Here is a 72,089-nt window from a genome sequence, read left to right as displayed (position 1 = left end):
TATGAGGTCACAGATTAGGTCTGATCGCCGACAATTTAATTTTTATTGAAGCATGTTTTTAACTAATTCGATAGCTCCACATAGGACTTGTTTTTTTTTTTAATTCATAATTTCTCAAATTTCTGCTCAAAAGACACAGTATGTTTAAAACACCAAGGAGAGTTATGGTACTTCACAAACGAGTGTTAAAACATTGTTTAAAAAGCGTTTTTATGACTTTTTCTATGTACTCAAAAATGCCATTTTTGGTCATATCAACTTGCTGACTTGGAGGCGCATTTGCCTCAAAAAAATCACGATTGGTTACCATGACAACCAATTAATATTATGGCCAAATATTTTGGGGAAGTTTTACACTAGCCAAGTACTGTTCACACAGCCAGTTTCATTAAAATCCGTGAGATGTCATGCCACTTTCCATGTTTTGGGCCCCTATGGTTGATTTTCTCAGTCAGCTGCTCTTAATGTGTTTAGCTTCCTGAAAAGGTGCATAATATGCCCAATTTAAGTATCTTTTTTGTGTGTAATCCAAAACTCTGTACAAGATCATAAATGTCTTAAACATGTTGAGCAGAACTGGCATTTGGAATTTCTTAACAACAAACCAAATGCATTAAACACACTGTAAAGTATCCTAGTTGGATGTGAAGGAGCACAGAAAATGAAAAAGAGGAGTAAAAAGCTTCATAAATACAAATGCATTTATTCATTTGGCTTCCATCCAGAACTAATCATTTCATTTTCCATCCTGCAGCCTGGAAGTTGGCTTTCCCTATGGCTCATTTCGATTACTCAAAATTGAAAAAGACGAGGCGAGCGCGCAAGGAAAGATGAGTCTATCTTTGAACATTTCCTCTTGTCTTAGCAGCAAACATTTGTCAGAGGGAGACTCAGCCAAGTTCTTGGGAGAAAGCAGAGCCTTGGATCCCATCTGGGACAGCTAGATGAGGTCTCTTGCTGTCATCACGTCTGTTGTCAAGTCTGCATTTAACCTCGAATTTATGACTTTGTTATATCAGAATTAATTACAGATATTTCCCCCAATGTGAGTGACGTTGACGAAAACGCTAAGCGCAGGCAATTTAGCTCTATTTGCGGATTAATTTGGGCCCACCTGTGATGCTTGGTGTGCTAAGTAGGTACATCAGTTTTAATTACAGACCTCGCAGAGTGGGTTTAGTTAAATTAAGAGTATTAATTATCACATTTACCAGATAGCAGAGTGACAAACGGTTGTTGAAGAAGCATTTCCGTCAAACCTTCTGTTTCTCCAGACGACACCTTCTCTTCTGTCCTTCAAGTGACCTTGAGGCAGTTGGATATGATGGAAGGCTTTGATGCATTGCCTTCAACCGGGTGCCAACAAATGTCAAGTCTGGAGCTCAAATTCAAACTTTTGTGAGTTCTTTGCTTAAAAAAAAGAAAGAAAAAACATAAAATTGCCTTACAATAAAGATACTTCAGGCAGAATATTTGTAAAAAGAAGAAAAAGCCTCTCAGAAAATCAGTCACCTCTATTATAAGGGAAAAATAAGTATCCTTTTTTTCACATCATTACCCTCTTCATCCACTAGGATGCATTAATCTCTTCAAGGATAATATGATTCACGCCTGACTGCCACTCCACTAGTCTGAAAGAGAAAATAGCGACCCTTGACCCTCTCAAAATAGAAGATAGAAGCTCGACTTAATAGTTTAATACATGATTTTTCTCCATGTTTGTACGAGGTGTAAATTTCATTTTACACTTACGATCAGCAGCAGCTTTGGAGGTGGATTTAATCACTTCACAAAGAATAAATTAAAACATTAACTTTAAAGACCACGCTGTGCTGATGTAAAGTGTTGCATGTACGATACCGCGGCCGGTATCTGAAAACGCGATGGACATAGAAGCTGCAGGAGTCTAAAGCAGAAAGCTGAAAGCTGTCCAGCACTGAGCAGGTCCTCATTTAGCCCTTGGCTGATGCTCTCCTCTAACAAAGTACTATATTAATCATAATCACACAACACCATTAGACTATGTCATTCTATTAAAGAAATCACATTATCATACATTTCATTAATTAAATTCGAGCCCAGTCCATCTTCTCTCAGGAGTGCCCCATCCAGAGGGTAAGAGCAGGAGACGGCGGTGGCTGAGGGATAGGACGGTGGCAGAGGGCAGGACACTTCACTGCGCCGCTCGCCGTCTCTCCAAAGTAGAATCAAGGGGGAGGGATTTGTACGCCATGAACTCCTGAGCTGGGTGGGGGTGGATTAGCAAGCAAGGTGGGCCGCTTAGACAACAGCAAGTGATGATGGAGGTCGAGAGGCAAGCATCAGAATGACTTCTTAAAGAATGAACTCATTTTTTAAAAACAACACTATAATGTTACAACATTGTTTGCGATCAAACCTCTCAATGCTGCTCACCTTTGATTGGTTAAACTTACAGTGTAAGATTTAGTGCCATCTAGTGGTTGAGATTGCATTATGCCATTGCCAGTCACGATTTTGTTTTAATTCTTGTTTTCCTTTCTTTGTGAAGCAAGGTGAAGTCCGGATTGAAAAGATGTTCCTGTTAGCTTGGCTAGCGGGGGATTCCCCTTTGGCTGACCTGGTATAGTTTTCACCTTCAGTGCGGTGTTCGAATCCCATCGCCGTCCCGTCCACAAAAATAGGTCCTCCGGTCACATTTGGCATCAGCAATTTGTATGAGTCTCCATTTGTCAATGTATCAACTATATCAACATGGCGGCCGCGGTGAGGGGGCGCTAGAGGGCTCATTCTAAACTTATGAAAACACATCGATTCATTGTTGTTGGTAGTTAATTATACAGTAATAAATAGATGGCTGTCAATGCTATATTCAATTTTTGCTAATATACCACTTTAAATCCTTCATACTGAAGCTTTAGTCTGCAAGAAATCCTTTTTTGAAAAATTAGCTCAGGAAGGAAGGAGTAAGAGCAAATGGTGAACCTGTACTAGAAACTACAAATATCCACCGTACACATAATGTTGGCAAACAACTTTGTAATTCTGACCTATTTTAAGAGGTCAAAAGGTCACATTCTGTTTTCTATTTTTATGCTATGAATCATGAAAATCCACTTTTTTGGGGGTGGGGGATAGGCATTCTGGGAAGGGTACGGTGACAGCCAATCAGGGTAGAGAGGCTAAAAGTAAAAATGCTATTTTTGTAACCTGCTAATGCCTCTGGAGTGATTTACAAGACATCTCGTGGACATCAGCGTGCACGCACATCACACACACATCGCACGCGGTCAAAGGTAACATCTAACTTCTTTTTAAAAGCGCACGTGTATGCCCTCCTGCAGACGTTGTTAAAAGTTACATGCTCATATGTACATATTTTAGCATTGCGTTATATTTATGGTTATAAATTTCCTGTTCAATCAATCAATTGTATGTGTGACCACTTGACATAACTAGATTAAGTATTAAGACAGTATTTTATGTGTGGTAGCCCAACTCCTTATCTCACTGAGCTTCCTGCTAAAAGATGAATGCATCATCATTTTCCCCTTGTTCCTCTAGTTTTGCCAAAACAAGCAGAAATGTTTTGAATGGCTTCTTTACTTTTCTTTCCCTTTCTTTTATACTCCCGCCTTCTCTCGCTTCCATCCCTTTCTCCATCTGGCCGTCTCTCTGGCTCTGATTAGCACGTGTAGTGTACGTTCCGTCACACTGTAATGTTGACCCGTGCTGTCAGTTCCCTGATTACCTCCCTGATTCACTTTCCTTGTTTGGTAATGTGCAATCAATCATAATCAATTAGCCAAAATGTTGAATCATTAAAACCATTATCATTAATTAAAACAATTATCACTTTCTGCCAGTGCTTCATTTAGCAGCGTTGTCTAATGTGTTTGCGGCATGCATCAGATTTTGCTGCTTTTCCTCCTCAAGCAAATGATTCCAAAGTTGTGTTGATGATGGTTGCATTCAAACGATCGCTGATTGCTTTACTTTTGATTACTGCAATAATAGTTGTTTATTTATTGTAATAGAATTTGACAAAACTGCAAAAAAAAAAAACTTACAAAGCATCTACTGGCTGCATAATATGGTTTTGTTGGCATGCAAATAATCCTTACACTGTAGTGTTACATGTTCTTTTTCCTGCCTGAGGTGTGTTTTATTGTACCTACTTGTTACTACACTCCTGTTACTTAATGCGGAGCATTGCTGAGACAGAGGAGCATTAAGGATGTGTAAACATCCCGGGACAGGCAGTGCACTTGTCTAAAAACCCCTGAAGGAGGCAGACATGCAGCTCACTTAGTCCAGCACACTTCCTTAATTCTATCTTTCCAGACGATTGTCAGCCAGCCTTTCCTCTGCGCCTGTTGAGACCTGGAATAGACCCGTCACTGCCTAACCCTCCATAATTGCTCATGTCAAAATTTCTTTGAAAGTGGGGCCGCGGCCCCTAAGGGTGCATGATGTCTGTGTGTGTGTGGAAGAGACGTGGGAGTCTGTCTGTTATTTCCAGCCAGCCTACTGTGTAAAGTGGGGGTCTCCTCGTGCCCCTGCCCCCATGCTGTGGAGGAGCATCACTCACTGCCACCTGGGTAAAGCAGGCATCTCATTGGGGTCACGCCACCCAGTGGAATGTGAGTCAAAAAGAAATGGGCCTGAACATTGCACAGTATCCCCCAGTCTGAGCTCCATTAAGCTATGCATTCTGGGATGGATGTCCATTATTAGACAGAGAGCAAGGACCATCACACTGATAGATGCCATGCTTCATGTCCTACATCACTACAGTGCAGTGAGACAAGAGAATAATGTGCCCAGCTGGATATAAATGGAGCTATTGAAGATCAGGTATCTTCACAAACATTTCATGGAAATAATATATGATAAACTTTATAAACAAATTGTAAATTGTATGGGCATTCTAAATTTTTGCATGATAAGTTTGGTGAAGATTTTGTGGGTGTTTGTACTAAGAATAGGTGTTATTATTGTTGTTATCCATTATTGGTTGAGCTAATAGGGTTCTAAAAATGAATAGTCCACACCATCTGTCATGCTTAGTTATCACGTTACAGGGTAACATATGCCATAGAATCCAACCGACGTTGACGTTGTTTGACATTTACTTAGGAGACCAAACATTCAACACAGTCAGCACTATTACATTTATTATTTAAGTGTATATACGTTTGACAGTGGTAACATCTGACACCAAGTGATCAACACTCACTGGAGTTCAGGTGCCAACTCAACAGTATTTATTTATTTATTTTGGTTAATCTACTGTTCCACACTCCTGACACTTGGTGGCAATAATGCACCGGCTGGATCCCCAGCATCAATGCTTTTAAGAACCACAAAATGATACAAGAGAAGTCAGCCTGGCGTGAACTCGGCCTCGGGAGAAATCTGCCTGGTGCGAACTAGGGCCTCGGGAGAAATCTGCCTGGTGCGAACTAGGGCCTCGGGAGAAATCTGCCTGGTGCGAACTAGGGCCTCGGGAGAAGTCGGCCTGGTGCGAACTAGGGCCATCGGAGAAGTCGGCCTGGTGCGAACTAGGGCCTTGGGAGAAGTCGGCCTGGTGCGAACTAGGGCCTTAGGAGAAGTCGGCCTGGTGCGAACTAGGGCCTTGGGAGAAGTCGGACTGGTGCGAACTAGGTCCTCAGGAGAAGTTGGCCTGGTATGAACTAGGGCCTCAGGAGAAGTCGGCCTGGTGCGAACTAGGCCTTTGGGAGAAGTTGGCCCAGGGCTATCTTGACCAAAGGGATAAATTGGCCCTGAGGAGAACTCTGCCCCTATGCAGTGTCAATTAAAGATGCTTGATAAGTGGTTGCAAAGTCTGAGTGGGGGAAAAAAACCTGTTGGAAAAAAAAAAAAATCCACTGTGCAGCCATGACTCTAGTGAACCTAGCGTTTTAAGTGAAATACAAAAATACAGACTGTTTCTTATTGTTGTTGTTGTTGGGATTTCTTTTTTTGAACATGTGAATGTGGAGAGGTTGCATCAGGAATGGCATCCGGTGTGAAACTTGTGCCAAAATCAACATGCAGATACACCTTGGACCAGGTGACAGTGATTTTGGTTAGTTGATGGCAAGTAGACTAACATCTGTCAGCGAAGCAGCATTGGAAGTGTCTGACTCCAACTGTTAGCATTTATTATTAGTCCTCGGCGTGGCCTACGATATCATGTGTGCAGTGCATCCTGGTCGTTGTCTGAGCTTCAACCCTTTGGGATAATGAGTAAGTTTTTACCTCTTTACTCTGGTCAAAGTTATTTAAAACTGATGATACATATTTAGGTGATGGTCTAGTGGTTAAGGTGTTGGGCTTGAGTCCAGAAGACCATGGGTTCAAATCCCCACCTGACTGGAAAATCACTAAGGGCCCTTGGGCAAGGCCTTTAATCCCCTATTGCTCTCGGTGTGTAGTGAGCGCCTTGTATGGCAGCACCCTGACATCGGGGTAAATGTGAGGCATAATTGTAAAGCGCTTTGAGCGTCTGATGCAGATGGAAAAGTGCTATTTACCATTTTTACTCAAGGTAAATGGTAAATAAATGGACTGCATTTATATGGTGCTTTCCCATCTGTATCAGACGCTCAAAGCACTTTACACATCAATGCCTCACATTCACCCCGATGTGAGGCTACTGCCATGCAAGGCGCTCACTATCGTCCACTGGTGATATGATTCTTGAAGTTCCTCCAGCCGAAAGGTCTGAGTGAAATACTTGTTAATTCTGCATGTGTGTTGAAGTGTCCTTATTTTTAAATTCATTCACTATTTTACCATTCAATTTTTGTTTTTTTTTACTTTTGCCTTAGCATGGCCACTGCTGAGCTCTGAGGCTTGCCACCCTTTCATCCCCAAGGCCAAAATGCCGTCAAGAGGTACTCTAGTGGAATCACACTAAATCCCCCCAAAAGATCTATTGTTTGACAGGTTGTACTTTTATTGTTATTTTTTTTATGTACGGATCATGTGGGTGTAGTGGTTTGGGTTCTGTGGTTTAAGTTCTGTGTGTCTGTCCTTCTGTCTCTGTGTGAACAAAATACTTGATTGACTTACTTGATTAGTTTTAGTCTTTGTGGAGAAATTGATGTTCAGCCAAGGACAAAGTGATTTGATTTTGAGAAAAATCATTTGGACCCTGTGCTTAAACACGGTCAGTCGCTGTTATTGTTTACCAGCATTCACTGAACACAGCTGTGTTGACAGCAGGCAGGAACAAACCTTCATGAGTCAACTAATAGGATTAATAAATGGAATAGTTTTAACTGTATTGAATGCCTGGTCTCCAAAGTAAAGGTCAAACAAGGTCAATGTCAGTTGGATTCTATGTCATATGACATATGTTACCCCGTAACGTGATGACTAAGTATGACAGATGGTGCAGACTGCTCCCCTTTTCGAACCCTATTAGTTGAACCAATAACGTGCGTCGCTTTATACCAAAGTTTTGACCGCTGAACAAACTGAAATTTACTGAAATGTTCCCATTTTTGCTGTTTCCACTCTGGAGCTCAATAACAGTCATAGATAAGTCAAAATATAGCTCCATAACACTCAGACATAGATAGTTCAAACTATACCCTTTTTTGAATCATAAGCAGACAAATCAATGTGCTTGGAGCATTTTTTAAATGTTGACCCCTGTGTAATTCTTCATTGACCCCTACCTGGATGTGCCACAGCCTTGGAATGGCCACCGTACATTTTTGTTTAGGCCATGGTATACTGAGGCTGGATTGTAGGTGTTGTTTGGGCACCTTGTGAATGTCCAAAATGAAGGGTAAGGGTGAAGCAGTAGTGTGAAAGGAGGGTATTTGGATTGAGCCAAAGTGCAACAACCTGTTTAGCTCATGGACTATAATCTGCTGTGATTATAGCAGTTATACATGAAAAATATGCATGATAAATGATCTCTAGGAGCAGAGCTGGTGACCGCTGGTATAACATATATTTAGAATGGTACATAAAAGTCATGTCACCTTTCAGATGAACGTGCATTTGAGTGTCACTGTTATTACACATTATAATTTGTGGCCAAGTGGTTTGTACACTTGGTTTCAGTGCTGAAGGTTCCTGGTTTAAATCCCACCCTTGCCACATTTCTCCATGTAATGTGGAGTTGCGTCAGGAAAGGCATCCGGCTTAAACTTGTACCAATTCAACATGCAGATCCATCTTGGATTTGCTGTAGCGACCCCGAGTGCAAACAAGGGAGCAGCCGAAGGGTCTTACTTTTTAAAAAAGAGCTAATCTGACTATTAAATTACTCTTGACTTTTGGGTGTTGACGTTGGGTGTGAGAGTGGAAGAGACAGGCAGGGCTGGCTGTCATGTCATAAAGGCTGCAGTCAGAGAGAGCAGACATGATTTCATGGCTAATGATTCCCACACTAATATCAGTGAGGGCTGCACAGGGGATAACCAAGTTGAGCTGTCTTAGCTCAAATGATTCAATTAGACCAGCTGTCCCTATTTGTCATGGCTCAACTGGCTTCTAGATTACCTTTCCAGAGTGCAAACGTGCCTCCACATTGAACTTACCAGCTCAACAGTTTCAGAAAAAAGGAAGCTACAGAGGGACGAGGGGAAGAAAAAAGAGCGGTGGAGGGGAAAGAATGAAACAAAGAATGCAGTAATAACCACATTATCCTCTTAAACGTTGAGGCCAATTACAGAGATAAATGTGACTTTTGTTTAGAGGGGGAACCCAGTGGCAAAAATCAGAGGGGCGACTTGGAGTGTCTAGCACTCGCTTTCATTAAAAAGAGGGGGATGATAACAAAGACAAAAGAAAAATGGGGAGATAAACTACTTCTCTTGCTAAACTCATGTAAGGTCCATTTCTGTGTTTAGCTCCTGTTAATTTCTAGATATCAAAGAGATTATTTTCTGAAACAGATCGTATCCGGGCCCCTTTACTTTTTTTTTTCTCACTCGTGTGAAGCCTCAATTAGGTGTTTTATAAGTATTAAATTCAAAGAAGCATGAGAGTCATTAGTGCTGATTGAGCTGATGACTCCGAGGGCGTCGTCGTCTTCTTTTCACTTTAAGCTAGTTAAAGGTAAATTTGTGTCAACTAACCTCATCACATGTAATTAACACAATTGTCAGTTTTGGGTCATAGAGTAGAAAATGGAGAACAGTGTAAAAAAAAAGATATCTGGATTAGGGCTCATTGAAGGTAATTAGTTATGTTAGCTTTATTAGTGCTGTCAGTTTTTGCGCTAATGTAGAACCTATAAAACAAAAAGTGTATCTGTGAGGTTTAATATGGACTGTATCGCCGTTAGATGTGTCTCACTTTGGAAATAAACAAACAGCAGCCCATTAAAAGCGACAGCATCACATGCTTTGTGAGTACTGCGCTCAGTGCTTATGTGACCGTGAAAACACAAATGATTTTCACTTCTTGACTAAACAACAACTGATTAACGCATGTCTCCAAAGCTCTCAACCGACATTAACATGAAAAACCTTTATTATCCTGATCAACTTCCATTGATTCCACAGTAAACCGATCAGGCGATACACAGATTACAAGACTTGAGAAGTTGAGTGAGGAAGCAGAGTGTCTGAGTTTGTGATTGTGCTGGATCAAGACGAAGATCAAGGCTTTCAGTGACTTCCTGGACTTGACCATCAGAATTGTGTCTGTGTGCGGTGAAATTGTTTAACTTGTACAGTTCAACATCTTAACAGTGATGTTCATATCTCTGGGTCTTCAGCTTTTGAGATTGAGACCCACCTGAGAAGTGCATCTGGAGCCATGAGGTCACTGGACAGAGGTGTTTGCAGATGTTGATTTATTTTCAGAAGAACAAAGGTCCAAGTCTTTAGGGTCCTGGTGCCATTTGTCTTAATGTATTTTGTGAGACTTGGATGGTAGCCAGTGACTTAAGGTGATGTTTGGTACTAGTTCTTTTTGAAGGTCCTTGGGTAAAAATTCAGCACAGTGGATTAGTGGTTAGCACTGTTGCCTCACAGAAGGGTATGGGTTCGATTCCTACTTGTGGTCTTTCTGTGTGGAGTTTCCTCTGGGTGCTCTGGTTTCCTCCCACATTTAAAGACATGCAGGTTAGGTGAATTGGAAACTTTATAATTGTTCAGGTCTCCCTTGCAAAGAGGTCTCGATCTAAATGGGACTAACCTGGTTAAATAAAAGTAAAAAAAAAAAAAAAAAAAAAAATCACTGGAATGACTTTGTGTAAAATGAATGCTTACTTAAGGAGACTCAGATGTGGCAGAGAGGTAGTCACTTTTGAGAAGTGAGGATGGACCAGTTGTCTTCCTGGGTGGTTGCCTTCCAGGACCCAAGGCAGGTCTGTGATGTGTTTGTGGTCTTAAAGACAAAAGTTGGGGGTTGGAGAAAGCATCTTCTAATCAGTCATGTCATATTCGTACTAATACAGTATTGATGAGATCAAATCAAATCAATTTTCTTTATATAGCGCCAAATCACAACAAACAGTTGCCCCAAGGCGCTTCATATTGTAAGGCAAAGCCATACAATAATTACGGAAAAACCCCAACGGTCAAAACGACCCCCTGTGAGCAAGCACTTGGCGACAGTGGGAAGGAAAAACTCCTGTTGGGAAGGTGTCGTAGCACGGACCCACAACAGGGGGCGCAAATGAACGGACAATGAGTAAGCCAAAAGGTAACAATTTAATGTTGTGACAACACACAACTAAACACACAAAATTTGTAAAGCCAATTAACACCAGGTGACGTGTGGGCAGGCTCGAAGATAGAAGACCCCGACGAGAGAGAAGCCGCGTCCCACACGGCCTCCACCACCAACGGTCTGAAGAACACCAGAGCCGCCAAGTCCCGTATCCCCAGGTGACCTCTGTCTTCGGCTGTCGACCCTGGTACTGCTGGCAGAAAGCAGAGACAAGATGAATGAGTGTAAGTCCGTACACTCAGTGGTCCACGGTCTGTACACAGTTAGGAGGGGGAACCTCCACCTCCAAATCACACACTCGTGCAGCTCTTGATTAACCACTTATCTGTTCAGAGAGTGAGGCGCAGTTGTCGTAGTCACGCCAAACGCCAAAATCCCAGATAAGGCAACGACCACAGGACAATGGCTGCAAATGAGATCTAGATTAGTACACAACGCGTCAGTCAGCAGAGAAATTACCTCTTGGTAGTCGATTTCTCGGCGGGGAGGTGGAGTTGCAGTCCGGCTTAAGTAGTGGTGTAGATGAGTGACAGCTGTCACTTCCTCTGGGTCTGGCGCCCTCTCGTGCTTGGAGCCCGCACTCCAAGCAGGGCGCCCTCTGGTGGTAGTGGGCCAGCAGTACCTCCTCTTCAGCGGCCCACATAACAACTCCCTTTTAACAGGAAGAAACCTCCAGCAGAACCAGGCTCAGAGAGGGGCAGTCTTCTGCTGGGACTGGTTGGGGCTGAGGGAGAGAACCAGGAAAAAGACATGCTGTGGAGGGGAGCAGAGATCAATCACTAATGATTAAATGCAGAGTGGTGCATACAGAGCAAAAAGAGAAAGAAACACTCAGTGCATCATGGGAACCCCCCAGCAGGCTAAGTCTATAACAGCATAACTAAGGGATGGTTCAGGGTCACCTGATCCAGCCCTAACTATAAGCTTTAGCAAAAAGGAAAGTTTTAAGCCTAATCTTAAAAGTAGAGAGGGTGTCTGTCTCCCTGATCTGAATTGGGAGCTGGTTCCACAGGAGAGGAGCCTGAAAGCTGAAGGCTCTGCCTCCCATTCTACTCTTACAAACCCTAGGAACTACAAGTAAGCCTGCAGTCTGAGAGCTCAGTCTGAGATAATGAGAAAGCATCAAAGATTACGCAATAGGTTTAAGAGCAAATGTGATTTTGCACTGATTTTTCTTCTCACCTGTTTGACAAAATGGGGCCCCAAATGTTCATGAATGGAAAGAAACTGCAAGATAATATAAAATATTCCAAGATGATGTAATAGACTTGTGACATAATGCAGTATGTGTGTGAGGTAACAGGATCACTAAATTATCACGGATTTCACCAATCTGTCCCTTTACGGTTCTGTGCAAAACAAAACAAAACCTCCAGAGAATGTATTTTACACAAAGTCATGACTTAAATATCAGAATTTAGAGGTTGCCTCACAGCATTTATAGAAATGTGCAGCTCTACTTTTGTTGCACTGCTCATCCAGTCAGTTCGAGCGCTGTGGAAAAGAGGACAAGCCATCACAGAGCTGTCAGAGCTCCGAATGGAGATCAGCCTGATTACCGTGATTGAACGAACAGGCATTTGAAGCACAAATACCATCCAGAGGGAATAGAAGGGCCACATTTATACAACCAAATTCACACATTTGTCTTCATTTGTTTAGTTTTGTACTTTTTTGGTCAGTTTTGCTGTTGAATTGTTAGACAGTGGTGCAGTATAAAAGCACCAGATATCGCCACATAATTGACACACTAAAGAGGAGTGCTTCATGCTGCAGCATAATAAGGAGGGTCCTTTGGGTTAAGGGGCTCCTGACTCATTTTCATCACTTATGAGTGCTATAGTAGCTCATTTAATGTCACCAATCAGTGATCGTAAAGACTGAAGGACTTAATTTACATTTCACAGACCAGCTTCCCGTGACCTTAAAGTGACAGCATGTAGGATTTAGTGCCATCTGATGGTGATGTTGGCACTTGCATCATCCTGTTGCCGGTCGTGATTTTGCATCATTTCATGTTTTCCTTTCTTTGGCAATCAATCAATCAATCAATTTTTTTATATAGTGCCAAATCACAACAAACAGTTGCCCCAAGGCGCTTTATATTGTAAGGCAAGGCCATACAATAATTATGTAAAACCCCAACGGTCAAAACGACCCCCTGTGAGCAAGCACTTGGCTACAGTGGGAATGGGGATTCATGTTCCCTTGCCTTTGCTTGTGATATATCCAACATGTATGATCCTCAATTTAACAAAAATGAGGGTTCTCAGATTTGTTAGTCTGCACCAGCAACCGGTAGATAGTGTCAGGGCTCATGCTTTTCCACTAGTTCACACACTCACATACCACACCTTGTATTTTTCACACTGAGAAGTGGGATAACCCACCAAGGTGTCCCATTACATCAGACTGACAGACAAAGTGCAGCCATGCGGAGTGTAATTTTCCACTGAATTATATAAATGAACCGCATTTCTGTGGTGCTTTCTCAATCTGAAGTAGATTGCACTTTACAATGATGCCTTACATTCATTCATTCACACACCGATGTCAGCATGCTGCTTTGGAAGGTGCTCAACTGCGTACTGGTGTCGCAGACCGAACGATACACCCCTAAGAATTGGTCTGCCCTGCCTCCACTGCGCATGCATCATTTCGGACCTCAGCCGCTCGTCTGAGACAAAGTCTCTTCACCAAAAGCGATCAAATGGTTTGATGGGATTATAACAAGGTAAAACCTCTTAAAATCAGTTTTAAGCAGAAACGAGGCGATACTCTGATGTTTTTGAAATGACCGACGTGCAGTGAATGCATCAGCTAGCAGCTCGTGTAGCCGCGGCACTCTGAACGTTCTTCGGTCTTTTATGATGAAATAATGCTGAATTTATGTGGAATTGATTGTTGTACAAAAGCTTCAGATATCTGTCGCTGATATAGATGATGACTGGAGTGCAGTTTTAAGCAAAGACAATGTGATAATCCATGAATCGCGGCTAATGACATGTGCAGTGAAGGCAGGGTGGGCCGATTTTTGTGTTTTGAATTTGAACTGTACAGTACTCTATCTTTCTTTAGGTACGGTGGGTTAAAAAGTATTTAGTCAGTCCCTGATTGTGCAAGTTCTCCTACTTAGAAGGATGACAGAGGTCTGTAATTTTCATCATTGGTACACTTCAACGATGAGAGACAAAATGAGAAGAAAATCCAGAAAATCACATTGTAGGATTTTTAAAGAATTTATTTGTAAATTGTGGTAGAAAATAAGTATTTGGTCAATAACAAACGTTCAACTCAATACTTTGTAACATAATCTTTGTTGGCAATGACAGAGGTCAAATGTTTCCTGTAAGTCTTCACCAGGTTTGAACACACTGTAGGTGGTATTTTGGCCCATTCCTCCATGCAGATCTCCTCTAGAGCAGTGAAGTTTTGGGACTGTTGCTGGGCAGCACAGACTTTCAATTCCCAAACACAAATTTTCTATGGGTTTGAGGTCTGGAGACTGGCCTGGCCACTCCAGGACCTTGAAATGCTTTTTACGGAGCCACTCCTTCGTTGCCGGAGTGGTGTGTTTGGGATCATCGTCATGCTGGAAGACCCAGCCACGTTACAACTTCAATGCTCTCACTGATGGAAGGAGGTTTTGGCTTAAAATCTCATGATACATGGCCCCGTTCATTCTTCCCTTAACACAGATCAGTCATCCTGTCCCCTTTGCAGAAAAACAGCCCAAAGCATGATGTTTCCACCCCCATGCTTCACAGTAGGTATGGTATGGTGTTCTTGGAACGCAACTCAACATTTGTCTTCCTCCAAACATGATGAGTTGAGTTTTTACTAAAAAGTTCATGTTTGGTTTCATGTGACCACATGATATTCTCCCAGTCCTCTTCTGGATCATCCATATGCTCTCTGGCAAACTTCAGACAGTCCTGGACATGTACTGGCTTAAGCAGGGGGACACGCCTGGCACTGCAGGATTTGAGTCCCTCCCTGCGTAGTGTGTAGCCTTTGTTACTTTGGTCCCAGCTCTCTGCAGGTCATTCATCAGGCCCCTCCGTGTAGTTCTGGGATTTTTTGCTCACCATTTTCATGATCATTTTGACCCCATGGGATGACATCTTGCGTGGAGCTCCAGATCGAGGGAGATTATCAATGGTCTTGTATGTCTTCCATTTTCTTACAATTGCTTCCACAGTTGATTTATTCCCACCAACCTGCTTGACTATTGTACATTCACTCTTCCCAGCCTGGTGCACATCTACAATGTTCTTCCTGGTGTCCTTTGACAGCTCTTTGGTCTTGGCCATGGTTGAGTTTGGAGTCTGACTGTTTGAGGCTGTGGATAGGTGACTTTTATACAGATAGCGAGTTCCAACAGGTGCCATTAATACAGGTAACAGGTGGAGGACAGAAGAGCTTCTTAAAGAAGAAGTTACAAGTCTGTGAGAGCCAGAAATCTTGCTTGTTTGTTATTGACCAAATACTTATTTTCCACCATAATTTACAAATAAATTCTTTAAAAATCCTACAATGTGATTTCCCTTTTTCTCATTTTATCTCTCATAGCTGAAGTCTACCTATGTTGAAAATTACGGACCTCTCTCATCTTTCTAAGTAGGAGAACTTGCATAATCAGGGACTGACTAAATACTTTTTGGCCCCACTGTATTTGTAAGAAATTTTTATTTCTTTGTAAAAAAAAAAAAAAAAAAAGAAAAGAATAAAAAATAAAAAAGGGAAATAACACTTTTGTTGCTAACTACTGTAGCTTTCAGCTCTTGTTTGAGAAAAAGTAAATAAAAATATATTGAATTCAGTGTTTTCTGTAAAATACATCAGCGTGTTGCTGTTGATTTGAAAGTGTTTCAAAATGGTGCATGTGTGTATCATTTTGTTGCTAGAATGACATTTTTAGAAGAGAATGTTGGGTTTTGACTGCAGGGTTTCATTTTGTGTTGTGTCTTATCTTGGTTGTGTGTACGAGGTCTGTTAGAAAAGTATCCAACCTTTTTATTTTTTGCAATAACCTTATGGATTTGAATCACGTGTGATTGCATCAGCCAAGCTTGAACCTTCGTGCGCATGCGTGAGTTTTTTCACGCCTGTCGGTTGCGTCAATCGCCTGTGAGTAGGCTTTGAATGAGCACTGGTCCTCCTCCATCGTCGGATTTTCATTGTGAGGAAAATGTCTGAACGGCTGGAGCAGCGTTGCATCAAATTTTTCCAGAAACTGTGAGAGACAGTCAGGTGGACACCATTCGGAAAATTCAGATGGCTTTCAGGGACGATTTTATGGGCATCACACAGATTAAGGAGTGGTACAGCTGGTTTAAAGAATGCGCACAATGGCGGAGGGCGCGACGCGCTCCGAGCGGCGATCGACAGGCTGAAACGACCAGATCATTTCCAAACTGAATGCTGTGTTGATCCGGGACATCGTCTGACTACCAGAGAAATAGCAGAAAAGGTGGACATCAGCACTTTTCTGGCACATTCCACTGTTAAAGGAGATTTTGTCATGAAAACAGGAGCAGAGGAATTTGCCACGGAGCGGAATGAAAGCACCTCCGTGTTGGTCTCACAGGACATGTTGTGACATGCCCAGATCTTCGACAATTTCTCGGATACTCACTCGACTGAAAAGCCACCCAAAGCTGTCTGAATCTTCCGAATGGTGGAAGAGCTGGGCATGTCCCGTGAGACTTCCAACACGGAGGTGCTTTTTGTGTTGCGCCATTACGCGGGTCCGTCCTGACGTGCGAATCTCACCGCACGTCTTTCATTACAAAATCTCCTGTAACAGTGTAATGTGCCGAAAAAGTGCTATGTCCACCTCTCTTGCCATTTCTCTGGTAGTCAGACGACGTCCCGGATCAACACAGCGTTCACTTTGGAAATGATCTGGTCGTTTCAGCCTGTCGATGGCCGCTTGAAGTGCGGTGCACCCTCAGCTGCTGTGGGCCGTCTTTAATCCGGTTGTAATGCTCCTTAATCTGTGTGATGCCCATAAGATCTTCACCGAAAGCCATCTGAATTTTCCGAATGGTTTCCACCTGGCTGTCTCACACACTTTCTGAAAACATTTTGATGCAGCAACGCGGCAGTCGCTCAGCCATTTTCCTGACAATAAAAATCCGCCGAGGGGGCTGGACCACTCCTCCCACAAAGCCTGCTCACAGGCGAATGATGCAACCGACAGGCGTGAAAAAACACGCATGCGCACGAAGGTTCAAGCTTGGCTGATGCAATCACACGTGATTCAAATCCATATGGTTTTTGCAAAAAATAAAAAGGTCGGATAGTTTTCTAACAGACCTCGTAGAGTTTTGACACAGCGAGGCAAATTTTGCATACTGTGTGTAAGCAATCGGCAAAAACTGTAAGTTCTTTTGGCTTCTCCTTTTGTTCATTCGGGGTCCCCACAGCAGATCAGATATAATTTGCATGTTTATTTGGCACATATTTTATGCCAGATGCCCTTACTGAGGCAACTCCACCTGATGTGGAGAATGGGCAGGGGTGGTCTTGAACCAGGAACCTTCTGCCTTTTCAAGCAAGTACATTAGCCACTTAATTTCTGCTAAAAACACCCCTAAATGGTACATACTGTAGCATTAAGACAATGGAGAGTGGATACTGACATTTTTTATACATTCCTGAGGTTTTTATTGTTTTTATTTTTTTTAAATAGCATAGTCTTCTTGATATTGTGTCATTCAGAAAGAAACCAAAAACAGGAAATGAAGCATTTCAGATTAATTCAGCATATGTTGTCAGGCATCTTATTTTGCTTTTGAGATCTGGGCCACTCAAGGACATTCACAGAGTTGTCCTGAAGCCACTCCTTTGATATCTTGGTTGTGTGCTTAGGGTTATTGTCCTGCTGAAAGATGAACCGTCGCCCCAGTCTGAGGTCAAGAGCGCTCTGGAGCAGGTTTTCATCCAGAATGTCTCTGTACATTTCTACATTTATCTTTTCATCAATCCTGACTAGTCTCACAGTTCCTGCCGCTAAAAACATCCCCACAGCATGATGCTGCCACCACCATGCTTCACTGTAGGTACACAGTAAAACCACCAGTGTAAAATTAACACTGACAGTGTAGATATGGTCCCACTCTGAACAGAGTAGGACCATATCTACTGGTCAGTGTTAATTTTACACTGGTGATTTTACTGTGGATGGTGCCTGGTTTCCTCCAAATATGACACATGGCATTCGCGTCAGAGTTCAGTCTTTGTCTCATCAAACCAGAGAATTTTGTGTCTCATGGTCTGAGAGTCCTTCAGGGGTCTTTTGTCAAACTCCAGGTGGGCTGCCATGTGCCTTTTACTAAGCACTGTCAACTGTGGGACCTTATATGTAGATAAGTGTGTGCCTTTCCAAATTAATGTCCAATCAACTGAATCTACTCCAGCTGGACTCTAATTAAGCTGCAGAAACATCTCAAAGATGATCAGTGGAAACAAGATGCACCTGAGCTTGGTTTTGAGCTCCCTGGCAAAGGCTGTGAATACTTATGTACAAGCGATTTCTTTTTTAAAATAAATTTGCAAAAATCTCAAAAAAAAAAAAAAAAAAAAAAAAAATCTTTTTTCACATTGTCAGTCTGGGGCATTGTGTGTAGAATTTTCATGAAAAAAAAAAAAAAAAAGAAATTCTTCCATTTTGAAATAAGGCTGTAACATAACAAAATGTGGAAAAAGTGAAATGCTGTGAATACTTTCTGGATGCACTGTATCTTTGCACTCCTTCACCAGTTGGGTATGGAGAATCAGTTCTTTTCGGGTAACGTTAAGAAATTATTTGATCCACCGACATCAATAGCTTTTTTGCTTAACAATTCCCTTATTGGCCCTTCAGAGTGGCCGTTGTTTTGGGGGGTGTTTGTCGGGAAAATTCAACCTACAAAGCTTCAACAATTAGTGTCCTCAGTTCCCAAATGCTTATTGAGTGTTGTTAGAAGGAAAGGTGATGCAACACAGTGGTAAACATACCACTGTCCCAGCTTTTTTAAAACGTTTGTTGCCGACATCCATTTCAAAATGAGCAAATATTTGCACAAAAACAATAAAGTTTATCATTTGAACATTAAATATCTTGTCTTTGTGGTGTATTCAGTTGAATATAGGTTGAAGAAGATTTGCAAATCATTGTATTCTGTTTTTATTTACATTTTACACATGGCCCAACTTCATTGGAATTGGTGTTGTACGATAGTTATCGGAATGTTCCATGATGCACGTCCAAATATCCTCAGACCACTTAATGTTACAAACTGGATTTGACCTGACTGCTTTACATACAGTCATGATGCACAGCCATGCATCATCATTTGCGTGCAGTCTAAACGGATAAAACCAAGTGCTTCATATCTGTCTGGGACAAACCTCGGCACCTGATGGAGCGTTCCGTTATTGCTTATCATGCTGACACAAACACATTCATCACAAAGTTTTAATATAATACATGTTACCTGAACAAACATCGCGATCACATCACCCGATTACCACGTTGATGCACCAGTATTTGCAGCCAATCACGTAGCTCCACTGATACACATGGCAGGGTATAGACCACCCACCTAGGGGCAGGTTGAGGCAGGATTAAGAACAGCTGAGCCCTAATGTCAAGGCTCTGTCTGTTGCAATGGTGCATGTGACGTTTTGCTTCTGGAAGACCACAGCGCTGTCTTAGTGACAATCATCTTTCAATACAACATCTGTTTTTGAATTCCGTCTCCTGTCAGTTATTGAGTTCATTCACCACATAAACTTACAGGGTGGGGTTCAAGCAGATACAAAAACCCCTACATTAGTCTTCCTCAAAATGTTCTTGAGGGGCCCCAGGACCAATCGAGTTGCACCCCTCCCTTTAACCTGAACCTAGCCCCGTTCCTAACACTTAGTTTCACAACATTCTAAATTACTTACTACCAAAATCTTCCTTTTTTTGAGTAGAAGGTTGAACAGCAGAGAGATTAAGCTGGATTTAATATCATATTTCAATCTTCAGATTTCAGATGCTTGCAGAGTGCCTTGACGCAGAGACGACATTACCTGCTCTGTTCACCTCCTCCTCTCCTCCGTGTGTACCTGCAACACTGGACTGCACTGCATCATGGGTGCAGCTGAGGCCATGCCAAAACCCAATTTGGAATTTGTCCAGCACTTCATTGGAAAGTAATGGTTTTCACTGAACTGAGTTATGACCAGCTGTTTGCAGACAGTCTGTGACATACTGATGGAGCAGAACACCGTATGTTGCTTTGCAAATCAAATGATACAAGAGTGTGACAGTGTGGAGAAACATCTGTCATTAGCCATTTTCAGCATGCTCCACTAATTCTGGACAAAATACGCCTAATGAAGTTACTGCAGGAAACTTCAAATATTGTCAGTGCAACAAGGCCACAAGAAGCCTGTGCTCACCAAGGCCTGTAATCTCACTCTCATCTTGTGAGTGAAATGCACAAGGAGGAGGATAATTGTCTTTGAGCATGGCATTTTTAAAATGCAGATTGCTTGTTCTTTAATCTCAGAACAAAAAGGGAGAAATGAAGGACGAGGACGCTCCTGTTGGTTGATATCTGTCCGTTGTTGTGGCTACTTGTAGATGGAGTCTCCATATCGAGGGACACAAAGCCTTTGATGGTTCTAATCATCAATGTTTAGTCATCCTGTGTCATAAATCTGATCATCTGCAGAAGAAGATTCTCAGTTCATGCTACACAATCTTGTGTGCTTGATTTCTTTCCAAGCACAGGTTGTTTCTTCAGTTTATTAGAGAGGTCAGGTCTAGGAGCATGTGCTGGTACAGTGAGTCGCCACATTCCGAGTCATGGACTTAAATTCTAATTGCACCTCGTCCATCGGTAAGAAAGCCAAAAATGCCTCTACCTCCTCATCAGTCCATCTGCCACATCTGCTATCAATATTCTGTTTCGCTTGTGCTCTCATTTCACTAGTCTATTGCTTGTTGTTGTCGTCTTCTTGAGCCTCGAGGGTTGCTGAGAAGTACATACCAGTACTTTGGACCAAAAACTTATGTTGCCCCCGGGGGGTGGTCCCTGCCATGGAGATGAAAGTCACACAAGTCTATAATCAGCAGTTTTAGGCTAAAATTTTGGTTCTAAGAGGGCAGTTTCCATGTGCATGTCTCTAGAATTATGGAAATCCGAGGATGAGCCACTTGAATCTCAAGTTGGGTAAATAAAACGGGCTTTGCTCAGAATGACCCATTTAAACACAAGTTTATGTGTTGAAAATACGACAAAACCCAAATCATGTCAGTGATGACTTGAAGTATAGACCGTCTGCCACTAACAATATTCATTTGGCCGTTGTGTGTTTGTAATTTGTCAGGTTCCAACAACTGTCCTCAATTCATGCAGGCTGTGTTGTGAGGATGAGAGGATTTGTGACAGGCAGCTCTGCTGAAAGTGGTCTTCTCCTCTAGAACAGTTGTTTGAGTGAGAAGTGTTAGTGACGGGTGGCCGTCTGGACCCAAGTATGCTGCTCAAACACGAGGCCTGTGTCGATCTGGCAGCCATCTCCAGGCGGCAGAAGGGCCATAAACCCGCCTGGTTTAATTCTGCCATAATTATCACAGGTGCCACATGTTATGCAGGATGTCTTACCGCTGCAGATCCACTCGCAAAGTTTGCAGTGAAATCTTTCCACGATGCTGCTTAAAGCTGTGGCAGGCGAGAGGATGCGTGAGGTGACAGTTGGCCGCTGTGATTAGAATGGGCTGCTCTTGGAGCCCTGCCCCACATCCCATTTCCTGTGGTGGGCCTTTGTAATGATGTGTTTTATGTGGTCCATGTTGGTGAATAACTGGCTGGACTCAAATGACAATAATCACCCATAATGCCCGTTGGGAGGGGGGGTGTCTCTCAGGGACATCACTGGTTATAAATATGCAAAATGACTGCTGTCCTCTGTGCAAGCCACTTCACACACATGCTTTGTTTCTGCTCAAGGTTGTTTGAACTGTGCTTAACATACTGTATGCTTCTGTTTCTATTTTTAAAATTCACAACTTTAGAAATGCAATTTATGATGTGGTTTTTAACACAGAGCTGTCAGGCTGGTGATGATGTCGGGTTGTCTGGACTTCCTCTGTAGGCTTCTCTTGTATTAAGTTTGTGAATATGAAATCAGTTACAGTTTTGGTCAGAATTACCGGCAGCCCTGTATATTACATTTCATCCGTTTAGCACTTGGGGTTTTACCACCTAACACCCCTTGCTTCTTGGAGGCATACTGACAGTCTGTATGCTATAGACAGCAGGTACATTTTAAGTCAATAAACACACACCTTAACTCGCATGCAGTGCGCATTGACCCATTCGGATTATAATTAAAGTCCACCCTCACTAGCTGCTACTACGTAGTAAGTAGAGTGTGATGCTTGCTACCTCACCTGAGTACCATATGAACTGTGAAAATAAGGGCTCCAGTGAGCTGGTCATGATCTAATACATAAGGCTGACCGTATGTGTGTGTGTATGTGTGTTTGCGCACATGCGCTTTCAACCTAAGGGCCCCAGTGACCTCCTTTCTGCCCCCAGTCACCATACCAAGTTTGGTGTTGATTGCTTAATTTCTGTTGCTGTGCATCGATATAAGGCTGACCGTGTGTGTGTGTATGTTTGTTGGCGCACGACCGCTTTCAATCTCTTTAGGGTCAGTGACCCAATGGCCTTGTTTAGAGAAGTGTTTCATAAATGTTAAAAAATTCATATATTTGCAGTTTAGTTGAATAAAAAATTGAATTTTATCTCTTATTTGTTTTTGTATAAGCACATGCAATATCAATATCAGTGCTCAGATGACAGTAGCTTCTGGGAAAGGTGCAAGTTGCAATAAACTGTGATGCCAAGCACTAAGGATACATGCTATCCAGTCACAGCAGATGAAACTTTTTTTTACTACTGAGCAAACATCGTTAGACTTTTTTAGGTTCAATGATTCCACGGCATGTAGATGTTATGGCGTCAGTGACCCTATAGCCTTGGCGGAGGTTTGCACTCTCTGAGTGCTTCTAGTTTAATTTAAGCTTTATTTAACCAGGTTAGTCCCATTGAGATCAAAACCTCTTTTACCAGAGCTGGATGATTGTAGTTTCCAATTCACATAACCTGCATGTCTTTAAATGTGGGAGGAAACCCATGCAAACACAGGGAGAACATGCAAACTCCACAGAGAAAGGCCACAGGTGGGAATCAATCCCATGACCTTCTCACTGTGATGCAACAGTGCTAACCACTAAGCCACCATGCTGCCCAAAATTCCCACAGTTGTAAGTTATGTAGTTTGTTGTAGGCAGTCTTGTGATGGATAGGAATTAAAGCATGGGCTTGTCCGGAATTTGAACCCGGGACCTCTCACACTCTAAGCGAGACTCATACCCCTAGACCAACAAGCCATATGTTAGAAGTGAAGTAGCCTCTGTGCACGTGTATGTGTGCGTGTGAGTATGTGTACCTTTGATCACAGAGAAACTGGGGAGAGCTGACATTTGCTCCAACTGTCTTTCCCAACATGTCCTGCTCAACCAAGGACAAGACATTTTGTCTGGAGGCTTATTTTGCCAACAAATCATACCATTTGGAGCATAATTCGGAAAGGACATGACTTTTATGCTTAGTGTCCAACTGAAACTTTGGGGAATGATTGTACACAGACGGACGTTTGTAGGATTTATTACAATTTTTATGGGTATTTATTTGTCATTCTACACAGTACTGTTATATTCACTGACAAGACTAGACCAAGATGAGACCTAAGTACTACCACTGGGGGAAATGTATTTCCATGACATTTGAGTGTTCATGCTTATGGGAATGTTATGACATGTAATATCTCAGACACTATGGGTTGTTACAGTCAAGTAATTTGTAAGATGCAAGTTTGTGTAGACTCTAAATGAGCACTATAGGCAAAACCATAGCGTGACTGTGGTAATGTCTACAAACTACATAATTCTACCAAAAATCAAATCTAAGTGGCCAATGATGACAGAAAGCAAATCTTGTTCCGAGGTGAGATAGGAGTTTTGGTATTAAATTACTCATAGGCCCCAATTTTGAGTAGCAAAATGGTTCTGTTGAACTGCTAAATTTAACTAAATGTAAAGAATCACAGCTGAGTATCTTTCTCTCAGTTCATAGCACGATTGCCTTCAAGGACCAAAGGCAATTCTGTGATGTGGTGGATCCAGCAACACATGGCACCACTGCATGCTCCCAGACCTGACCTGAGTTCATGGTCAGGTTATTTAGAACAGAAATAGTTTCAATGCTGGTAACCAACTGGTTCCATCAGCCACATTTTTTGTGCACTTTTTGTTTTAATTTGAAGCGGGTATAAAGTACTTGGCTTTCAAACTCTTGAATTACCACCAATCCACAATTCAAACAGATGATTGAAAAATCCAGACATCAACCATTATACAAATAATGAATGTTTATGAGTTCAATGGTATGAATCTTTCACCGAATTAAATATTCATTCCATTGAAAGAATGTAAACATTCATTATTTGTTTTATATAATGGTTAAAACAGATCCTTGTCATTTGATATTATATTAACCTATAAACAACAGAAAAGGGACTTACATTTTTGTGTTCATCACTGGTGCTTTGACATCAACAGTCCAACACGAACTTTAAATAGAGTCCAAAATTGTCCTCAGCCAACTTGGAAAAACAGATGTAGTCTGTGATACTTCCAAAAAAAAAAAAAAAAAAGACTTTGTGTACTTCCTCATTCCAGTGAAAAAAACATGTCAGAAATTTGTCCTGGTTTTCATCCTAGCAGCTCTTCATGCCTCCAGATGTTTGTTTTTTTGTGTTAGAAGAATTAGCACCATCAATTAGCTCACTCAAAACAAACTCTGCCATGTTTAGCTAAACGCTGCCCCCACTAGCATGTGCATGGACTGGGTTTGCGTGCAGTGGTACAAAACGTACGGAACCATATTTGCACGCTAAATGCAACGTAACACAAATGGGATGAATGATCCATGTCACGTGACATACAAAGCACCAGTCAAATGACAAAGATCCACTCAGCCATTATATAAACTCAACTAAAATGTGAGTTGCAGAAAAAATAATTTAAGGAATAAATATTCTCTTCTAATACTTCTCTTGATGCAACAGAAATAAACAGTATCTAAAATGGTCGAAGCTAGTTAGCTAGCTAGTAAAACCTTTTATAATTGTGTCCTACCAAACTATAAACTTTCAAAAGCAGACATAAACTTTCCACTTAGTTGTAAGAATGGATAATTCTAATATATTCTTTTGAATAAATTTTATTTAGACAATGATCAAGTTCGAGAGTCTAGCCTAGTTATTATAATGGCTAGCCAAACGAGTTAGTGTCGCTGGCTCAAATGAACTTGAAAATGAAAATGAACTTGTTTAGCTCATTTGCAAGGAATTTTGTTCAGTTATTAAGCTGCTTTCCACTTAGGGATATTATCTAATAATAAAACTGACATTGTGACATCATATATTTATGTATGATGATTAACTCTACACTGACAAATGATAGTTATTATCAGCTTTTTACCTGAAATTGTCTGTGCATGTTTTTAATTGTGCTGGGAAAGACAGTTTTTGAAATTTAGTAATGTGGAAACCTAAGGGATGAACTATGCCAAACAAATTTAAAGCACAATAATGAAGCTTGATGGTGAAATCTGCAGTATTGTCAGTGTCCATTATCCATAACGCACAGTCGTTCTCCCGCTGTCAGCCAATAAGTGGTCCTCTTCACTGCTTCATCTTGGTATTTCCCAGGAGAGCGGCACAGAGGGCCATGAGCAGCCGACAGCCTGCCTGGGCCGTGCTTTGGCAGCACTACACTGTTTAGCACCCTGAGAAATCGCACACTCGCTCCCAGTCGGTGCGGACGGTTCTGAGTGTGTCCCATCTTAACCTTCTCCCACTCTTGAGCTCCCGTCATCCATCTGTCAGTGAGTGCTGTCTTCCTGTTGTCCAGTGATTCTGACAAGATCACCCACATGCTCCTACTGTGCAGTCGGTGCAAGGAGAGAAATGAAACACACAGCCGTTGTTTTCTGCAGTATGCAGTCTATTTGCTTTTAGCAAGTATTTGCATTAAATTATCAGACCCTGTAATGCCTTCAGCTAGTAATTATCAGTAATACTGCTTTTGGTGCAGTAATATCCTCTCCACACTTTCCAGTCCTGTTCCCGGTCTCTGTCCATGTTCGTGACATCGAGACGTGTTCATCACATTAATGGATGTCTCCCTGCCTAAATCTGCTGACGTTGATTTGTGCACATAATGTCTGGTTATAGGATGGGTGACAGATAAATTTAATCAAAATTAAGGCACAATTAAACATTTCATCTCGCTAATCATTGGCTGTAGGTTTGGCAAGACGGCCATGTGCTGTAGGAAATCAGCAACCATAACACATTTTAATGGGGCACAGCTGCCTTACAGCTTGGTAATATTTGCCCAGTGCACCAGAACTGTAATTTATGAGATAGAAAGAGGGAGAAAATCTGCACTGGATTGAATGCCAGGATAGAATTTGAATTTATATCCTTTAATGAGGTTTGGATTTGTTGCTGGAGGTTTTTATTGACGTGAATGCTGCGGCGTGTTGGTGGGAAGACACCTTTGCTTGTAGCAGCTGAGAAAGAAGAAGGTAGGTGTATTTTGAACGTGCACACTTTGCCAGGATACTTGATGGGTTCATGCTAAAGTAATCAGCCCTGGTAGGCACCCGTGCCAAGGAATAAGCCTGGGAAATTCACCAAAATGTGGGAACAGCTTGGGAACAGATTGATGAGGAAGGGTGAAAAAGGCTGAGAGTGAGTGCAATGTGTGATGAAATGGGTGTGTGCGTGTGTATGCTCTCAGAGCTAATTCAAAGGCAAACAAGAGGAAGCTTCCACTAAGTAACTCAGCTCTAGTGTGCGCCGATTGTGTCTCTCCTGTGGGGTCTAGTATAGCTTCTTCAATTAAGTGAAAGTTTGGTTACCATATCCCATACAGAGCATCCAGAAAGTATTCACAGCGCTTCACTTTTTCTACATTTTGTTGTTGCAACCTTATATCAAAATGAATGAAATTCATTTTTTTTCCTGAAAATTCTACACACAGTACCCCATAATGACAATGTGAAAAAAGTTTTTTTTGATTTTTGCAAAAAAAAAAAAAATCACGCATACGTAAGTATTCACAGCGTTGGCTATGAAGCTCAACATGGAGCGCAGGTGCATCCTGCTCCCACCGATCACTCTTGAGATGTTTCTACAGCTTAATTGGAGTCCACCTGGAGTAAATTCAGTTGATTGGACATGATTTGTAAAGACACACACCTGTCTACATATAAGGTCCCACAGCTGACAGTGCATGTCAGAGCACAAACCAAGCAGGAAGTCAAAGGAATTGTCTGTAGACCTTTGAGACAGGATTGTCTCAAGGCACCAATCTGGGGAAGGGTACAGAAACATTTCTGCTGCTTTGAAGGTCGCAATGTGCACAGTGGACTCCATCATCCGTAAATGGAAGAAGTATGGATTCACCAGAACTCTTCTTTCCTGAGTGATTGGGGAAGAAGAGCCTTAGACAAGGAGGTGACCAAGAACCCGATGGTCACTCTGTCGGAGCTCCAGCATTCCTCTGAGAGGAGAACCTTCCAGAAGGACAGCCATGTCTGCAGCAATCCATCAATCAGGCCTGTATGGTAGAGCGGCCAGACGGAAGCCACTTCGTAGTAAAAGGCAGATGGCAGCCCACCTGAAGTTTGCCAAAAGGCAAACTCTTTGGAGGAAACCAGGCATCATCAGGATTGAGGGAAAGATGAATGCGAAAATGTACCGAGACATCCTGCATGAAAATCTGCTCCAGAGCGCTCTTGACCTGAAACTGTGGTAACAGTTCATCTTTCAGCAGGACAATGACCCTAAACACACAGCCATGATATCAAAGGAGTGGCTTCAGGACAACTCTATGAATGTCCTCGAATGGCCCAGCCAGAGCTGTAAAGAATAATTGAAAATATACTCGTATGCCATTTTACTCATAATTAGCTTTGCATGCTAACAATGCTAAAAGTTACCAAACTGAATAAAAGGTTTTGTGTTCATTATTTTCAAAAAAATAACAAATGTTTAGAAGTATGTACACCATGCTGGTTCAAATGAAATAGGTCTTGTATGAAAGGAATAAAATTGAATAGAGTGTATACGTGTGCCATAATGTGTTTAAAGGTTTTATCATGATGTCAAATGAATAAAAATGTGTATGCCTATGCTTTGATGGGTGTTCAATTGATTAATGATGGTTAGAAATGATATTATATTATACAGTTTGTTTAATGATTGAAATATGTGCTTATGATGAATTGTATTGAACATGTGGAACTGCTGACAGGTGTGTTGACTCTCAAATCAGGAAAGTGTTTTGGTTTAAGGTTTTCATAAATAACATATGCTTAAGTAGGCTGTAACATGTTGATTTAAAACATGTCAGACATTCACCATTTTTGAATAAAGTCTTGACTAATGCCTGACATGATGTTCCATGATATGTTCAAAGGTCATGAGGTCAAGATGTGTACTACAAATAACATTGTTGTTGCCTCTGTTTATAATCAAAGGGTTTGTACATTCATGTTTGAACTATGCTGATCAATAATGTACAGTTGAATGATTGTACTGTTCAAAATTAATTGCTGCTTGCTGTATTCTGTAAAATGTGAGTGATCTCATACTTTGACTGTGTGAAAGAGTTTTGCTCCCAGAGGCAAAACAATGACTGGGTTATTTCTTATCTGAAGTTAACCTTGAGAGTGTCTGGAGGAATACAATAATGTTGTTGTGAACTGAACTGAACTGAAGATGGACTTTTCCTCTCATACTGAGCTGAAAACAACAAGCTGAAGAGAGTGGCTCTTTAACACTGATCTACATTAATTAATTAGTTAATTACACATTTGTCGTGAAGACAAAACGTGAGGGCGTATGTGCTGGTAAACCTCTGCGCCCAGGGTGATTATCAGATCAGTTTCCATCACAACGTTGGACAATTAAGGATTAAAACAATGCCCTGCTTTTATGGACTAATATTTTCTCTCCATTTTTATCATGGATTTACATTTATTATATTTTTGTGCTCAGACCGAGGACGTGTGGGACTGGGAGCCCCACCCGGACAGATTTCTGGACTGCAAGTTTAAAAACTTTGTTTTTGAAAAGAAGAGTATTCATTTTTGCTGCACATTGCTGTGGGTATCAGTTTTGTGGTGTTATTACAGATGTGTATGCATTCTGAACCCATTTTTGTGCAAAGATGAATGATTTTTGATGATTGATCTGCTCTGCTGTTTTAATAATCCTGGTAGGATTAACTTAATTTCAAATTATTGTTGTTTGTATTCTATTTGCACTGCCCACGGATTCACGGGGGGAACTTGAGATTTTCTATGTTTTGAGAAAAGGTTGTTTTCCCCAAGAGAGCCCAGACCTGAATCTGATTGAACATCTCTGGAGAGATCTGAAAATAGTTGTGCACTGACGCTCCCCATCCAACCTGATGGAGATTAAAAGGTGCTGCAAAGAGGAATGGGCAAAACTGTCCAAAAATAGGTGCGCCAAGCTTGTGGCAAGACCTGAGGCTGTAATTGCTGTCAAAGGTGCATCAACAAAGCATTGAACAAAGGGTGTGAATACTTACGTACCAGTGATTTCTTAGCTTTTTAAAATTTTTAATAAATTTGAAAAAAAAATCTATTTTCATGTTGTCATTATGGGGTGTTGTGTGTGGAATTTTGAGTTCAAAAATGAATTTACTCCATTTTGGAATAAGGCTGTAACATAAAAAACAGTGGAAAAAGTGAAGTGCTGTGAATACTTTCTGGATGCACTGCATGCAGTTGCATCATTGTTGAAGACCTCAGTTCCATCTGTCATGCTTAGTTATCGTGTTACAGGGTAACATATGTCCTATGTCATAGAATTGGACATTGACCTTGTTAGACCGTTACATTGGAGACCAAGCATTCAACACAGTCATGCTATTCCACTTTTCCATTTATTAATCCTATTATCTCAACCAGTAATTTGCAACACTTGTTAACAAAACTGGAACAACTTTAACTTTAAGGGTGAAACATAACAAAATGTAGAAAAAGTGAAGCACTGTGAATACTTTTCAAATAGTCAGTGCACTGTAAGGAATACCAATTTTCCCATTGATGGGATCTAGTTAATTTAAAACTAGGTGAATGTTTCAACTAAATTTCACCTCAGCAGAGCCGGTAATGTCAAATTCTGCCCTCTAACCTGAAATCTCTATGTGTCATGTCAAACAAGTCCTCCAAAGATTCACAAAACACTGTTTCATCTTTCTTCTGCTTGTCTGTATTGCGATTCTTGGTCTTTTTCAATGTTTTCCATTTTCCGCACACCTTTTCTAACTTTGTGATCAGATGCTGCTTTGCCCTCAGTGGGATTCTAGCTCTCTCCCAAAAAGGAATTGCCATGTCTATAGAGGTCACAGCAGCATCATGGACAGTTTTCTTCAAATCAGTGTGTTTGAAGAAAAATACCTTGAGTATTTGCCCATTTGAGGGCAATTTGTTTCCCTTTATTTCAGTCGGTGGAACCAATAAGGTATAAAAATGTTCTACTTCTAGTAGCTGACATGTTTTACTGAAGTTTCCAGTTAATGGTTAAGCATGTTAAGTCAGCAAGTGTCTCTTTTTACATTTATCTCATGTTAGATTCACCATCACCAAAGATCTGAAAGAAAAGAAGCTGTGAATTGAAGCAAAATTTTCAGCTTGTAGCCTAAAATAACATTTTTGAAAGTATGTTGTTTGTGAGAAATATTTGAACCCAGGTATAGTTTTAAATTGAATATAAAATTATACTTTAGTTACACTCAGGTGGTTACCTTCTATCCTCTTTATAAGTGATGTGATTAGATACTGGATAATGGATAACCTATTGCACGGGCACTCGGGCAGCGATAACTGATATATTTACAACCTTCAGCTATGATGTGCTACCTCTAACTATTAATGTATGACAAAAATATTTGGCAGGCTTTCTTTTTTTCCAAAGCATCATAAAATGAAGGGGTGAGAGTAATGTGGTTCTGAAAGTGGGGTTGTGTGTGTGTGTGTGTGTTTATGTGTATGTGTGTGTGTGTGTGTGGGGGGGGGGGTGGAGCTTGAAAAAAGAAAATAGCCGTTGTCACTGCTTAAGCTGCCTGGGTTGAACTTGTGTCATGTGATGTTTGGTTCCACTTTACTTTTCTCAAGCCACATTATGTTGTGTGTATAATCATACTGTGCAGTCGGACTGTGTATTCTGCGTACAGTTCTGTGCAGGTGGGTAGTCGGTCCAATACAAATTGATGTATTGTGACACCCATAATACTTAGTTAAAATATTATATAAAATGTACAGATTAAATAATATATTTCTACAGTTACAGTATTTTATGGAGTATAAGTTGCCCTGCAGTATAAGTCACACCTTTTTTCCTGTATTATCAGCTCTTTCATTTGGGATTTTTATGCACTGCTGTAGTGTGAGTTTTATTAGCATTTATTCTTTTATGATTAGTGAGTTTATTTTGTTTAATGCTTTGATTCCTGGGAAAATCCTTTCAAGTCATTATAACTGTTATTATTAAAAATTAATATATGTGTTTTCAGGATATAAGTTGCACCTTTTATCTGTGTTATCAGCTCTTTAATTTGGGTTTTTGTGCACTGTTGTAGTGTGCTTTTTATTACTAGCATGTATTATTTTAATTAAACCTGAAGTGGGTTCTGTGCTTTGATTCCTGGGAAAAACCTATATTAGTGCAGCAGATAACAAAATATTTACAGACTAATCCTTAAAATGGTGATACAAGCACCAAATTTGGCACAAATACTCCTTAAACATTACTCTTTTGAAAAAACTGAGTATCCACTTGAATTTTCAATAGGCGACCAGGTAGGGGACGATTGAAGAATTACACAGAGGTCAAAATTTAAAAGTGTTCCAGTCATATTGAAAGCTATACCACGTTATTTGTCTGAACATAAATATTCTAAAAAGTTATAGTTTGGACTATCTATGACAGAATATTATTGAGTTATGGGGTAAAAACAGCAAGAATGGTGACAAAGGTCAGCTTTAGTTTATACAGGGGTCAGATGTTAAAGTTGCTCTAAATATTGTGATGCAAACTATTGGTTGAGTTAATAGGGTTTTAGAGCCAGTTGAGGTGGCTTGGGCATCTTTTCCGGATGCCCCCTGGACGCCTTGCTGGAGAGGTGTTCCGGGCTTGTCCCATCGGGAGGAGGCCCCGGGGAAGACCCAGGACACGCTGGAGGGACTATGTCTCACGGCTGGCTTGGGAATGCCTCGGGGTTCCCTTGGAGGAGCTGGGGGAGGTGTGTGTGGATTGGGAGGTCTGGGCGGCTTTGTTTGGGCTGCTGCCCCCATGACCCGACTCCGGATAAAGCGGAAGAAAATGGATGGATGGATGGATTAGTCCTATTAGGTCAACCAATAATTTGTACCACTTTTTTTTTTTAATCAAAATTGAAGCAACTTTAACTTCTGACCCCTGTACAAACTAAAGCTGACCTTTGTTACCATTCTTGCTGTTTTTACCCCATAACATTCAGTCATAAATAGTCCAAACTATACATTTCTGGAATCTTTGTGATCAGACACATAATGTGGTATAGCTTTCAATATGGTTGGAACATTTTTAAATTTTGACCCCTGTGCAAGTCTTCAATTGACCCCTACCTGGCCACCTATTAAAAATTCAAGTGGATACTCAGTTTTTTCAAAAGACTAATGTCTAAGCCGGGATTATGTGTGCTAATTTTGGTGCTTGTTTCCAGAAATGACAATTGTTGCAGTTATCTGCTTCACTATATAAAGTCATTAGAACTGCTATTATGAATAAAGAACGTGTGATTATTCGGTATATAATTCGCACCAGAGTATAAGTCACAGGAACTTTCAAACTAGTAAAGACAAACAAACAAACAAACAAAAAACAAAAACAAAAAATGACATACATGAATAAAATGTGGTATATAATTTTGTGTGTGTTTTGGTGGTTTTTGAAAAGCTCTTGAGTTGGAAATGAGCTGTATCAGGCAATACTGATGAAGATCATGCTTGAGGATTGCTAGCACAACATGGACAAGTTAAAAAAAAATTTAAAATACATCATATATGTCACATTTAATTATTAAACTATAAAGCTAATTTGTCACTTTTGTTCAATATGAAGTTGTATTTTTTGTTTGTACATTACAATGTTTAAAATAAATTCCAGTGGAGTTTGGAAGCAAAAAAGATGTATGCGTGGGACAGAGTTGGAGGGAGTTCAAAGTCATTCTTATGTACAAAAGGGGGGGTGGTTGCAGAAAAGATTTGGGAACCGCTGAGCTGGAAAGAGCCAAACCTGAAGTGGGTTAAAACCCAAGGAAGAGACACTATGTCAATCAAATCTTGTCTCACTTTAATGTGTACGTCAACAGTTGAGCGCCAGAAATCTAAATCTCCTGCAGGCAAGCAGTAGTCTCACGGAATTCAGAACAACTTTGGCCATTAGAGGACATGTCATGATATACCTACATTAATTTCTGCACCGCTGTGAAATCAAATCAAATTCAAATTTATTAATTTATATAGCGCCAAATCACGACAAGTCGCCTCAAGGCGCTTCACAAAAATCATTTAAAAGGCAGAATAAAATGAATTAAGAATAAAATAAAATAAAAAATTTAAAACATAAATAAGTAAAAAGAATAAAATAAATGAAAGGAACAAAAGAAGACATACAGTCATATAAAATACGAACAGTGAACAGTCTCTAAGCATACGCCAATCAAAACAAACAGCTATAGAGAATACTGAAACAAAGAATTAATTTTTTCAAATGTTCTCAAGTGTTTACAACAGTGTTTACGTCACTGAGCAAACGTCCCAGTGCGTGCTGTTGAATGAAATGTAGAAAAACAGCTGCTATGTAAGAATGGAGCCATGGATTAATTGCAAAGGTTACATAAGTGTGATTTCGTGTCATAATGACTTGTGTTTAAAGTGACAACTGTGTTGATTTTGATGCAGTCGCAGTAACAGAGCAGCCGCTCTTCACTGGGGGGCGTGTCAATCAGTCATGAATGCATCTTGTTGAAAACAGTCTCCACTACAGACACAGCTTTGTGCACACTCATAAGTGTCCATCATCGATGCAGTAACGGTGAAAAGTCTGAGTGTAAGAAATACAGCTGCATGTTCAGGCAGTCGGGTTAAAACTGTGTGAGATTTCCAGCCGGCAGTTATAACCGGGTTTACACAGCGCCGTGCGTCGGTAAAGACAGCCAACTCTGCACACTTTTACAGTAGATCCTAAATCCGAGAGACTCTCTCAAAAAATCAAGAACTGAGGTTGAAGTGTCTGTCGTCTCTTCTCTGGATTGAGCTCACTGAACCAAGCGGTGCGCACAATGCACACGCACAGCCACAGCCACAAGCTAGTAGAAAGTCCATAGCTCCTGAAAATAATGAGCACCGTATTCCCGACTTTTTCAAAACACCTGCTCAGCAGGTCCACCACTCTGAATGAATGCTGAGCCATCACTTTCAAATCAATGGTCAGTAGTTTCATGATCTGACATTGCAAAGTTCGTTTCACTCTGTTGGTTTGCCATTGTGCTGTTATTGTCTTTGCTCTGAATGACATCACCTACAGACAAATGCCGAGTTTGACTTTTTCCAGAAATGGACTTAAATGAGAAGTTTAAGTAGCTATAAAGTCCTTCAACAACCACTATTCGTGACCGCGTGTGCGTGGATAGTCTACTTTGATGTTGAGTTGACTGAGTTTCTGGGGAGGGGCCTCAGTAAAAAGAAAAAAAAAAACCCTCATTCTGAGGCTCTATGTTTGTGGGGTTAGTATCAGACGTATGAATAAAATTAAGTGAAACATGACCGGTCCAAGAATGGACCCTTGGGGAACCCCACAGGTGATGAAACCTGAAGAGGTCTATAAGCATTCTTACATCTGTCTGCAGAAATGACATATGGGTTTCAAAAGCATACCACTGATAAAAATGAAGATACTTACATCCATCAAGAATGTACTAACATGAGCCTACAATGAGAAAAACAAAAGAAATATGACTTAAATATGTATATCATCTGTACATGATATGAATTAGTCCCAGTTTTTAAGGTTTCTTAATTAGAAACACAAGAAAACTGTAAACAAACCATCCGTGCGCAACCAATGTACATATATAAATCATGTAAATCCACTTTTCCTTTTCAGTGTGACATTTTTTATCGGTGTAGGGGGCAAAGAAGGCTTCACTTAGTACAGAATGAAAGAGCTTGCTTGGAGTGTGCTGGTACACTGCAGGCTGTTTGGCTGGAGCCCACCAAGGTTAATTTAACTGTTGTTTTCTGGGTGACAACTTCAGTCTGTGACACGCCTGCAAGGGCTGGTGCCTGCGGCACTTTCGTGATGCCCCACTGATCTGCACTTGGTCCACTTCAGGTGCTGCTCAGTACAGTAATCCCTTAAAGGCCTTGATGACCTTCTTTCATGAGGAGTTACTTTCAGGTTTAGCATGGTGACATTACAGTTTCATGTGATCATTTAGTAAGACAGGGTGTGTTTCTTTGTAGCTACCTATGTTACATCTGACATGTCTTGTTATCTGTTCATCACACGCTGGAAGGGTGTACTGCCCAACTGCTGTGCATGCATGATGAAGCATGCAACTCAAAAACATGCAAAAAACACTATTTTTAAAGGGCACATTTTGATAAATAGATGGAGCAAAAACATTTTTAATGGTTTTAACACTGTGACATACGTAGTGCATAACCAGTGACCTAAGTGATGAGTTTGGTCTTGCTGATGAGCCAGTAGTTGTTGTTGGAGTGATATAGTACTAGTATATATATAGTTTTAGTGAGATCTCGATGAAGCAGATTACATGCCATGAGGGTGCTAGTTCTAACTCTATGACTATGGTGAATGTTTTCCCAATCATGATCCAGCACAGAGGTGCCTCACTGCCGACAACCAGGGCAAGCGGTTGATCACATAACACCTGGCAACCACAGAGTCCCCATTCATCAACTATTTGTACACACAGTTTTGTGCTTAAACCATGCTTTGGTACATTTCTCATGCATTTCTCTGGCATTGATTAACTTATACTTGAATTTAGAAATATATATGCACAGCTCTGACCATACGGATGCAAAGCATCTGCTGGTAGAACAGTGATACTGCAACAAGAAAGCATTGCTGATGTCACAACTCACATCCTCATCTGCATATGATCTCAAATTAATAAGTACACAGTAATTATGTTGAGTTCGAAACAGACATGTAGCCTCATTGGTGTCAAAAGCTACAAAAGACACCTGTGTGAACTAAACAGCAGCTTGTGACAATCAACAAACACATTGATTGCTACCTGCCTGTTGTGTGGGCCGCTGAAGAGGAGGTACTGCTGGCCCACCACCACCAGATGGCGCCCTGCTTGGAGTGCGGGCATCAAGCAGGAGAGGGCGCCGGAGTGACAGCTGTCACTCATCCTCAGCACCAGCTGTCACTCATTCATCTCATCACCATCACCATAAAGGCCGGACTGCAACTCCACCTCCTCGCCGAGAAATCAACTACCAATCAGGTAATTTTCTCTGCTGACTCAAAACATTGAGTAATAATCTGAACTTCTTTGCAGCCGTTTTCCTGTGGTGTGTCCTCATCTGTGGGATTGGCGTTTGGTGTGATCAGCGACGGCTTCGCTTCACACCCCAACCAGATAAGTGGTTAGACAGGAGCTGCACGAGTGTGTGATTGGAGGTGGAGGTGCTCCCTCCTTACTGAATACAGACTGTGGGATTACTGAGTGTGCGACCTCACACTCATCAGGACTGTCTCTGTTCTCTGCCAGCAGTACCGGGTCTGACTGCTGAAGACAGCGGCCACCTGGGGCGCAGGGCTTGGCGGCTCCGGTGTTCTTCAGCTCCGTTGGCAGTGGAAGCTGTGTGGATCCGGCTCTTCTCTCGCAAGGCGTCTTCTATCGTTGAGCCTGCCCACACGTCACCTGGTGTATGATTGACAGTCACTATATTGTTATTGTCTGTACGTCGTTGTGTGATTCACAACATTAAATTGTTACTTTTGACTTATCCATTGTCCGTTCATTTACGCCCCCTGTTGTGGGTCCGTGTCACGACACTTTCACAACACTGCCAGTTCAAGGTAGAAAGAAAATAGCTTCCCTTCTGTAATTTTATATTAAAAAGGCACAGCATTATTTTTGCTAATGAACTTTTATTAGGAAAGATTTTGACTTAATAAAGACAGCAGTGTGGTGATGTCCACCCAACCTGACACCATTTTATGATGGGATCACAAAATGTAAATTAATCTATTAGTTTGTGATAAAGTCACTAAATAAGCTGCATTTTCTAATTCATTTCATGGCGGTATCACGAAATGCAAAGTGATGCAGGGGAGAGGTTCTTTGGGGGTTATGGTTAGGGTAAGGGTAGGGTTAGGGTTAGAAATAGTGAAATAAAATAGAAAAGTGTCACGAAAATGTAACTCATTTTGTGATGGGAGTACGAAAAAAGTGTGAGACTGTGCTGTGATGTCACAGTAGTGCAAAGGATTCTGATACAACTGTAACGATATATAATTGTCTTCTTATTCTGTTAAATGGAATGCTTTATGCTAGTTTTTGTGATGAGCATGTTGAAGCTTGTTTCAGTTATGTCCATTAGTGATTTTGTTGTCCAAATTAAGACACAATGTGACGCCATAAGTGTTATATTTCAAATAAGCTTCAAAACTAATGGTGGAGGGATCATTGCCACTTATTGCCACGTTTATTTATTTTTATATTTTTCATCTTACTGCTGTGACCTCACACAAACATGTCTCTGTTTCACAAGTTTTTTCTGCTCATTTCTGTGATTCTGATGGGGAACACAAGTACCAAATGGATATTTTATTATCATATATAGTTATTTGAGGGCACTTCTGAATGAAAATGGCCATAAACATGCACAAGCATGTCCTTTAGAACATGTTATCAACAACTATTTACTGACGTGTATGAACAGCGTCTGACTGTTTGATAAATACAATTTTTTTTTTGTCCTTACATTATACTAAATTGTGTTCATGCAAAAACATTTAAGAACCTTTTCTATGCAGAGTTTGATAACTCAGGGCCCTAGAGGCAAAGATGGTCCATCTGTGACCACACCTAAAATGCAATGACCTAAAACACAGTTTGGGTGTGGATGAAAAACATCTTCCAAGGTGAAGATTTTCAGAAATTCTATTTCCATGTTTATGTGCAGACATGAAAAGTTTGAAGTTTTTTTTTTTTTCTCTTTTACTCTTCTGATTGGCCAGTGGATATAAATGGAGATTTTTTTTTTTTAAACAGTGCTTGGGTGGATGGGATTAAAAAACAACACCAAAGTCAGAAAAATCCCAGTTTTCAAAAATTTCCTGTCTGTATGGACTTAGCTTCAGTTTTGCACAAAGTAGATCAAAGGTCAAGGCCCACACAGACCCACATTATCTCTGAATCATTAAGAATGCGAGTGTTGCTGTCTATAAATGCCCCTTCAACAAGACTTTAAAATGCTAAAGCTGTTGTTCACATTTCCTTGGCTAAGATTGACCAAAATCATTTGACGATATGTTGCCATGGCTTCGTGGCTTTGCCTCGAGCTAAAATGTAGCACAAGCTGGCATACAGTATGCCAGTTTCTGCTGGAGACGGGCTAGGAGGGCTCGCTCTCGCAGATAGCCAGCCGGCTGTTGTCCTAAAAGTGCGGTATGGCCTCAGGACAGAGGATCAGCGAAGAGCAAAGCAGAACAGTGAGGAATACTACAGTGTAGCAGTAAGGTACTGCTCTTCTAGTACTTGTGAAAACATTGTATGTCGTTTCTTTCCCCACACAATATGCTACAGTGAGGACTGTGTGATTTTAATTATGCAAGAGAGCGTTTCTTCACTCATTAGGTCAGCCATGCGCTTGAATAGTGCATCATCGCAGAGAGAATCCAAACATTAGATTAGCTGTAATTGAGAGAAATGAAGCCATGCTTCAAGCAGTTAAGCCTTTGCTCTGAAATGCTCTTTGTTAATCTCTGATCAAGTGGGATATTACCTCTCATGAAAAGCTTACTAAACGCTCATTAACGCATTACGCCATAAATGCCTGCATAATTACGAATTCCATTTCGGCACTCCTGAGTTTACTAAACAGCAAACAATGTTTTAAATGAATGAACTTTAGGATGGCGAAGGAGCATGACAAATGTGTGGCGACGTTACACATGTCATTTTTTAATCCTGGACATACTCTTCACCCTCCTGGTCATGCAGTACATATGTCAGGGATAGGAATAACAGCCTCCTGCCAATGGCTCATACCAGGCTGAATCTGTTTGAATCAGCCCCATGCATGAGTGGATATTTGTGCACACAGACTTTATCGCACACGGCGTAACGCTCCGATTACTTTATTTCTGCAATTACCAGGCACCGATATTGATGCTCACACAACCTTTACCGTGATACTACAGAATTTGTGTGTGTGTGTGTGTGTGTGTAGTGTAAGGCTGTGACATTGATGCTGTAAGTCAGTCACAGTGTCGTAACCAAGACAACAGGCATCGCCACCACACATCCTGCCAAATACCATATTTCCCCATTTTTTTTTCCCAGGATTAGAAACAGGTGTTATTGTGTGTGAGTGTGTATATGCAGATGTATTAATAAAATCCTCACATGCCTTGACTTTCTTTTTTTTTTTTTGGACAAGTGTTCCTGTATGTTATTGGAGACCAGTGACAGCTGAAGAAGAGGACTGTATTTGCGGAGGAACAGCATGGCTGCAGAGAGGAGTAGAGATCCTGAGGGAGGCCTAATGGTTCCACTCCTTCCTGCACAGAGATAAAGACTCATAATAAGCGTGTATGCTCACCATCTGGCCCTGTGCATGTGGCCCTTATGGAGGCGAAAGCAGCGCAATCTGTAAACGATCAGGAGCCATGGCGCTCCCCCTAGAGATGCCGCCATGCAATCAAGGTGACAGATGGCAGCACCACTGCTGTGGCCTCATGGAGGAGATCAAAATCACCTTCAATAAACTCTGACTGGAATGGGCACGAGCCCCTCAAAAAGTCAGTTTGTCAGTCAGACTGTGGCAGCTTGCTGAAACAAGGGGAACACACAACGGTCCATCCATCCACTGCCTGATTTCCATATTTTTCGTCTGACTGCATCTGAACTGTGATCTTTCTCCAGTTGTCCTCTCGACTCGTGCCGGCATGAGCGAGCGGGCTGCCAGGTCTAGCAGTGCCACTGGGGGAAAACTGAGAACATGATTCTGCTAATGTGGGGCAACAGGAGCGGATGGCAGTGAAAAGACATTAAATAAGTAACTCGTGCTTTTTTTAAATTAGATTTTTCTGACAGGACCACCGTGTTTTGCCTGTTTCTTGTGAATGCGCCAAAGCCACCATCATCAGTACGACACAAGACCCTCGCTATGAAATAGCTTTGCAGTCTGCAGTGGTTTGTATCATGCCGTACACTTAGCCTTTGATATTTTTCTTTTTAACATCTGATGGAGCAGCATGGTCCGGCCTCCGCACCATGTCTGTATCTGAGTGTTTGTGTCCTGAGCTTGGAGACACAAATGCTTGGGAATGCTATTTCACACATCCCCTTCATCTGATGCGCAGCTTCTGTCAGTGATGTGAGAAAAACAGCCTGACTCTCCAAGCTTTTTTTGCACCAGTGCAAAAGTTCAAAATTGAAACGCCATCTGTTCAATAAAACTAATCTAGTCGAGGAGCCCTGCTTCCAAGGCTGTGCTGATTGGATGCGTTTCTTGTCTTTGAACTGCCTGCCATAAGGTTGACAACTGACACAGGATATTGATGTTTGCAAGTATTTATGTTGATGTTGGTCTGGAAGCAAAAATGCTTTTCCATAATACTTGGAATGAATGCTTATAAAAGTAGCCTGACAGCTGCACTGGTATTTGTTTATGCTGTTAATTCTGCTTCATGCACTTTTTACTGTCAGTGATATACAGTCATGGTCAGGTGTTTACATGCACTCATTATCAAGTGTATGAACCATTCTTTTTATGCCAGTGGTGGGTGGTGGCAGAATGACTGTACAACAGATGCAGTTTGAGCACATCTACTGGTGCCATGTGATAATGTAGCCACATTTTCGCTGGTTTAAAAGCGAGTGAAAAGACAGTGAGATGGATATCACCCAGTTTGCAATTAAAAATCAATGTTGAAATTACGTCTTGTGCTCACTTGGTTAGGGGTCATCCACGGCACTGTGGTGTGCAGGTCCAACCCTGAGGTGTCTTTTGTGAATGGGTACCTAGAACTTCCTTTCTTGCAGCAAGGATGACCATCTGTGACTGACTATCAGAAGGAGCCGTAGCAACTACCACTGCTTTGGTATGCCAACCACTGTGATGACCAGACCAAAAGTATTTTTAATCTATCCACTGGGATCTGGCCACTTCTGTGTTTCTGAACATCAGACAGTGCAGTCACTGCAATGCAGAGCTTTCCAACTGCACTTTGGGTCTTCTTACAGACCTTGGAAAAATAGCTACAATTCTAAACTGATGATCTTTTAATTTGAAGTTTAGAAATGGCTCCAAGCAATACTCCTGATTTTCCTGAATTCACAATTCTCTTGTCAGATCTGCTTGGACTTTCCCATTGTACAGTGTTCCTCAGTCCAATGACTGCTGTCAAACAAACTCTTGGCACAGCAAAGCTACCAGCTGTAGTCATTCATGATCACTAATCAGGACTTAAGACGCCTTGGCAAGTTAAGACATTTTGGAACATTCAGCACTGCTGATTTAAAAAATCTAAGTGGATGTTTGTATAATATTGACCCTGTGCTGATTTCAGGAAATGTGTAATAAATGAAAAACTACAAACAATGGTTTGCAATCATTCTGCCTAAGAAAAAGAATACTGGAGAGAAATCACTGCAGGCCCAGCATTACCCGTGTCTAAGATAAGTGTATGTAAACATGCGACCACAACTGTATCTTGTGTAGCCTCTTGGCAATCTTCAGTCCTAATGAAATGAAAAACCTTAAGTACTATCAGAGAAAATCAATTGTCCTCTGTTCCACTACAGCTGTTAAGCACTCACTTAGTTAATAGCTCCACTTATTTGATTTATTGTAGAAGTTCCTTTGAAGTCTCTCTTAAGATCATACTTTATAGAGGTTTCATGAAGAGCTCTTAATCATCACATATTTTTTTAAACTAATGTTTAACATGTGCACTTTAACTATAATTAGTTCAATTACACTAATTACTCTCATAACCTGAATTGAAAACTATAAAGCAGCTTTTAGTTCTCTTATCTATGGTATAGTGTGGTTCAGTTTTGACCCCAGTACTGTAAATCTGTGACCAGTGTATGTGTAAATGAACTGGAAGGAGATCAAGACTGTAGTCATTTCACTTAAGGTTAAAAGAAGACTACGTAAAAACTCACCCAAATTAAATTGGTTTTATTTGACCAAGGGCCAAGATGTATATTGGCTGTAAGAACAGGGATCATTACACTGGAACTCAGGGAAAATGAAATATCTAAAATAAAAATAAAAAAAATTTGGTGGCGCATGTACATAATTGTCACCTGTATTCAACATCCAAAAATGTTTCCATTGAAGATCAGGGTGAAACCCCTTTGTCCTTCTTTACTGTAGCAAGACATGAACACATCATAAATATCCCATCAACTTACTCTGTATGTTTAAGCCGAGTAAAAAAATCTAGAGTTTAACAGCTAATTTGTTGTGATGGAATACTCATCTGAAGAAAGTTTCACGTATCAGCAAGATGGACGCTTGAGCTCTCTCCTACACATCTCCATGACTGCTACACCAAACGTTTTTCATCCTCTTCCTAGCTGTTCTCACTTCATCCTCACTAATAGCACTTCCTGATTCACTCTTTCCATGTCATTCAACTTTCTTACTGTTGTAGGCTGCCTTTGTCTACCGCTCTCCCCTTCCCTTCTGTCTCCTCTTGTGTGTTGTTTGTCTGTTTTCCCTCCAGGTGGCACGCTGCAGAGCTGAGGAACACCTGTTGCTCAGCATCTACACCACCTGATGCTCATGAGCGGCTCATCAGGAGCGGGTTACTTAAACCCCAGCTTTGAGTTCAGTTGCTGCCAGATTCTACACTAATGCTCCATGATCGTTATGTCCTCTTTCCTGCCACTTCCATGCGCTCCACGTCTGAGCTTTCCACAGCTCATCTCCGCCACTATCTGCACGATGTCATTTTGGAACTCATCTGCTCTCTGCCTCAGAGCACACAACTCTGCCACGTTCAGCTAAGTTCCTGCATGTCTCTGAGATCCCATTCTCACGCTGCTCCTGTTTGTGACTGTGCATGACCAAGAACTATGTTCAAGAACTATTACCAAGAACTCTTTCCAAGAACTGTATGAACTCATATGCAGCACTGCTAAGAACTTTCTAAGTTGATTCTGAAGCCAAGTCCTGCTTAATTGGAGCTGCGTCATAAGACGCCCAGCAACTGACCTCTGAAGATAATTCATAAACTGTGAACAATTCCTGAACAGTGAACCTTATTTCCTGGACAGTAATCTTTATTTCCTGAACTGTGAACATGCTTACAGTGAACTGTTTATTATTAACGGCTCCAGTGTTACGGGTGCATTCACTCACCTCTGTTCTCCTCGTCCTCAGCTCTCTGCATCCCACCTGCCTCTGTTTCCATCTCCATATACTCCAGGACTCCAGCTCATTATCTAACTTTCATGTCTGGCTTGGGTTCACCTGCAGCTCCCCAATTTCCACCACTACAAGTGGCCGTGTCTTCACTCTGCAGGCATCCCCAGCGCAGCATCTTTTGTTTATTTATTTATTGTAAATAAATCTCTTTTCATTCAACACCAGTTCTTTTCTTTGCTCCCAGCATTTGAGTCAATTGCCTGAAACGGTTCGGTCCTATCTGGACCTCTAACTGCAACACTTACCTTTCCCCATTTTTTTTTCCAGGATTAGAAACAGCAGTAATTGGAGCAGGCCAGGGCCTCAACTTTACCTAAATTCTGGGTCTTTTAATGAAGTTTTGGGCTAGTGGCCGGCGATCACTATTTCTTCTATTTTTCTTGTTGTTTAATGCTGGCAAATTATACAGTATTTTTTGTCTTTCTGATGCCTGATTCTGTTTTTTCTCTCTGTTTAAGGTGCAGCTCCAGAGATGGGAGTTGTATTTGTGTTGGCGACCCTCCTGTCCTGTGCGCCAACAGCATTTCTTGCATATTCGTCGGTGAATTGTTCTGTGAATTGTTCTGTGAATTGTTCTGTAATTTATGTTTCTAGCATGGCCCAAGCAGAGGGTCACCCCTTTGAGTCTGGTCTGCTTGAGGTTTCTTCCTCAGATTGAGTTTTTCATTACCACTGTTGCTCTGGGGTTTTTTAAGGTTAGACCTTACCTGTGTGAAGCGCTTTGAGGCGACTCTGTTGTGATTTGGCGCTAAATGAAAATAAATTGAAATTGAAATTACCCTTTCATCTTCTTTGTTCATTAGCTCTACACCATTAGCAAACTGCACCCTCCACCATCGCCATCCTTTATCAGTCAAATTTTTGTTTGTACCTACTCATACAACCACTGCATGTCCTTGTCTGCCTCCTATGTCCAGATGTCAAACGCAATACTTTCCTAGGTGTCTCCCTCACATTTCTGCAGTAGTTGTCCAGTTGTCCAGCATCTCTTCACCTCCACTCAGCACATCCTACCTGAATTTCCATTTGACACTTGGTTCAGTCCTTGTGATTTTCCTCTTTTTCACCTCAAAAGTCATCTGACAAGCTATCATTCAAAGTTGTCTGGCTACACTGTCCCCTGCCACCAGCTTATAGTCTCCAATTTCTTTCATAGTTCACTTCTGTGCACCTCTTTCCACTTGTATACATCAATGTGCTCCTGCTTCTTCTCAAATTTAATATTCACCACAACCATTTTCATCCTGTTTGCAAAATCCATCCACTCATCTACAGTCCTCTCCTTGACACAGAATCAGAATCAGAATAGCCATTATTCACTTAGTACCTACAGTACAAGGAATTTGACACTGGTTTGAAATGTACTCTCTCTGTACGAGCATGTATAAATATATGCTAAACACTAAATAATTCACAGTAACAATGTGCAAATAAAATGTGCAATAAAAAACGTGTGTAAAGGAGAAACAAACAGATTGAAGCTGTACATGAGGCATGTGAATTAGTGAGTTTTTTTGGCAGGTTAAATTGTTCATCAGTGTGATGGCCTGTGGAAAGAAACTGTTCCTGTGTCTGGTTGTTTTGGTGTACACAGCTTTGTCATGTCGACCAGAGGGGAAGAGTTTAAACATCATGTGTCCAGGGTGTGAGGGGTCTGCAGAAATGTTACCAGCTCGTTTCCTGGTCCTGGACCAGTATAAGTCCCGGATGAAGGGCAGGCTGGCTCCAATGATTTTTTTCTACATACCTGACCGTTCGTTAAAGTCTGTGCCTGTCATGTTTGGAGGCAGAGGGAAATCAAACAGAGATGGAGATGCACAGGACGGACTGGATGATGGATTTGTAGAAGATTATGAACAGTTCCTGGGGCAGATTGAACTTCCTGGGCTATTCCTTTTTCCTGATGGAGTCTATGTGGAGGTCCACTTCAGATCTTTGGAGATGGTGGATCCCAGGAACCGAAAAGTGTCCACAGTAGACAGAGTGTTGTTGAGGATGGGAGGCGGGTGATGGTGCGTTTCTTCTGAAGTCCACTATCATCTCCACAGTCTTGAGCGTGTTCAGCTCCAGGTTGTTCTGATCACACCAGAAGACCAACTGTTCCACCTCCTGTCTGTACACTCTAAAACATTGCAACCTTGTTTAGTTATGTCCACTTGCTACCTCTCTTTATCATAAAGAGCTCTTACAAGTTTTGGATATTGAACTCAACTTTACAACTCAACTTGTAAAGTTGAGTTCAACATCCAAAACTTGTAAGAGCTCTTTTTTAAAGAGAGGTAGCAAGTGGACATAACTAAACACAGCTGCACAGTTTGCACAGTTTGTATAGAGGGAGAAGAACAGTGGAGAGAGGACACACCCCTGAGGAGCGCCAGTGCTGATTGTCTGTGTGCTGGATGTGATGCTCCGCAGCCTCACTTGCTGTGTCGTGTCCATCAGCAAGTTGTCGATCCACTGACAGGTGGTACCATCCCATCATTTCATGTTTGTCCATTGAAGTCTACTCTTTTCACCACTCTTTCTTTGGGTACACTCTCCACCACCTCGTTTAACTCACTCCATAAATTATCTTTGTCTTCCATCTCACAACCTACTTGTGTGGCATATATACATGATTACATTCATCATCACCCCTTCAGTTTCCACCTTCACACTCATCACTCAGTCAGACACTTCTAACACACTCTTAATATACTCTTCCTTCAGGATTACCTCTGCACCATTTCTCCTCCCATCCATTGATTGGTAGAAAAGTTTGAACCCAGCTCTGCTGTTCCTGGCCTTACTCTCCTTCATCTTGGTTTCTCGTGCACACGGTACAAACCTGAATGAACAAATCAGCTTGTGGCAGAACAGGGAGAGATGTAAAATGTGTAGTCTATTTTTGGGAGTATAAGTCGTACCGGAGCACAAGTCACATTTACCACTTTATGCAAGAATCACGGGAGGTCAACGTGCAATGCAATTAAACATTTAAAACCCACCTGTAGTACATTTGTAAAAGATAATAAACTTATCGATAATTTCTTTCTTGTTCAGTTTTTGCACAGGACTCTTTAAAGAGCCATCCTTGTTGTTTCACATAGACCAAATAAGTTTTCTTCCAAATATAATAAAAATTATTTTCCCTCTTTTTGTTCAAAAGTGTGTTCTTCCTGTTAAAAAAACCTCCCAAACAACATTTCTTGAAAACAAAAAATGCTTTTCCCTTTTTCTTCTCCTTCTTCCTCCAAAATAACCTCTGCTATATATATTTGCCTAATGTTTGCTATAAGTACTTCTTGTGATCCGAAGAATGACTTCATTTTATTTGGCAGCACCGTGACTTAGTGGTTCCCACTGTTGCCTCACAGCAAGAAGGTCATGGGATCGTTTCCCACCTGTGGCCTTTCTGTGTGGAGTTTGCGTGTTCTCCCTGTGTTTGTTTGGGATCCCTCCAGGTGCTCCGGCATCCTCCATCATCCAAACACACGCAGTGTAGGTGGACTGGAAACTTTAAATTGTCCGTAGGTGTGTGTGAGTGTGTTTCTTTGTCTATATATGGCCCTGTGACAGAGTGGCATCCTGTCTCATACCATATGACTGCTGGGATAGACTCCAGCCCCCCGTGACCCTTAAATGGAGTAAGCAGTTGAAGATGAGTGAGTGCTTCAGCATGTTTGCTAACTACAATGTAAAAAAATAATTAATTGAAGCATCATAATAGTAAAAGTAGTTCAACTTGCTTTCTGTTACTTTATGATGATCTCAATACCAAATGAATATAAAGACCATTGAAAACTGTTATTTTACACGTAGATTTAAGTGATATCAAAGTACATGTGATTATTCACATGTGGTTGTGTGTTTCAAATGATGCTGCAGTGGGAAAAAATAATTAATACAGTATCTCATTGCAAATAATAACAGATGTAGTAGTGCAGAACTTTTTATTGAGCAGTAATCTAATCATCATTTGTTCGTCTGTGTAGAAAAGATTGATCGGTTTTGGCTGATCCAAGCTACACTTGCTAAAGACTAATTTAATTTTAGAGCACATAAATTTGTCAGGTTTTTGTGTGTGTTGGTGGAGCATGTGTGTGTGTGTGTGTTGAGGTTGGGGTTGGGGGTGGAGTGCAGATTATTATGGTGTGCAGTGTAGTTAAGTTTCCTGGTTTTACTTTGATTGTGTGGCCTTGTTGAATTGTCCTGATGGGTCACAATGTTCTGAGCTGAGAATTGGACCGCGGGTTTCAGGGCTGGATCCAGAGTGAAAATATGACAGATGCATTTTTGCCAAATGATAAAATAAAAATCATACGCGTCTCGTTATTCAATAATCCTCATTCTTTTATTCGTGTGCAGCATACACTGTCACACTTCTTTTAATATATTTATTATACTTCATGGACCTGGGTCTTCCAGCGTGTCCTGGGTCTTCCCAGGACAGGGACTACATCTCTCGGCTGGCTTGGGAACACCTTGGAGTTCCCCCGGAGGAGCTGGGGGAGGTGTGTGTGGATCGGGAGGTCTGGGCGGCTTTGCTTGAGCTGCTGCCCCCGCAACCTGACTCTGGATAAAGCGGAAGAAAATGGATGGGTGGATGGATGGACTTCATGGACCATAGTGAACACTTCTTATTTGTATAAATATGATGTCCTAAAAAAACAACACTATAACAAAAATTCACTGTAAACAGGATCAAATTTATTGCCAAAATCTTTCAATTATACCTGAATCTATATATGATTTTTTAAATTGATAAAATCAATAAAAATATGACTGCATATATTCTTAATAATAATATACTGAGATACAGACAGTAACAATATTCATCATGTCCATGACTAAATATACTAAAACAAATACATCACAATGGTGTACATATCACAATTGTGATATGTACACTATTGTGATATGTGTACAATTGTGATGTATTTGTTTTGGTATATTTAGACTTTGTTGTGATTTGGCACTTTATAGGCCGATTGAATTGAAATTGAACATTTTATTGAGTCCTAAAGTAAATAAATATGAAATTGGTCACTGGATCCTTAAACTTTGGACATAATAAACTCTACATGGTGGATCCTTGATCTCTGGACATAAGTAGGAATAAACAAAATCTGTAGTTTTTGTCAAAAACGTTTCCTTTCAGACATTAATGGTATGAATGTCACTCCATATATCTGAGCTGAGTTCTGCTGTGCTTCACTTCAGGATGTAATTTGTAAAGAAAATACAGCACGTCTCATTTTGGGAGGACAAAAATGTTTTAGTCGATTGTAGTTTCTTGTCTGTATTACAACGTTTGGAAAGAGGTGTCATTTTTATTTAAAGCGGGGATTCATTTTGAAGTTATTAATTCCGACCGGACTCTGTCTCGGCAGAGAGCCGCGCAGCGTTTGGAGCTGTGTGAACGGAACGGAGGACGATTCTTGTTTCTTGACTGCAACAAGACAAGAGTCCCAGTTAGTGACTTTAATACACACAAAAGTGAGTCACGGTATTTTAATGGCTTTGAGAGGGGTTAAGAAGCGGACTTGCCGTTTCTGAAGAGGAGCAAATCAAAGAACCAATGAGCTAGTGGATCGAAGCATTGCTTCAATGGTTCACGGCTTCAAAGTGAAGCCGCACTGCAGGTTGATTACAGAGCCACTGCAGACCAAACCCTGAATATCTGACTTTATTTGTACGTCCATATGACTCTGAAACTCGGACAAATCCATATAATTTGCGGACTATAGGTTGACATGAAAACCACTGAAAAGCTGTGTTCACCGCGGGGACACGTTCGGCACTATTTGGGATTATTCAAGATTTTTATTTATTTTTTTTACCAATGACGAACGATGCGTAAAAAAATTTGACCGATGCAACTGCATCGGTCCAAACCGGTATGGATCCGGGCCTGGGTTTAGATCCTCAGGACCAAATGTTCCCTTTAAGCCTTGATGAGTCAAATATGAAGAAGGGCAATTGGGTCGATCCTCAGTGGGTTGTTTTTTTGGTGGTGGGGGTGGGGTGGTTGGGTTGTCACGTGATTGGATTAAATCATTCTTAAGTGATCTTACATCGTTCCCATTGCATTGTCACACGTGGATTTTAATTTGGGCCTCACCTGATGGATGCTGGTAATTTATGGTGATTAGAAATAAAGCATCATATTTTCCTTTATACCCCCCCCCCCCCCCCCACCCATCTGAAGAGAGAAAGATTTGTTTTCCAGAAGGATATAAGGAGAGCCGGTGATTGGTTGTAATGTGACTGCACTACCCTACGGCCTGAAATTTATGTCCTCCATTTGAACTGTGGGTGTGTGCGCTGTGTACATCAGGTTTGTTAATGAAATTTGTCGCCGGGGGGGAGCTAGTAGCTGCAGTCGCACCGTGCGTTGACACATAATATGTGAAATCTAACCTTTCAAACTTCAACTCAGCGGTACTTTAATTGTAATATTATTATTATTATTGCCCTCATCCAAGCATAATGCATTGTGCTGCTGTAGGGGTTATTGCTTTCAGACTGTTGATAACCTATTAGAAATAATACAATTGCTGGAGCCTTATTTAATTATTGTTAATACTGCCTGCTGTTATGTAAAAACACAAACCTAAATGGAAATCCGTGTACTGTGTGTAGGTCACAACAGCCGTATGTGACATAGAGGAAGTAGCGTGGCAAAAGGACGTCGGCGCTGAGCTGCAGTAACACGTGGAGCTGTGCATGGCGCTGTCCTCCGCATACTGTCTGCGTGAGTGTGACTGACAGCTGTCAGGTCTGTCATGGATTCCTTGGCTGCTGTGGGTGAGATGTGAGGGGACAGAGAGAGACGGAGGCCGGGGAAGAAGGATGGCAAGAAGGTCTGTCATACCAGTCAGGCTTTTCGCTTTTTGACATGCATCCTCACGCCCGTATTGTCTATCAGCATCAGCAGATGACTGACAAAGTAGCTGCTCCGCTAAAGACAGCGCCACGTCAGCAGTGTGCACCCAGCTTAGTGGCCCATGCGTGCATAAGGGTTAATATGAACCTTAAAGTAATGTCGTGTCTGTGCTTGCAGAGATGGTTACCCAATCAGCTTAGACCTCATGTAAAACCACAGACTGTATAGTGGACAAACTCTCCATGATCTCACCGGTACATCTTCTAAAGAGGGGTTTTGAGGCAAAAATGGGGCATCTCCGCATGACACTATCTTGGCAGTGCCTGACCTTGCATAACTCCCTCATAAACCAAAAACCTAGACAGAGCTTTAATTCATTTGAAAGCTTGTCTCTTAGTCTTGTCCATCCAAATTGGAAGTCCCAAAAACCAGTTTTATTTGTTATTATCTATCGTCCACCTGGTCGTTACTGTGAGTTTCTCTGTGAATTTTCAGACCTTTTGTCTGACTTAGTGCTTAGCTCAGATAAGATAATTATAGTGGGCGATTTTAACATCCACACAGATGCTGAGAATGACAGCCTCAACACTGCATTTAATCTATTATTAGACTCTATCGGCTTTGCTCAAAAAGTAAATGAGTCCACCCACCACTTTAATCATATTTTAGATCTTGTTCTGACTTATGGTATGGAAATAGAAGACTTAACAGTATTCCCTGAAAACTCCCTTTTGTCTGATCATTTTTTAATAACATTTACATTTACCCTGATGGACTACCCTGCAGTGGGGAATAAGTTTCATTACACTAGAAGTCTTTCAGAAAGCGCTGTAACTAGGTTTAAGGATATGATTCCTTCTTTATGTTCTCTAATGTCATATACCAACACAGAGCAGAGTAGCTACCTAAACTCTGTAAGGGAGTTAGAGTATCTTGTCAATAGTTTTACATCCTCATTGAAGACAACTTTGGATGCTGTAGCTCCTCTGAAAAAGAGAGCTTTAAATCAGAAGTGTCTGACTCCGTGGTATAACTCACAAACTCGTAGCTTAAAGCAGATAACCCGTAAGTTGGAGAGGAAATGGCGTCTCACTAATTTAGAAGATCTTCACTTAGCCTGGAAAAAGAGTTTGTTGCTATATAAGAAAGCCCTTCGTGAAGCTAGGACATCTTTCTACTCATCACTAATTGAAGAAAATAAGAACAACCCCAGGTTTCTTTTCAGCACTGTAGCCAGGCTGACAAAGAGTCAGAGCTCTATTGAGCTGAGTATTCCATTAACTTTAACTAGTAATGACTTCATGACTTTCTTTGCTAACAAAATTTTGACTATTAGAGAAAAAATTACTCATAACCATCCCAAAGATGTATCGTTATCTTTGGCTGCTTTCAGTGATGCCGGTATTTGGTTAGACTCTTTCTCTCCGATTGTTCTGTCTGAGTTATTTTCATTAGTTACTTCATCCAAACCATCAACATGCTTATTAGACCCCATTCCTGCCAGGCTGCTCAAGGAAGTCCTACCATTATTTAATGCTTCAATCTTAAATATGATCAATCTATCTTTGTTAGTTGGTTATGTACCACAGGTCTTTAAGGTGGCAGTAATTAAACCATTACTTAAAAAGCCATCACTTGACCCAGCTATCTTAGCTAATTATAGGCCAATCTCCAACCTTCCTTTTCTCTCAAAGATTCTTGAGAGGGTAGTTGTAAAACAGCTAACTGATCACCTGCAGAGGAATGGTCTATTTGAAGAGTTTCAGTCAGGTTTTAGAATTCATCATAGTACAGAAACAGCATTAGTGAAGGTTACAAATGATCTTCTTATGGCTTCGGACAGTGGACTTATCTCTGTGCTTGTTCTGTTGGACCTCAGTGCTGCTTTTGATACTGTTGACCATAAAATTTTATTACAGAGATTAGAGCATGTCATAGGTATTAAAGGCATTGCGCTGCGGTGGTTTGAATCATATTTGTCTAATAGATTACAGTTTGTTCATGTAAATGGGGAATCTTCTTCACAGACTAAAGTTAATTATGGAGTTCCACAAGGTTCTGTGCTAGGACCAATTTTATTCACTTTATACATGCTTCCCTTGGGCAGTATTATTAGACGGTATTGCTTAAATTTTCATTGTTACGCAGATGATACCCAGCTTTATCTATCCATGAAGCCAGAGGATACGCACCAATTAGCTAAACTGCAGGATTGTCTTACAGACATAAAGACATGGATGACCTCTAATTTCCTGCTTTTAAACTCAGATAAAACTGAAGTTATTGTACTTGCCCCACAAATCTTAGAAGCATGGTGTCTAACCAGATCGTTACTCTGGATGGCATTTCCCTGATCTCTAGTAATACTGTGAGAAATCTTGGAGTTATTTTTGATCAGGATATGTCATTCAAAGCGCATATTAAACAAATATGTAGGACTGCCTTTTTGCATTTACGCAATATCTCTAAAATCAGAAAGGTCTTGTCTCAGAGTGATGCTGAAAAACTAATTCATGCATTTGTTTCCTCTAGGCTGGACTATTGTAATTCATTATTATCAGGTTGTCCTAAAAGTTCCCTAAAAAGCCTTCAGTTGGTTCAGAATGCTGCAGCTAGAGTACTGACGGGGACTAGCAGGAGAGAGCATATCTCACCCGTGTTGGCCTCCCTTCATTGGCTTCCTGTTAATGCTAGAATAGAATTTAAAATTCTTCTTCTTACTTATAAGGTTTTGAATAATCAGGTCCCATCTTATCTTAGGGACCTCGTAGTACCATATTACCCCATTAGAGCGCTTCGCTCTCAGACTGCGGGCTTACTTGTAGTTCCTAGGGTTTGTAAGAGTAGAATGGGAGGCAGAGCCTTCAGCTTTCAGGCTCCTCTCCTGTGGAACCAGCTCCCAATTCAGATCAGGGAGACAGATACCCTCTCTACTTTTAAGATTAGGCTTAAAACTTTCCTTTTCGCTAAGGCTTATAGTTAGGGCTGGATCGGGTGACCCTGGACCATCCCTTGGTTATGTTGCTTTAGACGTAGACTGTGTTTCATAATTATTGTATGGCCTTGCCTTGCAATGTGGAGCGCCTTGGGGCAACTGTTTGTTGTGATTTGGCGCTATACAAGAAAAAAGTTGATTGATTGATTGATTGATATTCACCCATTCACACACAGCAATATTGGGGTCCTGCCATGCAAGGAGTGCATACTGGTAGCAATTTAGGGATTAAGAACCTTGCCCAAGGAGCCTTCTTGGTTTTAGTTGTCTGATGGGGATTTGAACTGATCCATTTGAACTGATGATCACCTCCCCAACTGGTGCTAATGGCGCTAACATAAATGATATAATATTAAAATTTCGCTCACTGGAAATACTGGAGCACAGACTTCTTTGATGGTCCATTGGTACATTTAACTGCACAGCAAGCCATATGACCTCAGATATTTGTCAGGAAATGCTCTAGTCCACAGCAACTAGCAGCTGCTGCTAGCAGGGCTGTGACTCCAGCACACAGCTGTCACTCAAAGCAGACTGGCCTCTAATGAATCATAATTATATGTCCTCAAATAGCTTAAATTGATTAGTTATGAAAAAAAATTCATCCAAAGTAGACTATAACTATAACTATAACTAACTATAGAGACGTTTCTGTGAAGGCTCTTAGTTGTCCAGGTGGTTTCCATAGTAGAGAAGCTTGAATCTTTGACTGGACTGGGTCCTTGCATCAAGCAACCCAGTCCAGTCAAGATTCAAGCTTCTCTACTATAACTATAGAGACCAAAACCTTTTTTTTCTTTTAATCAAGCTCTAAAAATGTTTTATTTCTGCTGTGAAGTTAGATATATTAACTCTGTGGACTAAAAGTGAGTCACTTTTGGAGGTAGCCTTAAGGGACCATTCAAGATTTTCCACTTTAGCTTTAGATTGCAGCTTGTGTAAAACACGGCTCAGTGGAGCCTGTTGCCTCTTCATGGTTCTTTTTCCTTTTACTCTCATGGACAGGGCTGACTTTGGCCTTCAAAATGCTGACCACCCTCCAAAAAGTTGATTTCACAAATGGAAAAACAGCATCTGCTTTTCTACAGCTTCACATATGGTGGTCATAGTTGCTCATATGAACTGAAGCAGGTAAGCGGAGTAGGGGGTTGGCCCCAAGAGACCTTGAACAGAGGGTCTGGCCCTGGGGACTTTTGTTGGGCCACTCTGCAGTGAGAGCCACGTTGTCCCAAACTAGATGAACCAAGAAATGAGGCCGCAGAACTCAAAGATCAGGCGACCATGAACATGGAGAATGACAGAAAACTAGCATGTTTTGCGCGTGGGGATCCACGCGCTCTAGATTGGGTAGAGTTCATAAAAAGGGTATGTGACATTTTTCAAGGGTGGTAATAAATTATGCAAAGTGTCTATAATGAGTTTGAATGACGTGTGAGTCCAGAATGTTTTTAAAAACCTTAGACCTCACCACTTTTATTGGGGAAGAACTCAGCCCTTTTATTTCCTGTTAATTATGTAATTTTTAAACGATAATTTGCTGTCTTAATGTATTAATAAATTGTTTAGGTTCTTGTCATCACATAAACACTATTATCATCATCATTGTTCTCATTATTATTCTTATCAATAATATAATAGCCAAGTAGCCTCTGTGTGCATGTGTGTAACTTTGATCACAGCGAAACTGTGGAGAGCTGACATTTGGCGTTTGGTGTGTTTATGTATTTTGAGTCAAGGATGAACACTGCCAAAATGGAATGTTGATAGGACAAATATTTTTGGAGAAGCTACGGATATTAGCTAACAACACTAAACAATAGATGTTGGTAACTACATTATGGACTCACACGCCGTTTCAGCAGGGGCGCTAAATCATCCATATTATAATAGAATCTGTGTGCATGCGTGCATGTGTATGGCTTTGATATGCAAAAACTGGGGAGAGCAAATGCTGACATTTGCTGTTTGGTATGCTTATGTATTTTGGTTCAAAGAGGAATGCTGCCAAAACAGAAAGTTGATAGGAAAAATATTTTTGGAGAAATTAGCAATTTTAGCTAACCAGTAAACAATTGACATTGTGCTGCAATGCACCATGGGAGTTTGGGGTTTTGAGGTTTTAAATGTTGTTATTGTGGTTCATATTAGTTTAACAGTGTTGTTAGTGTTACTGATTTATTGTATTTTTGTAGTTCATTTGGTTTAATCAGTTTAATTAAGTCTCATGTTGTTGTTACCATGAGTGACTTATGTTTCATGTTGGTACAATGAGTGAAATGTGTAGTGTTTTTAATGTCTTCCGCCACCGTCTTTGTTTGTCAACTTAAAAGCACCAGCTTACAGCAGCTGTACGTGCATGCATCTGTACATGTGTGCATGGAACTTTGATCACACAGAAATTGTGGAGAGCTGACATTTGCCATTTGCTATGCTTTTGTGTTTTGGGTCAAGGATGAATGTTGTGATAAGGGAAAGTTGATAGGCCTAATATTTTTTGGAGAAATTAGCAATTTTAGCTAACCAATAAACAATGGATGTTGTGCTGCAATGCATCATGGGAGTTTGGGGTTTAAAATCTTGTTGTTGTGGTTCATGTTAGTTTAACAATGTTGTTAGTGTGATTGTTTTATTGTGATTTTTGTAGTTTGTAGGTTTAGTCACTTTAGTTATGCTGCCATTACCATGAGTGAGTTCAGTCTCTTGTAGCTAATACCATGAGTGAACACGTATTGTGTTAGATCTCCACCCTCTTTTTGTCTCAAATTAGAAGCACTTGCATGCAGTAAAGACAAACAGCTGTGCGTGCAACTTGGATCAGGGACAAACAGAGCACAGCTGACGTTTGCTGTTTGGTGTGCTTATATATACTCAACAAAAATATAAACGCAACACTTCTGGTTTTGCTCCCATTTTGTATGAGATGAACTCAAAGATCTAAAACTTTTTCCACATACACAATATCACCATTTCCCTCAAATATTGTTCACAAACCAGTCTAAATCTGTGATAGTGAGCACTTCTCCTTTGCTGAGATAATTCATCCCACCTCACAGGTGTGCCATATCAAGATGCTGATTAGACACCATGATTAGTGCACAGGTGTGCCTTAGACTGCCCACAATAAAAGGCCACTCTGAAAGGTGCAGTTTTGTTTTATTGGGGGGGGGATACCAGTCAGTATCTGGTGTGACCACCATTTGCCTCATGCAGTGCAACACATCTCCTTCGCATAGAGTTGATCAGGTTGTCAATTGTGGCCTGTGGAATGTTGGTCCACTCCTCTTCAATGGCTGTGCGAAGTTGCAACGACGAACTGGAGTGAGGTCGAGACCCCGATGAGAACGACGAGCATGCAGATGAGCTTCCCTGAGACGGTTTCTGACAGTTTGTGCAAAAATTCTTTGGTTATGCAAACCGATTGTTTCAGCAGCTGTCCGAGTGGCTGGTCTCAGACGATCTTGGAGGTGAACATGCTGGATGTGGAGGTCCTGGGCTGGTGTGGTCCTGTGGTGTTACACGTGGTCTGCAGTTGTGAGGCTGGTTGGATGTACTGCCAAATTCTCTGAAACGCCTTTGGAGACAGCTTATGGTAGAGAAATGAACATTCAATACACGAGCAACAGCTCTGGTTGACATTCCTGCTGTCAGCATGCCAATTGCACGCTCCCTCAAATCTTGCGACATCTGTGGCATTGTGCTGTGTTTTAAAACTGCACCTTTCAGAGTGGCCTTTTATTGTGGGCAGTCTAAGGCACACCTGTGCACTAATCATGGTGTCTAATCAGCATCTTGGTATGGCACACCTGTGAGGTGGGATGGATTATCTCAGCAAAGGAGAAGTGCTCACTATCACAGATTTAGACTGGTTTGTGAACAATATTTGAGGGAAATGGTGATATTGTGTATGTGGAAAAAGTTTTAGATCTTTGAGTTCATCTCATACAAAATGGGAGCAAAAACAAAAGTGTTGCGTTTATATTTTTGTTGAGTATATTTTGGGTCAAGGATGAACACTGCCAAAATGGAACACTGATAGGACTAATAGTTTTGGAGAAGCTATGAATATTAACTAATGTTGCTAATTACATTTTGGTCTCACACGCCTTTCCAGCAGGGGTCATCTTTATATTAAAAGAGTGAGTGTAAGTGCATATAATTGTAAATACATTAAAAATACATGGATGACACAAGAAAGTGAAAACACTTTTATTTTCATTGTGGTCCATTTAAAAATCAACTGACAAAATAGACGTAATACTAAAATAATAATAATAATAATAATAATAATAATAATAATAATAATAATAATAGTGTGTATGATAACAACAACCTAAACATTTTATAAATACATGAAGACAGTAAATTAACATTAAAAATTACATAATTAACACAAAATAAAAGGGCTGAGTTCCTCTTCTAAAAATGGTTGAGGTCTAAGGTTCTAAACACATTCTGGACTCACACGCCATTCCAAGTCATTGCTTAATTCATTACCACTCTTGAAAAATGTCAGCTACCTATTTTATAAACACTACCCAATGTAGAGCCCACAGGCAGCACGGTGGTATTGAGCCCCATGTTTTGTCTGTTTAGAATGGCCAAATTCTCCGAAACACCTTTGGAGATGGCTTATGGTAGAGAAATGAACATTCATTTCATGGGCAACAGCTCTGGTGAACATTCCTGCAGTCAGCATGCCAACTGCACACTCCCTCAGAACTTGCGACATCTGTGGCATTGTGCTGTGTGATAAAACTGAACATTTCAGAGTGGCCTTTTATTATGGCCAGCCTAAGGCACACCTGTGCAATAATCATGCTGTCTAATCAGCATCTTGATAAGCCACACCTGTGAGGTGGGATCGATTTTCTTGGCAAAGGAGACGTGCTCACTAATACAGATTTGTGAACAATATTTGAGAGAAATAGATCTTTTGTGTATGTAGAATGTGTTTTAGATCTTTGAGTTCAGCACATGAAAAATGGGAGCAAAAACAAAAGTGTTACCTTTTGTTCAGTGTATTTTCTGCTTGTTGGCGGCTGAGAAGCGCACCGAGAGAAAACACTGAGGGCCTTCTTTAAAAATGCTTATTCACATACAGTTCCAAGATAAGGAATTAAAGTACTTCCAGATGTCTTATGTGGATATGTTTTCGCTAAGCTGTGATTTTTAACCCTGAGAGAAACAACACCAATATGTCAGATTAAAAAAAAAACTTTGCTTACTCTGTGCTGCATCTCCTTCAAATGATGTATATATATATATATATATATATATATATATATATATATATATATATATATATATATATATATATATATATATAATTTTATATATATATAAAATTCTGTAATATGCTTTATACTTGTGATGTCAAACTATACTATTCCGATATATTACATTCGATATCACGAGTGAAAGTGACTGTACAGTTGAAATGTTGGTTCATTACATGTTATGAACGTGTTAAGGCTACTCGTGTGTTAATGTATGTATTTTACTTATTAAAAGTATGAGGAAAAGACAAAAAAAAAAGTTCACTCCTCCTGTGATTTTGGCTTCTTTTGTGGCCTGAACATAGACTCTGTGGGTCTGACCAGTAGGGCCGGTGCTAGCCATTTGGGTGCCCTAAGCACAAATGATTTGTGCTGCCCCCCCCCAAACAACAATAATTCAGAATTTGTCAGTGCGGTTCTCTTTATTTCCAAAATAACTCCTCAGTACTCAATATTAAATTAATACTGAGTTATTATTTTAATAATAATATATTAATGTTTTGAAAACAGTTGCAAATAAATAATTTTGCATTAACAATGGCATCAAGCATGATAAGAAATAAATACAAAATTTAAAATAAATAAATACCACCACCCTTATTTAAAAAAAAACCCTGATTTGTTCAACCACAGTAGACTGAACATTGCACTGAACTTTGTAAACACAGAACAAAATATTCAGGTATTTAGCCTTGTAAAGAAATTTTCACTTATTAATCTCAACCTCACGCATCTGTCAAGAACGTGGTGGAGAGTCCAACAGGCTTGGTGTTGGTGGGAGAGCAAAGGGGAGAAGTCAGTGCTTTTTAGTGCTGCACGCCCACACTTAAGAGACAAGCAACTCCAGGCCACTTTGTTAACCCCCAGCGGGATACCTGGCCGCGTGGACAGATTCATAATCCAGTGCGTAAAGTCTCCAAAATGAATTCTTATGAGGAAAAGAACAGGGTTTCGGGTCTGTCGTCGCACAGACAGGAGCAGGAGTAGACTTAGTCCCTGCGGGGCAGGGTCAGGCACTTTTGGAGGCGAGCTTGCTGAACTGGCTGATGGAGGAAACTGTGAGCTGGAGACGGGGGCTCTGCGGGCGCAGCGCAATGCAAGGCAGTGTGTGGTAAGAACAGTGACGTGCGGTGAGGTTCATGGCTGGTGATGCACTGATCACAATCAAATTTACAAACATATGAACCCCACAGAGCAGCTTATTCACTGTTTGATTGGCAGCAGTTAACGGGTTATGTTTAAAATCTAAAAAAGCACATTTAATTTAAAAAAAACCTTATTGTGGTCTTATCTTTACTTATAAATGAAGGCCATGTGCCGCTCCTTCTGAACCATAGCATCAATGAATTGTTTGTAGAATTATTCATCTTCCTTCAGTTTTAAAAGTCTCTCTGTCTCAGTGGAAATCACTGCCAGGGAAGAAAGTCATCCTTCATCAGTCTTGTTCCAACTGTATGTTTTGAGCCTTTTCCGTCCTTGAATGTGAGCGGTTGTCCGCTCGTGTTTGATGAGATTTCTTTGTAAATTCTTTAGGCCACAATATCCCATCTGAGTCCAGACGTTATCACTTGCTGACATTGTCACATTGTCACCAGCTGGTCTTGTAGCTTGCTGTCACTTATTCTGCAGTTGAGTAGTTGCTGCAAGAAGAATCCCTGGGATCACTAGTGCTCCCAACATGAGGCAGAAGAACTGCGTGCCTCACCTGGTGCCTTTTTGCAGCTGCTTTGTGATCCCTCAGCACACGAAACACGTTACACATACAGCTGTTGACAAAAAACACTGTATTATGTACATCAGCTAAACCGTGGAATTTAAGTTCATGTAACCAAAGTGTTTGAACATTTTAATGCCAACATACAGAGAGACAGTGAGACAGTCTCACTGCACAGCATTCCAGCAGTTAGCCCAGTGATTGTGCAATCCATGGTGAGGCACAGCAGGCTGCTGCCTCACCGCACGTCTCTTCTCAGTATTTGAACTGCAATTGTGAAAATTGTGAAAAAATGATTTTGAATAAAAATAATCTAAACCTGGTGAAGTTAAAAGATAATAACTTTATAGTACAAATCACTGGATAAATATAACCATTTAATTTATTTTTTAATTTTACAGTTTTTTCTTTCCATGATGGCAGGTGAGGCACAGCCTCCCCTGACTGCACGTCACTGGGTAAGAAAGGCAAGGATGGAAGGGCGGGAGGAGGGGAGGATGATGAGAGCAGCTATGACTGACTGGCGAATGCAGCCACCTGTGACCCTGCAAGGAAATGACAGCCACACTTTGCACCTGATTTTCCCGACTTCCACGCGATCCTCAGCCAGTGGTTACCGCCTGGCTACTGCAGTTCTCAGTGCGCCCTCCTGACATAATACCAGCCAAAACAAAGTGTGATGACATCACTTCCAAAATGCTTGAAGGGGGGAAAAATGCAATCCGATCTTTTTATTTATTTTTTAAAACACTGAAAGTTTAAGCAGTTTCCCTTAACGCAGGGAAAAACACGAAAGTCTCTTCAGTTTGTGCAAAAAAAGAGAGAGAAGGGAGAGAAAGAAGTCCGAGGTAGAAGAGGTGCAGAGATCACCACTTTGTGAAGAAAAAAAAAAACCCCTCTGCTGCTTCTATGTTTCATTCACAGGAGAGAACATAGACAGGCGCTTGCTTTTATCCACTTCTCTGATTATGCAGATCCAGGAGCTTGATTTATTTGGTGCCCCCAGGCACTCCGGTGCCCTACGTGCAGTGAGTGATGAGCGTGTGCAGAACGACGGCACTGCTGACCAGTTTAAAACAGTCTAACATGACGGCGGCTCTGCTGCAGTGGGGTGCTCTACTGAGTGTGGCCTCCTGGTGCTATATTCTCTTTGGTGTTGGTAAGGTTTAGACCTTACTTGTGTACAGCACTTTGAGGTGACATATGTTATGAGTTGAATAATAAATAAATAAATTTGTGTTGTTTCTGCCAATCACAGTTTGACAGACTCTCCGTGAGGAGTCCGGAGCACCGTGTGCAGGTCGTATGGCATCAGTGTGTCCTGTCTCCTCCACCTCACTACAACACCTATTGCACTCAGTCATACTCAGGGTGTGCATGGCCCCAAGACTGTACACAGGAAAATATGGGTCAAAGGAGAAAAGCTCAGTAGTTTAACCATAATGAATCTCTTGCTCTCTTTTAAACAAGCATGCAGATGCACACAGGCACTTTGGAGATTAGCGATCTATTGGATAAATCATTACCAGTATCTGCCTTTCGGCAACCAAGAACAAAATGTGTGGTGATTGCTAATTGCCTTGTTAGTATGAAAACAAAGCAGCTATTCCCCACCTCCCCCCTCCCCATGCTGATGGGCGAAATTACGAGGAAACAAACAAGTGGTGGGGAACATGTGAATAAGGATGTTTTTACATGAGCATCTGTGGATACAGCTGCCGCTTGCTCGGTCCATCCTGCCTTCCCCTTTCTGTTTCACTCAAGCTCAAACAACCAAAGCTAAACAAGACAGTGGTGTCGCATACCCGTTTTGAATAAATGTTACAGTCTACCTGCACTCAAAAAAACTGATGCATTGGATGAACTCAATTCAATTATGAGCAGGATTTATGCAGCCCCAACTCAAATAAAGTGCATCCATGCAAGATAATTTAATATAATTTAGTTGGGACTACATATATTTATTAGATGGAAATCTTGACCATAATTGAATTGAGTTCATGCAGTGAGTCAGTTTTTTGGTAGTGCCCAGTTGATGACTCCTACTAGAACCATATCCATCTTATGGTGTACCGTGGTGTTTATTTTTATGTGTGGAACATCAAAACTTACATCAGTGAGTAGATCCAAGATACAGCTGTCATATCTCAGAGTAACACACACACACACACACACACACACACACACACACACACACACACACACACACACACACACACACACACACACACACACACACACACACACACACACACACACACACTCCTCTTCAACCCCTTAGTCCAATCAAGGAGCCAATCCCAGCAGCCATAGAGCACGAGGCGAGGTACACCCAGGACAGGACGCCAGTCTGTCGCAGGACCACAAACAGACAAACAAACACAGTCACACCCACTCACACACCTACGGACAATTTAAAGATTCCAATCCACCTAACCCACATGTCTTTGGATGTGGGAGGAAACCGGAGCACCCAGAGGAAACCCACGCAAACACGGGGAGAACGTGCAAACTCCACACAGAAAGGCCACAGGCGGGAATTAAACCCATGACCTTCTCACTGTGAGGCAACAGTGCTAACCATTAATCCACTGTGCTGCCACCCCCAAGTAACAGTTGTGACAAATACAACCCCAAATCAGAAAAAGTTGGGATGATATACAAAATACAAACAACAGTGATTGTTACATTTACTTTAACTTCTATTTCACTGCAGACAGTATGAAATCAAAATATTTCCTGCTTTGGGTGCTCAACTTTATTTCATTTCTTAACATATAGCCATCCCATTTCAGGCCTCCAACACATTCTCTACAAAACAACAACAAAAGCTGGGGTGGGCACTATTCAAGGTGAGTAATGAGGTCAACAAATAAAATGCAATTTCAAACAGGTGATGTCAATATGTGATTGTAATCATGATTTTGTACAAAAGCGGTATCCATGAAAGGCTGAGTCACTGAGGAGCAATGATTGGCAGAGGACCTTGAGTTTGTGAGAAAATTATTAAAATATTTAAAAACATTGTTCCTAAAAGAAAGATTGGAAGATTGGATTTGCATATTTCACCCTCTACTGTAATTAATACGAGGTCTGTCCGAAACGTAACGGACCTTTTTATTTTTTTCAAAAACTATATGGATTTGAATCACGTGCGCTTGCATCAGCCAAGCTTGAACCTTCGTGCACATGCGTGAGTTTTTTCACACCTGTCGGTTGCATCATTTGCCTGTGGGCAGGCTTTGAGTGAGCACTGGTCCAGCCCCCTCGCAGATTTTTATTGTCAGGGAAATGTCTGAGCGACTGCCGCTTTGCTCCATGAAATTTTTTTCAGAAACTGTTAGAGACAGCCAGTTGGAAACCATTCGAAAGATTCAGATGGCCTTCGGTGAAGATTCTGTCGGCTTCACATGGATTAAGTTGTGTTAAAACCTTTTAAAAGACGACCCACAGCGGTGGAGGGCATGCGGCGCACCGAGCGGCCATCGACAGGCTGGAACGACCAGATCATTTCCAAACTGAACGCTGTGTTGATCCGGGACGTCGTGTGACTACCACAGAAATGGCAAGAGAGCTGGACATAGCACTTTTGTGGCACATTCCACTGTTACAAAAGATTTTGTAATGAAAGACGTGCAGAGGAATTCGCGCGTCGGCACGGAGCCCTTCATGGCACGCAACAAAAAAACACCTCCGTGTTGGAAGTCTCACAGGACATGTTGTGGCATGTCCAGCTGTTACACAATTTCTCGGATACTCACTCGACAGAAAAGCCATTGAAAGCCGTCTGAATCTTCCGAATGGTTTCCAAGACGGAGGTGTTTTTTTTGTTGCGTGCCATGAGCGGCTCTGTGCAAAGCGCGAATTCCTCCGCACGTGTTTCATTACAAAATCTCCTGTAACAGTGGAATGTGCCACAAAAATGCTATGTCCAGCTCTCTTGCCATTTCTGTGGTAGTCACACGATGTCCCGGATCAACACAGCGTTCAGTTTGGAAATGATCTGGTCGTTCCAGCCTGTCGATGGCCACTCGGTGCGCCGTGCACCCTCCGCCGCTGTGGGCTGTCTTTAAAAAGGTTTTAACACGCCTTAATCCGTGTGACGCCGACAGAATCTTCACCGAAAGCCATCTGAATCTTTTGAATGGTTTCCAACTGGCTGTCTCTAACAGTTTCTGAAAAAAATTTCATGGAGCAAAGTGGCAGTCGCTCTGCCATTTCCCTGACAATAAAAATCCGATGAGGGGGCTGGACCAGTGCTCACTCAAAGCCTGCACACAGGCGAATGACGCAACCGACAGGTGTGAAAAAACTCAAGCTTGGCTGATGCAATCACATGTGATTCAAATCCATATAGTTTTTGAAAAAAAATAAAAAGGTCCGTTACTTTTCGGACAGACCTCGTATCATTAAATGAGTCAAGGACTCTGGAGAAACTTCAGGGTGTGATCCTAAGCTGAACATCTGTGATCACCATTTCCTCAGACAACACTGCCTCATGAACCTTCATTCATCAATAGCTGATATAATCACATTGTGGCGGTTCCCCCCGTCCACCCATTTTGGTGATGGTTTTTGATCTTTGTATGTTTTTGGATTTTCATTTGTTTATTTGCTGATGGTTCCTGTCCTGTTGGTTTATACATTATGTTCTGTTTTTGTCCTGTGCCTCCAGTATGTGTGTGCGTGTGTATGTGTGTCTCCTCTGGTCCATTGTGTGCATTTCTCCCTGCCTCCGATGTGTGTGTGTGTGTGTGTGTGTGTGTGTGTGTGCGTGTGTGTTGTGTACGTTGCCTCTCTTCCTCCTCTAGGTCTTGTGTACAGTATATGCTGTGTCTCCTCTGTGTCTTGTGTGTATCCAGTCCCCTGCAGATGTTGATCATTGGTTTTGGTTTATGTGTCAGTCCCTGGTCTGTCATCTACCAGCTTCATGTGCGCACGTTTATTCTTTGTTCCACGTCTTTGTTCTGTTGTATTTTGGTTTTTGATTATAGTTTTGTTCTGATTGTCATTTATGTTTGATCACCTTGATGTTTTATTCTTAGTGTTTCCTATTGGTTTGCATTGTGTTCACCTCTGTGGTTGTGATTTATTTCTGTGTTTTTATTTTTCTTCTTTTACGAGTTTTGTTATTGTTATTTAATTCCAACTCACCCGTTGTTTTCTGTGTTATTATTTTATCACCAGTTATTCTCTGTTCAGTTGTTCATCTCCTTTCATTCTGCTTCATTTACGTGTCTTTTAGTCCCACCTCCTTGTTTTCGCACACCTGTCTATTCTATTTTTAAGGACTTCCTTGTTTGTCTGCTATTGCCGCTCCATTGTGGATGTCTTGGTCAAGTTCGACGGCTGTGTCATGGTCTGTAGCTTATCGTGGTCCTCGCCTTGATTTGCTCTCTGCTCTGTGTGTAAGTACCAGTTCCATATGTTTACCGCACCATTGTTTGGTGTAGCTTTTGTTCAGTTTTTGGTAGTTCTCTGTGCATTCTCATTAGTTTTTTGTCATTACAGGAATTGTGTATATTTTTGGGACTTGTCATTTTTGCACTTATTGAACTATTTGTCACAATAAATCACTTGGATTGATATACATTGATATACCCGGTGTCTTCACTGTCTGCATATTGGGTTCATCACCTTCACAATCATAATACACATGGGCAAGGGCTTACATTGGTAAGCCTTTGTTAAGCACTACAACGCAAAAATACATTCACAAATCCAACTTAAAATGGTACTGTGCATGTATTTTTCAACAAGACTATGTAAAACCCACATTCTGCACACATTACAAAGGCATGGCTGCAAAAGAAGAGATATAGGTACTGGAGGGATGCGCCACGGAGCCGTTTATGACACAGCACAAAACCACCTCCATGTTGGTCTCACAGGACGGCTTTCAGGTGGATTTCAGATGGCTGTCGGTTGCTTTTCAGTCGTGTGATTATCCGAGAAATTGAGTATGAGCTGGACATGCCCCAACATGTCTTGTGAGGCTTCATCACGGCGTTGCTTTGCGCCATGCGGCTCCACCGCGACGCATGGAATTCCACTCCTCTTTCCATGACAAAAACTCCTGTAACAGTGGAATGTGCCGTTCATTTCTAAACTGGACGCTGTCTTGATCCGGTCTGTCGTCTGACACAGGAATTGTGAAAAGACGTGGACATCAGCACTTTTTCGGCACATTGAGACAGACGTGCAGAGGAGTTCCGCGCGTCATGGTGGAGCCGCATGGCGCAAAGCAACACCGTGATGAAGCCTCACAAGACATGTTGGGGCATGTCCAGCTCATGCTCAATTTCTTGGATAATCACACGACTGAAAAGCAACCGACAGCCGTCTGAAATCCACCTGAAAGCCGTCCTGTGAGACCAACACGGAGGTGGTTTTGTGCTGCGTCATGAACGGCTCTGTGGCGCGTCCCTCTGCATTTCTTTCCATGATAAAAACTCCTGTAACAGTGGAATGTGCCGAAAAAGTACTGATATCCACGTCTTCTGCCTTTTTGTGAAAGTCAGACGACGTCCCGGATCAACAAAGCCTTCACGTTGGAAATGATCTGGTTGTTTCAGCGGGGTTTGAGCCTGTCGATCGGCGCTCGGAGCGCGGCGCGCTCTCAGCAGTTGTGGGCGGTCTTTAAACCGTCTGGAGCACTCCTTAATCTGTGTAATCCCCATAAAATCGTCCCTGAAAGCCATATTAATTTTCCGAATGGTGTCCACCTGGAGGTCTCTCACAGTTTCTGGAAAAAAATTGATGCAGCAAAGCTCCAAATTGTTCAGACATTTATTCGTAATAAAAAAAACAATGAGAGGGGTGGACCAGTGCTCACACAAAGCCTGCTCACAGGCGAATGACGCAACCGACAGGCGTGAAAAAACTCACGCATGCGCACGAAGGTTCAAGCTTGGCTGATGCAATCACACGTGATTCAAATCCATATGGTTTTTGAAAAAAAATAAAAAGGTCGGATACTTTTCTAACAGACCTTGTATATATATATATATATATATATATATATATATTCAATTCAATTCAATTCAATCAATTTTTTTATATAGCGCCAAATCACAACAAACAGTTGCCCCAAGGCGCTTTATATTGTAAGGCAAGGCCATACAATAATTATGTAAAACCCCAACGGTCAAAACGACCCCCTGTGAGCAAGCACTTGGCTACAGTGGGAAGGAAAAACTCCCTTTTAACAGGAAGAAACCTCCAGCAGAACCAGGCTCAGGGAGGGGCAGTCTTCTGCTGGGACTGGTTGGGGCTGAGGGAGAGAACCAGGAAAAAGACATGCTGTGGAGGGGAGCAGAGATCGATCACTAATGATTAAATGCAGAGTGCATACAGAGCAAAAAGAGAAAGAAACAGTGCATCATGGGAACCCCCCAGCAGTCTACGTCTATAGCAGCATAACTAAGGGATGGTTCAGGGTCACCTGATCCAGCCCTAACTATAAGCTTTAGCAAAAAGGAAAATATATATATCTCACCTGGGATGTGTGCCCAGAAGAGATCTTTGAAGAGTGACGCAACACGTTTTTTCTAGATTCACATTTTTTTCCTACACCACAATGTATGTGAATGTGATAAGGAAGTTTGTCCATAGAGCTGGCATGCCCTAATACACTGTGGCAGCGTGCAGCGCTGTGAGTGACATACTGATTGATGTTTGAGCTTCTCTGCAAGTGAGTACCACCCTTCCATCTCACGAGCAGGCCTCAGCCCTCAGCCTACATATCAGCCTGACTTTGATGGACACATGCTCCCTCTATGTCTGGCAGGGGTGATCTTTTGAAGAAATGGAACAAAAACAGCAGCAGGGACCAGACCTGTGCACACCTCAGATATGCACTTATACATTCACATTCATACCAAGCTTTATGTCATCATTTGATGTTAGTCACATTGTCATGGCATGCTCTAGAACTACGGGCTGTGAGTCTTCACCTTTAGCAAGATGGTATTGGATCATCTGTTGATAATGAGTGACACAGTGAGTATAATGGGACAACAACAACGACAGCTGGACATCTCTTTTCTTGTTTTTCTCAGCAATAACATGTGTGTCAGTGATGTCACAGGAGGCAACATGTGCTAAAAAGGAAAAGAGGGCAGTAAAAGATCTGAACAAAACGGGGAGCTGAGCAGTGAGGAGGTGCAGGATCGGGCTGTGTGAAGAAATTTGCTCAAACACTGGAACTCCCAAATATAAGTGGGAAAACTTAATTGTCCATGCATTATGTGTACGTGCTAAAAACTGCTGAAAACACGAAGTCAGTCATTCACATATAAAGGTAGATGAGGTTATCAAAATACTTCAAGGTGCAGTCCCCTTAGATTTTCCACAGAATTGACATTTACTTGATGTTGAAATTGATTTTTTATAAAGCAAGTTACTGTTGTGTATACAGCAAAATTACAACTAATTTTATTGCTGGTGAAGTATTTGTGGGGTTGCCATAGCAAATATTGTAAATTTACTCCACGAAATCTAACGGGTAATCTAAGTAATTATTGTTTACATTGTTACAACGCTGTTATCGTTACTGACAGTAAAATGCATCACGTTACTATACAGTAATTGAGCTCATTGAAGCCATTTTCATCTCTCAGCCGCAGCTTATCTGCAAAGTTGTTTTTTTGTTTGTTTGTTTTCTTTGGTGAGGGGGGGGCAATTATTCTCAAGGTTAGTTGTCCGGGTATTTAACATTGAGAGGCAGAGTTTCTTGGTGAAAAAAATCACTGAACTCAATACAAATACATGTAACTTGGCCACTTTTCAAACAGGTCAGACTCATCAATAAAGTCATTTTAATGTACAATGGTTCATTTTTGGTCAGCTTGGTGTATAAATCTCATCATTCCAGTCAATGATCGCTGTCAGCCACTTGGGTGGGTAGGGAGAGTTCCCATGGGATAAAAAAGCTTTTCAACCTACCATCCCTGGTTCTCAAGACCAGGCACCTAAGTGGTGTTGGGGAAAAAAAACACAAAAATAACCTTTTCTCAAAACATAGAAAAATCTCAGGTTTCCCCTCGTGAGTCCGTGTGTGTTGGTCCCAATATGGATATTCTGGACGATTTTCTCATGGATAGTATTACAATGAACAGCAGCTAAAGCAGCCAGCTTGATGAGGACGCACTGGCGAATTTGGAGAGCAGCACAGCACCAGCCAACATGACAAACGTTAAGTGAGCCAACTTTTTATGTATGTGTTTACTGAGCGTCGTGCGTTTTGAAAGACATTAAATGTTGTTAATGTGATTCCACGTGTTGTGTATTTCAGTAAGTGATAATAATGCAAATAACATGCAGTTGTCATGCAGTATGCATTTTCTGAGTCCTGACGTCCATGCCCAGTTGCCCAAAATGACACATATTCACACAATTTAGACGAGGGCACATATCTGTCCCTCCAAAAGCATGTTATTGTATTAATATCTTTTTGTTCGAAAATGAAACTAATTGGCTTATTTTTGCATTCGGCTGTAGGGTAATACTGGAAGATAAAAACAAACATTTAGCTAGCCTACGCTTTTGTCATCCAAATTATATAAGTTAGACATATTTGAAATCACTTGAAAACACGTAACTTGGTTTTTAAAAACATGTATTTATATATAATTCATTTTTGCCCTTCTGAGTCACAGTACAGGTACAATGTATTTTCCCCTTTGGTTAACTTTCATTTGCTAAAGAAAAGTGCAGACTAAAACCACATTATTCTCAGGAGTTAATAATGAACATATTTTAGAGCCATTTTATGCTAAGCCACATCATCCACAAGGCTAGAACTCATTCACTGAATACTGTTTAGTCAGCATGGCTTCACACGAGTGATCCAAGATCTACTCCTTAGCCCACAGACAAAGAAAGTCCTGGACTATGTCTGTGCCAGTCTGCTCATCCTATTATATCCACTCTGCTGCTCCTCGTCATCAGCTATGACGAGCTTTCACCTGAGTTGACAGGTGACTGTCCCGAGGCAGCGCTGCATCCAACAAGGGAGCCTTAACCTGCCAACTATCTGTCATTCCCCCAAAACCAGCTCTGTCATGTCATCTCCTCCGTGCCAATCACAGTGACACATCAAGTTTGTGTCAGGAAACAGTGCTGGAGATTACAATCTAATACAACATTGCCCTGAGCCCATGGAGGAGCAGGCAATTATTATGAGATGGAGATGATAATGTAAATGTTGGTGGGCCACATGCAAATAATTATAAATAGGATATTTCTTCCTGCAGCTTTACCTTTGGATTTAATTGCTTGTACAATTTATGAAGTAGGGGAATAGACTCAAGAGTGCACATTTTTGGAAACATGACAGAGTATGGATTCAGGCCAAAAAGGTTTCCATTAATAAAGCATCATGTAAAGTGGTGTGTTCATCAACTCAGAGAAAAGTGAGTATGAAGATTGTCAATGCCATTAACAGTTTGCTGAATTTACTTAAATTTTACACCAAAATTTTGCTTTTGGTTTGGCACAAGAAACAGAATTAGAAAAATTTGTTTTTTTCTACCTTGAAGCTACAGTGTGTAGGATTTTGGGGTGTGTATTGGCAGTAATTGAATATAACATTCATAGCTATCTGTTCTTTAGTGTATAATTACGTTAAATAATGAATCGTGTTTTCAAGAGTACAGAATGGGGCCTTCATATTAGCACTGGAGGCCCCTCCATGTTGGACCTCGATGTTGATACAGCAGCCCAAGAGGGCCTTAATTATTCGGTCTTTCACATTTTGTTGTACCAACAGAAGACTGAAGAAAAAAGAAGAGGAATCAGTACTGGCTGCCGACTAATAAGTTTGAGAAGCCTCATTATTGTGAAATGGAGGATCATACATATTGGTTAACACAGGAGCAGGCAGAGGAACGTGAATCCCCATTACTAAAGAAGTAAAAACATGAAGGGAAACAAAACATAATGCAATCTACAGCCTCACCACTTGATGGCATTAAAGTGGATATGACACCTAAAAAATTAGGTAAAACTGATATAAATATCAAATTATACATACAGTATAGTAAGTTCAAAGTGGTTTTAATCATTATCACTGAAAAATAAAGTTTGTACAGCTTCTCAAAAGTGTGTTTCTTGGAAAGCGCACTGGCAGCGTTCCATCAGTGGTCACGTGATGACAACGTGTAGAGTCCCATCTTTGTCTGTTAGATTGACAACAGGAACAGATAGACCTCAGCATGGACAGTGACAAGATCGAGAACTTTTCTGACTCCTCTTCAAGTGTGGATTATTTCTGTGAGGAAATCGAGACTGACTCGGATCCTGAGGATGTCGCAGCAGTGATTAGACAGATTCGAGCCGTATCTTTTGGACGAACATTCAAACCAGGAGCATTCTGACAGCGAAAATAATGCCGATGGTGCTTATGGCAGAGCCAAAGCAGAGGCAAGAGACGTGCCAATTCTGATGGATTTTGAAAGCTGCAGAATATGGAATGGTAAGGGAGGCTTTGATTTTTGTTGCTGCTGTTTATAACACTCTAATTATAGCATTTTCGATTCTAGTGTCTGTTTACTGCCTTTGTTATTTTTCTGGAGCTGCGATAGTGTAGCTACTACTTGCGGACCACCGTCATTACGTTCGGGTTTTGGCCGTTTTC

The 72,089-nt window shown here is 41.2% G+C and overlaps 2 long non-coding RNA genes and 1 other non-coding gene across 3 annotated transcripts; 2 read left to right on the top strand and 1 right to left on the bottom strand.

Annotated features, from left to right (window-relative positions):
• Positions 1-23,053: 23,053 nt before the first annotated feature.
• On the bottom strand, positions 23,054-23,125 carry trnas-aga. The gene has a single exon. It is a non-coding gene; the product is annotated as a tRNA-Ser (tRNA).
• Positions 23,126-33,890: 10,765 nt separating this feature from the next.
• Positions 33,891-40,548, top strand: LOC117519361. The gene is made up of 3 exons (XR_004563261.1): positions 33,891-34,021; positions 38,742-38,747; positions 40,538-40,548. It is a non-coding gene; the product is annotated as an uncharacterized LOC117519361 (long non-coding RNA).
• A 1,640-nt stretch (positions 40,549-42,188) lies between these two features.
• LOC117519353 lies at positions 42,189-60,729 on the top strand. The gene is made up of 3 exons (XR_004563257.1): positions 42,189-42,199; positions 54,129-54,139; positions 60,428-60,729. It is a non-coding gene; the product is annotated as an uncharacterized LOC117519353 (long non-coding RNA).
• The last annotated feature ends 11,360 nt before the right edge of the window (positions 60,730-72,089 follow it).

The sequence above is a fragment of the Thalassophryne amazonica genome, chromosome 1, assembly GCF_902500255.1.
Source record: "Thalassophryne amazonica chromosome 1, fThaAma1.1, whole genome shotgun sequence".
Classification (NCBI taxonomy): domain Eukaryota; kingdom Metazoa; phylum Chordata; class Actinopteri; order Batrachoidiformes; family Batrachoididae; genus Thalassophryne; species Thalassophryne amazonica.
Note: the sequence above shows the minus strand (reverse complement) of the source record. Positions and strands in the feature narration are given on the sequence as shown.